The sequence below is a fragment of the Melitaea cinxia genome, chromosome 17, assembly GCF_905220565.1.
Source record: "Melitaea cinxia chromosome 17, ilMelCinx1.1, whole genome shotgun sequence".
NCBI classification, from domain to species: domain Eukaryota; kingdom Metazoa; phylum Arthropoda; class Insecta; order Lepidoptera; family Nymphalidae; genus Melitaea; species Melitaea cinxia.
In genome coordinates, this window is record NC_059410.1 from 2,691,897 (window position 1) to 2,752,844 (window position 60,948).

At 43.2% G+C, this 60,948-nt stretch overlaps 1 protein-coding gene and 1 long non-coding RNA gene across 2 annotated transcripts; one reads left to right on the top strand and one right to left on the bottom strand.

Moving 5' to 3' along the window:
- Nucleotides 1-8,756: 8,756 nt before the first annotated feature.
- Nucleotides 8,757-10,164, bottom strand: LOC123661707. The gene is made up of 2 exons (XR_006744388.1): nt 9,815-10,164; nt 8,757-8,889 (listed from the first exon to the last, which is right to left on the bottom strand). It is a non-coding gene; the product is annotated as an uncharacterized LOC123661707 (long non-coding RNA).
- A 1,022-nt stretch (nt 10,165-11,186) lies between these two features.
- LOC123661797 (phospholipid-transporting ATPase ABCA3-like) lies at nt 11,187-58,508 on the top strand. Its single transcript, XM_045596737.1, has 35 exons — nt 11,187-11,287; nt 11,542-11,754; nt 12,966-13,092; nt 13,264-13,361; nt 14,760-14,874; nt 15,400-15,485; nt 16,367-16,525; nt 17,572-17,800; nt 17,882-18,049; nt 18,357-18,535; nt 18,794-18,937; nt 20,262-20,379; nt 20,541-20,695; nt 20,783-21,010; nt 21,702-21,840; nt 23,562-23,811; nt 24,477-24,535; nt 24,795-24,907; nt 25,899-26,133; nt 26,293-26,375; nt 26,479-26,754; nt 29,204-29,325; nt 30,265-30,704; nt 32,123-32,344; nt 32,913-33,035; nt 34,036-34,151; nt 41,503-41,625; nt 43,429-43,573; nt 44,122-44,235; nt 44,306-44,439; nt 46,385-46,532; nt 46,620-46,827; nt 52,607-52,755; nt 58,020-58,105; nt 58,338-58,508. The coding sequence occupies exons 2-35, from the start codon at nt 11,575-11,577 to the stop codon at nt 58,506-58,508; spliced, it is 5,442 nt and encodes a 1,813-aa protein (XP_045452693.1). The 5' UTR covers nt 11,187-11,287; nt 11,542-11,574.
- Nucleotides 58,509-60,948: the final 2,440 nt, after the last annotated feature.

Consider the following 60,948-nt stretch of genomic DNA (forward strand, 5'->3'; position numbering starts at 1 on the left):
ACCTCGTCCCAGAACCAGTGCATGGGCACGTGGGGCACCAGCCCACGTATAGGTAACGTCCAGTGTGGAAGTTCAATGTCTTCTAACAAAACCGCAGGAAAATATAGCAGCAAGTACATTAATACTGCCATCGTTTCGCTGTAGCTGGCTGTGCAAATAGTTTATCATTTTAATTACTTCTATTACAAGAATAAAATGAAGTATGTAACATATGTAAAAATAATATGGTAAGATTAACTTACCACTGTCTGACATGTAGCTGATACAGAATGCCAGGGCAATAATTGTTATGTAGTAAAGCAGCAGCATTATAAAAATCAGCAGTGGGTTGGTGTTAGATATCAACGGTTGGGAGCCGACAGTGACAATAAGTGTACCAGCAAAACAGTACACGATACCTGCTGGTACCACATTTATCAAATGGCTCAGACCGATCACATTATTTGATACGCCGGCCATTTTTATCAGCTCCTAAAATAAGAAGAATGATTAGTTCACAGCGCCGTTAACTTTACCGTTGCACTCTTTTGTCAATTAGTAGTGTACCTTCTTTATTGTGATATACGAAAATAAAAAAATACAGTCAACTCAATATTTTTTCAGCGCCGGGTAGACACATTTCTCTATCACCTAGGCACAGGGCACTGGCCTCAACAAGATTGTATATCGATCAACATACAGCTTGTAGAAAGCAAACAAAAATAATTTCTCGTACACACTTATTTTGAACTTCTTACACGACATAAGAACGAGTACACAAGACACAAGAAAATTTGCAAAGAAGATAAAACTCCACGTAGAAATGGAATATCTTGTATATATGGTTTAATTAAATTCATCTCGGTTGCATCCACAATTTATTACATTACACATTAGCTATGAGCTATGTGTAATGACACACGCACACACGCACACACGCACACACACAAAGACGCACGCACACACACAAAGACGCACGCACACACACAAAGACGCACACACGCACACACGCACACGCACACACACACACACACACAATGTGTGTAATGTATTTTTTATTAATTTAATGTTTTTTTTTTTACATAATTTAAAAAATATATTAGCATTCTGCACTCCTTCTCTGTATAAACTCTAGGGTGCAAAATTTCATACTCATCCGTCCTTGCAATTTTCGTAAAAAGGCGTACAAAGTTTTCTGCTTCACGTATTATATATAGATAAAAACTTACCAGTATGCCACTAACTCTCTCATCCATCAGACGCGCCGAAAGGAATACAGATACCAGCATTAATGACAACCAGCAGTCTATTCGCAGAAACATGCTGATCTTCTTTACTGACAGATCTTTGGAAGGCCAAATATAAGGAAATTGTTGAATGTTTACACGCTGTAAAATATACAATAGCAACGTTAGTTGTGTTCTGAATAATAATAATAATAATAAATATTCTATCATACTCCGTCTGTAATACAAGCTGGAAATGGTAATACAGGTACATGAGGCACAGCGAGTTGTAAATACAAGAGTTAGTACAATAAGTTAAACTGTTTAAAAAATTTATAATTACACATTTACTTTTGGGATCTCTCGAAATCAGCTTTTCTATAGAAAGTGACTTAAAAAATAATGAGCATATCTTATTTTGTTAGTATTTTTTAAGCGAATACAAAAAGCAGTATAGGTAACTTGTCAACTTAACTAAAATTGAAATAAATAGTGCAAACTCATTTTATTTTCTAACTCCATCTGTTAATCGCTGCTTTATTCACATATCAGTTTTCATGATTTTCCATTTACAGTATTATTAAAGACTATTACGCTTTAGCCTGTAATATCCCACTACTGGGCATAGGCCTCTTTCTCCATGTAGGAGAAGGATCAGAGCTCAATCCACCACGCTGCTCCAATGCGGGTTGACGGTTAAAAAGAGCATATTTTCCACGTTTTTGTAACATAATTAGTGGTAGCGTTATATTATACAGCCTATAGCCTTCTTTGATAAATGTACTACACTGAAATATTATGTCGATACGAAAAATGTCGTTCGTAAAGTTCGTCGGTTTGTATTAAATTTATTTTTTAAATCGCTACAATTTCAATTCAATAGTATTTTTTCAATTTTGAATTAATTAAAGTCTAGAAACGAATTTTCAGGAAACCTGTTCGCGATTTATTTCTAATATACTAAATCTATACGTATAATAAAATGGTAGGAAAGTCAAAACTGTACATTGAATATTTTTTTTAAGGAATACTTGGGGTGAGATCTACAATCGATACCGAAGCCAAAAATATATTTTTTAGAATTTTTGTCTATTTGTCTGTATGTATATCCGAACTCAAAAAGTACCGCATGGATTTACTTCAAATTTGGCACGAATATTATTAAGAAGTCGGGTCAACATATAGGCTACATATTATCATGCTATCACCTACCGGAAACGAGCAGTGAACCTTTATTTCCTCAACGCATTCTGTAACAACGTCTAATCTAACGACGCATATTTGAATTTTGTTGTTATTATGTTAATAACCATGCTATATAAGTTAGCTTCACACTATAAAAATCACGCAATTTAACTAAGCCGATTAACATAATTAAATGAATATAAGTAGACAAGACAATTTTAAAGCAGCGCAATCTATGAGATTTTTCTGCAGATATGAAATGTAAAGAAGAAACGGGTAAATGAATGTTATTTTAAAAGGTATAATCGTAGGTATTTTTGTTGCTGTATAGCGTTCACGCAGACGACGTCGCGGGCAGCAGCTAGTTATGTTAATAACCATGCTATAAGCTAGCTTCACACTATAAATAAAGACATTCTGTAGTATATTTAGTATCAGCATTGCACCCGTGCGAAGCCGGGGCGGGTCACTAGTAGGATATAAATCAATTATCCATGAAACAAACGGGTGAAGATCTTAGACCATAATTATGTAATAAATTTTATACATACCTGTGTTATTTTAGGGCCCGTTAATAGTTCTAAGTAGTTTGAATCAATAGCCCATTGTAGTTTTAAGAAGGGCTCGTTTATTCGATCTAAAATTAAATCTTATGCTTAAGAAAAATAATTGTCTTTGCAAACAAACGCAAAAAAAAAAAACGATTTCAATTACATCGATCAGTAATTTTTCCGTCTACTATATTACGACGAAAAATTAGTCAAGTAAATACGCATTATTAGATAACTCAAAAAGTACTCATCGGCTGGGCCGGATTTAGGAGAAGGCAACCGGGGCTCCATAGCCCCAGCTACAGCCCCAGGGCCTTCAAAAAAAAGGGCCCCCACAATAGACACCGGAAAAAAATTCAAATTCAGACTAGTAAACACTAGTAAATAGCTTTTCCTTTCGTATTTAAAAAAAAATGTCTATTTGATTTGGAAAATAATTTGGGGCCAAGGGGCTTCCTCTCTTTTGTTGCCTTGAGGCCTCCAGACCTCAAAATCCGGCCCTGCTCATCAGATCTCAATTAAATTTAAATTGGACCAAATAAAAAATAACACTTTTCGATTAAAAATATCATCGAAATCGTGATAGCATACAAAAAAAAAATAAAGTCTAATTGAGAACTTCCTCCTTTTTTTGGAAGTTGGTTAAAAATACATTTAAAACTTAACAGTAAATGTTTGTTACTTACCAAACAACATAAGAACTTCATCATTTATGTAGCGGTTTGAGTACGCTTTATACGCCCCAACCATTCGTATAGTGTAGCTTAATTTTTTTGGCCAGTCCCTTGAAACATCCTGTAATAGATATAGATCTTAAATGACAACTATTCTAGCACAGTCGTTCGCGAAATTATATTTATTTAAATAGTTATACATACTGCGGTCCTTCAAATGGAAGGTCCTGCTGGTCATAAAAATCGTCCAATGAGCGCGTAAGCACGGCTTTAATTTTAAATGAATGGACGGTTTGTACAAAACAACGTTGTCAGAGTAGCTCTTATATTAAAATAATGTAAAATTTAAAAAGATCTGGGATTTTTATTTCCACGCGGAACCTGATTAACACCTACAGAACATTATCGAAGAACCGCAGTTAGCAGTCGTATTCACCTTAATAAATATTTATGTATGGTCTCCCCACCGCGTCTACGAGAGCACGTAAAACTCCCAGTTGTGGAGACAAACTATAGTAGTTTAGTTTGTTTGGAATAAGTACGCATGGTAAAGATATTATCCACTAACCCGCAGAGGTAGCATTGTAAAAGCGTTGCCGACCCTTGCCCCGACCATCTCGAATAGTTCTGGCTACCTTATTCACCACAGGAACACCATTACTTGAGTGCAGTATTATTAGCGATTGTAAGGTTGGAGTACTTCCCCAAACTGGACTGCTTTAAATTTTGCGCAAAATAATTCTTGTTGAACCCTACTTGAAATATAAGTTTGTTCCGTACCTGAAAAACAACAATAGGATCGTTTCCTTCCATTACGTATGATTCCGAAGCAACTGATTTAATTATTGGTCTCTCGATCCCTGGAATATTAAAGAAAAAAATATGAAAAGACAATAGTAATGTAATTGCAATGCGATTAAATTATTATAAAATAAGCAGTTTATACGCATAAAAAATATAATAACAGAGGTCTAATACTATCTAATTAAATAAGGTAATCTAATTACACCACATATATTATTTATTGCACTTAAAAACACATACATAAATATTAGTACAATGGTAGTTGGCAAGGGCGAACTTACCTCTAAAAGACATACCAGTTTATCCATGGAAGTGAATAATGGTGTTATCGCGGGGTACAGAAGTGCGAAACAAAAAATAAAATAAAATCCAAGACAAAAAAAAAATGTATAAATAATTTTATATAAGGATGTTATGGATACTAAATTTCGTATTAGGATAATAATATTAATATACGAATAATATTATGCATACCGGTTTCGGTTAGGGATTTTAAATTGTCAAAGAAAAATAAGAAATACAAAGGACGCGGTCACACCAATTTAACTGTCAGTTCAACGGGGTAGAAATAAAATCGTGAGGTATTCATGTCATTCAGATTCACATTTATGGATATTTACTATCAATACATATAATAAAAATGTAACAGATCGCCGTCTTCACATGGAAGATATATGAGAAACAATATTATTAGGAACTTTATCAACGCAAATAACACTCAAAACAATGATTATTAGAATGTTTGTCTCTTTGTCTGTGCGTTTGGACATGCTTATCTCAGAAACGGCTTATCCGATTTAGATGCGGTTTGACTAATATGGTGTGGTAAGCTTCATTTAATATTTAGTGTTTCTTTCATGTCAATCGGTTCATAAATAAAAAAGTTATGCCAATTTACAGAATCACGTTGAACATGTAAATACCCAAAACGCGGACGAAGTTGCAGGCACAGCTAGTTTAGAATATTTTATAAAGTTCCATAACATCCCTAATGATAAGCATTAAAGGTTTTTTTATATTCATATTTTAAAACATTACTAGTTGTGTTGTATTCATCTTTGATGTTGTAAGCCAGGTCTTCTTTAATTCTACTCATTAACAACCTTGTGAGATCGGTTTCGGGTGTATAGTAGATAGTTTTAGGTCCAGTCACTGAGTTTAACAATATTGGTGCCTGCAAATATAATTTATAAATCATACAGATCCTACTTAATTCGATAGCATTTTTTTGAAGTGAAACTTTTTTAGGCGCATGAGGCGTAAAATTTTTACGGATAACACCCGTCACGGCGTGACGAGTTACGAATTTTTAAACGTCCATACCACGTTGAATACACCGGTTCTCGTCCGATCATCGAAGTTAAGCAACGTCGGGCACGGTTAGTACTTGGATGGGTGACCACCTGACGTTGGCTTTTCGTTTTTTTTTCTCAATTAGTTAGCCAAAGAAGTTTCACTTCGGACATGTGTATTTTGTACGCGCGCAATTTTTTTATTTACAAATCTGCCACAGGCGGGCTATTTTGCCACCCCTATTAATTTCTGAGACTACTTACTAAATGAAATTGAATGAAAGTGATAGGTCAACAGCTGTTTCGTGCATTGTTATGTTTGTGTACCAAGGGTTTATCGAACACTATTTTTAAAAAGCTACATATGATGGTATCCAGCAACAGACAAAAGTTTATGTTACATTTTTTTTCCATCATCGAATTCCACGTTATGTATGGGATGTTTCCATTCGAAACTGTGAATCTTGTGGCCGTTAGGACTTGTTTTTTTAATAAGCGCTTCATAGACAACGGTCCTAAGTAAGGACTTTCTCCTGTGTCGGGGGTCCGGAAACACAATACTCAATCACAAATGTCCAGACCTCGATAAACATCTATATGGCCAATAATAATGTTTGTCATGTGCGGGGATCGAATCCGCGACCGCTAGCACAACATACGGTGCTATGATCGCTGCGCCAACTATAGACTATTTTACTCCCTGCGTTTAACCAACGTTTTAGAACTTTTTTTATTAACAAAATTTCTGCAGGACAAACTACTAACCAGCGGTAAAACACGCCCAAATAGGTCTGTATAGGTTATAGTTACGACAGTTCATATTACAGAAATATAACCATCGATTTAGTGAAGATTACGCAATAAACAAGCTAAGCTCAATTATATTCCTACTGCTTATAATAATAGGGTTAAGTGTGTTTTAAAACTACTTACAGAATATTAATATGGCGTCTACCAAAATGTGTACATTTATTGTATGTAATGATAATAATTAAATCTTTATTTCGGGACTAGCCCATATAGTGTTAGTAACAATGTCTCTTATATTCTAGTGTTAGTACAATTACAAACTTTCAAATAATTACATTTTAACAAATTTTAAAACAACCTTTGTACAACCTAGTAATAATAATTTTTACGGATAACTTTGTATGGTGAAAATTTTTGAACATTTTTATTGCATTAACATTTTAAAAATCATACGAATAATATTCCTTTATAATTATTAATTAACAATCCATAAAATCCTCTCTAAGTTACAAACATTGAAATTAGAGTTTTCGCGGTAAACAGCAGATGCACCAGCAAAACTTTCGTAGGTAATTTAATTTGATGAATGCAGTTTTACATATTACATATACCTACATTTCAAATTCGCAAAATCATTCATTACATAATCGTATGACATCTTGTTCATTAGCAACATTAAAATATTGGTGACTTAAAATTATAGGGAAGATCTGTCTATGAGCACGAGAAACACAGTAACGCTGTAAGTCTCACTAGCAGTCATTCTAATTTATTGTCCACTTCTGCTTCTCCTGTGTTCATTCGTACTGCGACATGTGACCAGCTTACTGCCCTTCAACTTTGATTCCTTACCCTGTATCGGCAACAGCTGCGGGCTGCTTCTTCTGCTGATAATTTCCTTACTAATTTTATCTTTGTGAGAAACTTGAAGCTTATCCGTGATGACTGACAAAATTTTTTTCTATTATTCTTGTCGTCAATGTTCATGTTTCGTCACCATTTGTTACCAAACGTAGGACACAACGTGCTCGACAACCTTTGTCTTGATGTTTTGTGGAATATTCAGCATGAAGACTTGACGATACCTACAAAACTAGTGGTTCGATTTCGTCGAGACTTGTGACGTGAAGCTTCGCAACGATCCTCGAAAAGAGCTGATAGACGTGGCTCAGAAGTGAGATCGGTCTGTAACTCCTCAAGAGAGACTTATCACTTCTCTTGAAGACTAACACGACCACACTCCTGGAACGCACCTCCGGTGTACCAGTAACCCTGGTAGATGTCCACATTACTCTTTCCAAATACGACTATGCAATAAGTAGTATAAAACAAATTTATTGTCTGTAACCAACTGGTTTACGGACGATAGTTTAACGTGACAACGTCATAACAAAACATCTCCTCGAAGGCATAGGCCAATCGAGTGGAAGAAAGATAGTTGCGGCGCAAGCATACAATAATAATAATCTAATATATAAAATTCTCGTGTCGCGGTGTTTGTAGTTATACTCCTCCGAAACGGCTTGACCGATTCTCATGAAATTTTGTGTGCATATTAGGTAGGTCTGAGGATCGAACAACATCTATTTTTCATCTCCCTAAATGTTAAGGGTAGTCCACCCCTAAATATATTTTTTTCATTTTTAGATTATTTTTTATTTTTTCATGATACAACATTAAATAATACACACAACCCTAAATTTTCAACCCTCTACGATCAACCCCTATTTTTAAATGGCGTTTAGCGGCATGACAACGTTTGCCGAGTCAGCTAGTAATATAATAATTTTCTTTATTTAAGTAAACAGTGACTCATTTTGGTTTGTAAACAATATTTCTTACATACTATGTCAGTTGAATTATTACAATTTTTTTTAAATAAATAAATGTTACAATACACATGAATCACCGCTGCACCGTTCCATTTGCAACGGCAAAGCAATGATTCATGTATATGCAATCCAGACTAGATATCCTGCCCAGAATTTTGTTGGCACTAACCCAAACTCTACACACCAGAGACCCACATACTTTTCTCACGAGAGCGTAAAAATAATAACATGCGCTTCATGATTCACAATGAGCGTAACGGAACAATGACTGCAACACTACAATGAGCGAAACGCTACATTTAGCCGGCGTTCATCGATTTATTTGACGTTGTCATGTCAAAACATTTTTAAAGTTGTAAAACCTAATATGTACAAATTCTGTGATTTACATAATAAGATTTAGGTATAAGAAAAAAAAAAAACATTAATTTATTGCTATAACTTTAACAAAATAAAAAATTCGTAATATTATCTTAAAATATATTTAATAAAACATTAAGAATTCTTTATCAACAGATGTTGGATTATTCAGCAGACTGTATAACAATATTTCCAAGGCCCATTTTCTCTACTAAAATAGTAATGACTTTTTATTTCTGTAAGAAAAAAGTAAAGCCATATTATATACACCCTGAAATCTGGACTCCTAGACATCTGTACGCCTACACAGTGTGATTATCTAGCACTGACATAGTGTACATTGCTGATAAATCTCACTGACAAAAAACATTATCTCACAGAATCTAAAGATCAAACTCTATATTATCTTTTTATTTATACTACTAGGTCAACAATCAAGCATACGGCCCACCTGATGGTAAGCGGTTAACAGTGTATAGATGCCTGCAACACCAGAAGGATTGTAAGAGTGCTACTGACAAAAAGCCTGATCCTTCTCAGGAGCTCTGGCCGCCTTACTCCCCATAAAACAAAGCACTGCTTGAGAGCAATATGATTTAGCTGTGGACTTCTGGAAATTTGCGAACTGGCTGCTCGAGAATTTGAGCAGGATATATGCTGTGCCTTACACCAATAGATATCTAACAAATATTTGAAATTTGATTCAAGTTATAGATGGTAGTTTTTTTAAGTCTTACTGACAAAAAATATCAACAACTTATGTGTAATATCAGTAAGTAGTTAATTAAACCTTATTACAATTTACATAGACTTGATACTCTTTTGTAAAGCTAAAATACAGCAAGGAAAACAGTTGTTTTTGCCCAACCAACATTCCTAGAATCTATCTAAAACTATTAATCTGACAGGATATGATATAAAAGTAAATTTACAAATTCTTTATAGTAAATTTGTAACTTATTTCAATCGTAATCTTTTAATAAATATTTTTATTATCTGTATTAATGGAAAAATAAAAATAATCGAGATTGAAATGCTGCAAAAAAAAATGTCCAATGATGTCACTTATAGCTTATTGATTTTGAACTCTTGCCAAATAATATTGTGGGCTGTGGTATACTTAAATATGATTGATTGTCATATAGGAGATAAATTACTTACAGATTGTTCCACATTTAATTCATACTGATAATTAACTCTTTTTTTCAACAAAGAATCCTTATCAGCAAATAGTATTATAAACAATAACACCGTCGATAATATTTCAATCGCCGAGTGAAAATATCTTCTCACACGCACTACAAAATGCTTCCATAAAAGAATTTTTAAGGTCCCCTTCATTTTTGTCGGGGGTACTGAGAAGATTTAAAAGATCAAAAAATTATATAACACTCATTATTATGTTTTACGCGTAATTAAATGTGATTGCTTATATTAGGAACCTAACCGCTTTAAGACCTGACTTATCACTCTTTTAAATTCATGCTACAATTTCTGTTACATATGGTTTTCATAATATTTTTTACAAATATTCTTTCCCTCAAAGCATGGCAAAAGTATTGTATCATTCAGCCTAAGAAATTCAGAACTAAATAAAAAAAAACCACATAAAACAGAGTTTTATTTAAACAAATTCAAATAATAAATAAATAATAATAAATATCTACACAATACACACATGGTCGTCTGTTCATAATAAGTTAGTAAGAAAGTTAATGCTTGTGTTATAAGTAGCCCGTAATTACCGACTATTATAGCTACATTTTTTTTTCGATAAACATTCTTATGAATAATACATATATAAAAATTTAAATAAATATTCATCATTACAGCCTATACAGTCCACTGCTGGACATAGACCTCCACAAGTCTACGCCAAAAATAACGTGAACTCATGTGTTCTGCCCATAGTCACCACGCTGGGCAGGCGGGTCGGTGACCGCAGTACTGGCTTTGTCGCACTGAAGACGCTGCTGCCCGTCTTCGGCCTGTGTATTTCAAAGCAAGTAGTTGGATGGTTATCCCGCCATCGGTCGGCTTCTTAAGTTCCAAGGTGGTTGTGGAACCTTGTTATCCCTTAGTCGCCTCTTACGACACCCACGGGAAGAGAGGGGGTGGCTAAATTCTTTAGTGCCGTAGCTACACAGCACAAATAATACACAATAAATATTACAGACACCACAATTCTCGAAGCAGAAAGCAGCAGCAAAATAGTCGAAATAGGAGTCAATCTGTCAATTGAGATTCCAAATTACAACTCAATTAAAATTTGGTCGTCTTTCATTTGACCATTTGACAGTTGAGCTGCGGTTGATTTCATTATTATGGCATACTCTATGGCGTACTTCATTTTATTGTCAATCCTCTCGAATCAGAAGAAAAATGAAGTTACTTTAGACTTGGCTCCGGCCTTTTGTTATATCGGAACGAAACTTACAAATTCAAACTAGGCTGTATAGACTATAGGCCTTTCCCTATTGGAAATAAATTTTAAAACAACAAACAATTGTCAATCCTTTGTCATGTCATTGTCATTTGATTGTCACTAGAGGTTTCGTTATTGTCGCGATAAGCCCGTATATCGATTGCAAAGTAGTCGTAAAAATACTTAAAATGGTCCCTTATTAGTCAAGAGTAAGAAGTATCTCTTACTTTTCTCCGCTCTGGAGTTGTTGGGCTGAATACGTAATAAAACAGTCTTTAAATTTTGTCCCAGTCTTTAATATAGTACTGTATTTTAGTTTTGTGAAGTCAATACAACAAAATCTCGTTATAAAATTTCAATTAGAATTTTTTTATTTAATTCTTTTAGAGAAACTAAATCATGGGAACGAATTAGTTACTCGAGGACATTTGGGTGTGTTACTCATGTATTTTGCTAATTCTAGTTTCATCACAAGTTGGAAGTAAAATTAACGAAAATGAGAGGAACATTAAAAGTACTTTTGTGGAAGCATTTCATAGTGCGTGTGAGAAAATTTATAAATACTCCCGTCGAAATAATATCGCCAGCGATATTATTTATAGCATTGTTTTATTTTAAAAATTATATTATCGTACCAGGACCTAATTATAATGGCGATTTTGATGTTAAGCAAACTGTAAGTATTATTCTTTCCTCTTAGATATAAATATATATTAAAAATATAAAATGGTTGCTTGAGTCTTGGCAACTGCCCAAAATCAATACAACATTTTTTCCTTTAGGCAATTAATTTATGATCATTAGGTATCCTTATTACATAATTGCTTATTCAATTTCCTTGTTTTTTTTTTTCTGCAAAGAACTTAACTGAGCTTCCAATATATTGGGTAAGAAGAATCCATCCTTCCAGGATAGTAAACCCTTTGTCTTAGAAAAGAGCTATATAACAACTAAAAATAACTGATAGGATGTGGACGTAGGAGGACAATCTCACGCTCCTTTTTAAATCTTGTGTGTAAAGTATCTAATTAATAGAGGTTTGTTATTTCTAAATTATTTAAAATTATCAATATCCCTTTTTATATCCTTACTAAAAACTGGTATTAAGCCAACTTAACAATCAATATAACATATCCTTCTCCTACATAGAGACAGAGGCCTATGCCCAGCAGTGGGATGTTACTGGCTGAATTGTGAGGGAAAAAGAAATAGAATAGGAGTAAGTGTTTAATTAGGTAACATTGAGCCTTTAATTGTTGTCAGTTGGTGAACTCTATGTTTTATAATTATTTGTATAATTTTTTGAAGTTATACTTCTTTTGGCGCGTTAGGGGAAAATGATGGGAGTAAATTTTTACGATGAGTGCACACTTGTGTGCACACACCGTCACGATAAAACCAACACCCTGAAGTTGGCTAGTCAATGAAGAAGTAGTTAGCAATGTGAAGTTAGATAGCCAATGAAGTATAACTTTTTACATGAGTACACACACACTTTTTATTATGTAATTAGTTTTAGTAATTAATGAACTATAACTTAGAACTTTAGAGTTGTGATTTGAAACTCGATGAAACGAAAATGTCTCACAATAAAGAAACAAACACATGTTCATTATTATATCATTTGTATAAGAGAATTTGAGATAGAATACATTACTGCTAAAAAAAGTCTAAGCGGCGCGTTTGCATGGCGCTTACGACCTTCTTCACGAGACTGTGATTATCGTCGATAGAACAAATCGCAACATCCTAAATTCTAACGACTTCCAGAAGTTTCTCTTCTGCCATGTGTGAATAGCACAAACACACACACACACACACACACACACACACACCCTTTTTTTTTAATTGTAACATCTATAAAATAACGTTAATAAATGGTTTTAGGATCCAGTTCTGTTAAACTCTGTTGATGGTGTAGAGTCTATCTACTACACTCCGAAGACAGATCTCACTAGCCTCCTGATGAATAACGTTCAGAATAGCCTCGCTTATCAAAAAAAATATACAAATGGTAATATTTCTTAAGTATTTCTTTTTGTGTCCTGTGATTTGTATAAGTCAAGCAACTTGAATAGTAACATGTCATGTTCTAGTTTGTAAATATCTGTGTAAACAGTATTTATTGTCATTTTTATAATATTTTTTGTTATTATTACAACACTTTATTTTTTCATGCTTACAGCAATCAAGAAGCCGAAAGTTATACCAGCTGTTAATGAATTGGAGCTTAAGAAGTTCTCGAAAGAAATATCACTTGATGTTGCTTTTGTTATATTTGAGGTAAAAAAAAACGACTTCAATTACATCGACGAGTAATACAACATAGGTAGACGAAAAAATAGCCAAGTAAATACGGATTATCAAAGATTACTCCAAAAGTTGTTATCAGATCTCGATGAAATTTAAATGTGACCACATGATAAACATCGGCTTTCGATTAAATTAAAAATCATCAAAATCGGTACACCTAGTAAAAAGTTATGCGGATTTTCGAGGGTTTCCTTTGATTTCTCTGAGATCCCATCATCAGATCCTGGTTTCCTTATCATGGTACGACACTTAGGATATCTCCTTTCCAATAAATAAAGAATTATTAAAATCGGTTTATAAACAACGAAGTTATCCCTGACCCTTTTTTGAAGTCGCTTAAAAAGTGTTAAAAAAATAGGCATTTTACTTTCCCATTAAAAAAAACCCTATATAGATATTGATTTTAATTAAAATTTAATAATGTTTTATATATGTTATTTTTTTATGTATATTATTTTACAAATAATTTTGTTTATAATTAAATTTCCATAACTATAAATGTCCACAGTGGCCTTCTAAGTATTGTTTGTTAAGAATCGCAACATTCAACAAAGCTTTCCAATGACAAGTGAGCCTTTTGTAATAACGTTGTTATGGGTAGTTCCGCAGTTACCTTCATCCTTTAATTGTTAGCCATTAAAACTATTTGTACGTACTATTTCTAATGTCTTCAAAATTTAATTAAGGTTGTAATCTCTACGTTACGAATTAATCTTCATCGTGTATCCTCCATCCTACGCGATATTGGCGAAACTGTTGAAAGAAACACATTTATTTGGGACATAACACATATAACAGACATTTTATTTTAAACACAAAGATCACCGAAACAGTACTTAGTTACAATTAAATAAAAAAGACATCAAGTAAAAAAAATAATAATATATAGATATACTAGCTGACCCCGCAAACGTTTCTTTGCCATATATGTTATTAACCCGCTTAATCCACCCCCCCCCCCCTTATAACTTAGGGGTATGAAAACTAGATGTTGGCCGATTCTCAGACCTTCCTGATATACCCACAAAATTTTATTAAAATCAGTGGAGCCGTTTCGGAGGAGTTCAATGTTTAACATGACACGAGAATTTTATATATTAGAGATTATATATTAGATGTATAAAAAAAAAACTTCCGAAAACATAAAATGAGACATGAAACATTAAATATAACAAATATAATAAAGAAAAAAAAAATCCGTCTGTATTACGTGTTGTGCCCCAAAAAGGTTTATCATTCAATAATTATTAAAAAGAGAGAGCCTAGTTCTAAATAATTCCGCTCGAATTTATCTAGCCGGTCTTGAATTTTGTGCTTAACACAAGCAATTCATTTATTTATCAAAAAAAGTAATATAAATATTTTTAGAATATATCAGGAACGTGGCCTGAAAAACTGAAGTACACGATACGTATAAAAAATAACTACCACACGTATACGTATCGTTCTGTCGACGGTGACTTGGGTCCACATGGATACTATGGTACGTATTAAGATAAGGCAAATTATACAAAAAATCGCCGTCATCGATGGTATGTACGTCAGTGGAACATTGTAACTGTTCAATAAATACATTTATAAATAAATAAACAGTGCTACGTACTGGCTGTTACGCTGACGGTCGCTGGTTCAATCCCCGCCCGCATAGACATGTGTATTGGCAATATAGATGTTTGTCTATTGTTACCGGTTCCCCGACACAGGAGAAAATTCTACTGAGGGACGTTACTATATAAGTTGTTAAAGTAAAATGAACTTATTGTAATGTTGGTACCAACTGAGTAAGTTAGTAGTAAGAGATTCTTGGAGTACCCGTGTCCTCTGTGTATAATACATTTATACTGTATCTATGATAGATCTCAACATATTTACTTGCCATTGCATTTTCGCAGCATTTATATTACTTTTTGAACAGTTTGGTTAGAACAGAAAAGTACTCATGTAACCAGGAAGCGCCTTGCTGCGTGACTATGCTTATATATTTATAATAATTAATTTTAATTTCAAGGTATAGTCTACGAGCCATTTATGAAACTTCAATGGGCCATCGATTCAAACTACTTGGAACTTTTAACTGGCAATAAAATAAAACAGGTAATAATCTATTGACGTATCTATATTGTACCAAATGAAGTAGAGTACAAATATGAAATTTGCTCTATATTTATTGCAACCCGACTGGGGAAGTACCTCACTCAACATGACAGAAGTTCACAGATACATGGCTGGCATGGCAATATTGGCAACCCGTCCATAATTTAGAGTCTAAAAATCTAAATTAGAGACATTGAATGCAGTATTGTCTCATAAATTAAATTTCTTTAACTTTTGATATTTCGGCGATATTGCAGACGCCCTGGTCACTGGGAACTCGAATAATAATCAAGATAAGTCCTGTATAAGTAAAAGTGTTGATAGTTATCATGAGCGTTTAATTTATAAACTTACATTTTGCTTGTAACTTGTAATTAACTTAAGGCTGCTGGAAAACATTGGGAATATTACCTAAGTTTGCCGTGTACCTTGTAAATTTTCAGCCAACCTGATGGTAAGCGGTTATCGTAGCCTATAAACTACCTCTCCAGGAGTTTTGGTTATCTTTTTTGAGATAACTTGGTCGACAAACAAGCATACGGTTCACCTAATTGTAGGCGGTTGCCGTTGATTATTGAGCATCGCAAACGCATTGCCGACCCTACCCCTGACCTTCCTTAACCCTAATCTGATCTTTCCCCAAGAGCTCTGGCCACGGAGAGCATTGAACTATGATCTTCTGTGTGGTTGAAGTACTTCCCCAGATTTTGAAAAGGTAATCTTGCCGTGTAATACAAAAAAAAAACTAGTAATATTTAAATTATATATATTGATTGGGCAACCATTACTTTTTGTTACTTCTTTCAAAATGTAGTTTTCTGACGTTCGTCCTTACCTTATTGTGAAATAAATGATTCTATTTCATTTATTTGTTTATACAGCGCGTAACTATTCAAGAGTTTCCATATGCCGAAATTAACGAAGATCAAATGGCGACATTGTTCGCTAATATTCTGAAGGCACTATGTTATATATCATTGACGTTGGTTTTCGTATTTCTCATGGCGCGGCTGCTAGAAGAGAGGATTACTGGTATACAGGTATAATACTGTTATAATTAACATCAAAAAATTTATTATTATGTTAGCATTAGAGATGTGAAAAATTAATTTATTTTTACAACAATGGATAACTAAAAAAAAAAACCGAAATATATTTCAGATATTTCCCTTGACTCGATTAAAAAAAGATAATTACCAATAATTAATTATTTTAATCGAATTTTAAATTCGAATATTTTCCCTTAATTTATGGGGCGGCAAATTAAATGGCCCAGGGCGCTGAATCTTAAAATACGCCACTGCACATAGGTTTACCATTGGGGGCCGTTTGTAGCCGTGGCGCCCTGGACTCGAGCCCAAAAATCTCTTAGGTAGAGCCGCTCCTGCTCAAGACTGTTTTTGAATCTATAGTTCGCGTCATGTAAAAAGAACGCTGGCCTTGAAGCTGCGCAGAAGCGATTTATCGGTCTATTTGTTGGTATGGGGTAGCGGGCGTGTTTATCACGTGTCGCATGCTTGCCGGCGTGCTATTGGTTGGACAGTTCGACGTCGACTCAAAATACTATCGCGCACAAAAGTCTTAAATTACGAAATAGTTTTAAATAGAGAAGTGAGAAAAATTATTTATAAAGTATAATTCGCGTCATGTAAAAAGAACGCTGGCATTTCAATGACTAAATTTTTTTTTATTGCTTTTGTTTAAAAAAGAAATTGTAATTTTGTAAAGTGATAATTATTATACTTATTTAGTCCGGATTATTCGCACTGGTATTTTTAGTATTTTTTAATGTACCTACCAATAACCATTATACGAAGCCGCGAGTGAAAGCCTAATTAAAAAATAAAACAGTAGTACTTTTGTGCGCGAGTATACCCATGCGGCAAACACAGTTTTTTTCAGCGTTCTTTTTACATGACGCGAACTATACCTGTATATTACTTAAATTCGTACAAAAAATACATCTGAGTTAATAACATTCAACTTTTATTTCTTTAGTGTATACAAAGAGGTGACGATTGATTTTGTTGTCTATTAATTTTTATGGTAAATCATGTCTACCATTTATCATTTTTGCCTACTCCAGGAGCTGATCAAGATGGTGGGTGTGTCAAACAACGTCCTGGGCATAAGTCACGTGATAAACGTGATACCGGCCGGCCTCGTTTACGGCGTGGTGACAACAGTTCTCGTGACCATCAGCTCCACACCCATCATACCCAACACCAACCCACTGCTCATTTTTATCATGCTGGTGCTTCATTATATAACGGTTATCGCCTTGGCCTTCTGTAGTAGCTATATTGTCAATAACAGTAAGTTAATACTAATTATTTAATTGGAAATTTAATGTTTTGCTTCGTTATAGAACTTATTAATATATTTTTTATCCAAAGCTCAATACACTGAAACCCTGGCGCTACTCGTGTACGTGGTACTGTATATTCCCGCGCGTCTTCTCGAAGGGCGTGAGCTACCGCGCTGGACGTTGCCCCTGTGTGGACTGCTGCCCCACGTACCCATGCACTGGTTCTGGGATGAGGTGGCTGCTCTACAGCAATACGGTAACTAACTACTTCCCACTTATCTGGAGGATGTACTGCAGCAGTACGGTACCTATCACCATGTGCCCATGCACTGGTTCTGGTGCAAGGTGGCTGCTCTACAGCAATATGGTAACTAACTACTTCCCACTTATCTGTAGAATGTACTGCAGCAGTACGGTACCTATTACGATGGCTATCTGCTACTTCAGCAGAGTTCAAAGTGAACTTATCATATATTATTAATGAACTATACAAAATATACTAGTAATGAACTCACAATAAACTCTCCTATTTCTTTTTCAATTTTTTTGTTTTTGAAATTCAGGTATGGATCTCTCAATCACTGACATCGTGTACAGCCACAACGCTGCCAATGGCTCAGTGCTGACCTGTTACTTGTGTTTGATCATACAGTCTTGCGTATTATTTGGCTTTGCTGCTTACCTTGCGAAGGTCAGGCCAGGTCCATACGGACAGGCACTGCCTTGGAATTTTCTCTTCCAAGTAAGTTTTAGTTGAAAATATATTTTTTTTAATATCATATCAAAAATCGACTGTTTCAGCGGGGATCGAACCTGCATCTCCGACTGACCGTGGCGGTAAAATTTTTAGAATTCCCTAATGTGTGGGTAACACAAAAATAAAATCGTACAAATTGAAAATATTAATTGTCATTTTTTTTTTACTCAAAACCGCTAATAAAAAAATTATTTGTATTTAATAATTATTTCTAATGTAATTTCAATCTAAAATTCTTTTTAGAAGCAGTATTGGAGCAAGAAAAAGGTGACACCGGATGGACACGAAGAATTAGAAGATCTTGAAGATATAACTAATGAGCCAGAGTACTTTGAACCTCCGCCTAAAGATATGGAAGTTGGAATCAAAATTGTTAATGTGTCTAAAGTAAGTCAAATGTAATAAAATTCAATTCCAATTCTTCCTCCTCCTCTTCCTCCTCCTCTTCCTCCTCCTCTTCTTCCTCTTCCTCCTCTTCTTCCTCTTCTTCCTCTTCCTCCTCTTCCTCCTCCTCTTCTTCCTCTTCCTCCTCTTCCTCCTCCCCTTCTTCCTCTTCCTCCTCTTCCTCTTCTTCCTCCTCCTCTTCCTCCTCCTCTTCTTCCTCTTCCTCCTCTTCCTCCCCCTCTTCTTCTTCCTCTTCCTCTTCTTCTTCCTCTTCCTCTTCCTCTTCTTCCTCTTCCTCTTCTTCTTCCTCTTCCTCTTCCTCTTCCTCTTCCTCCTCTTCCTCCTCTTCCTCGTCTTCTTCGTCGTCTTTCTCCTCTTCCTCCTCTTCCTCCTCTTCCTCCTCTTCCTCCTCTTCCTCCTCTTCTTCGTCGTCTTCCTCCTCTTCTTCGTCGTCTTCCTCCTCTTCTTCGTCGTCTTCCTCCTCTTCTTCATCGTCTTCCTCCTCTTCTCTTCCTCCTCTTCTTCATCGTCTTCCTCCTCTTCCTCCTCTTCCTTCTCTTCTTCGTCGTCTTCCTCCTCTTCCTCCTCTTCTTCGTCGTCTTCCTCCTCTTCCTCCTCTTCTTCCTCTTCTTCGTCGTACTCCTCTTCTTCGTCGTCCTCCTCTTCTTCGTCGTCCTTCTCTTCTTCGTCGTCCTCCTCTTCTTCGTCGTCCTCCTCTTCTTCGTCGTCCTCCTCTTCTTCGTCGTCCTCCTCTTCTTCGTCGTCCTCCTATTCTTCGTCGTCCTCCTATTCTTCGTCGTCCTCCTATTCTTCGTCGTTCTCCTCTTCTTCGTCGTCCTCCTCTTCTTCGTCGTCCTCCTCTTCTTCGTCGTCCTTCTCTTCTTCTTCTTCCTCCTCTTCTTCTTCCTCCTCCTCTTCTTCCTCCTCTTCTTCTTCTTCTTCCTCTTCTTCTTTCTCTTCTTCTCCCTCTTCCTCTTCCTCTTCTTCCTCTTCTTCCTCTTCTTCCTCTTCCTCTTCTTCTTCCTCTTCTTCTTCCTCTTCTTCTTCTTCCTCTTCTTCTTCCTCTTCTTCTTCTTCCTCCTCTTCTTCCTCCTCCTCTTCTTATTCCTCCTCTTCTTCTTCTTCTCCTCCTTCTCCTCCTTCTCCTCCTACCCCTCCTCCTCCTTCTCCTCCTTCTTCTCCTTCTTCTCCTTTTCCTTCCTTCTTCTCCTTCTTCTTCTTCTTCGTCGAGAAATGACCATTACTTTCAGTAAACAATGAAGTTAAAGAAATCGTTTACTAGTAAAATGAAGGATAGTTCCTTACTTTATATTGGACGTTATTGCAGGTGTTCGAAAAACATCGTGCTCTTTCCGAAGTCACTTTAGATGTCTACAAAGGAGAAATTACGGTACTACTAGGGCATAATGGTGCTGGAAAAACTACTCTTATGTCTATTATAACTGGTGAGTGTACAATTACTTTTTTATATACAACTAGGTCAGCAAACAAGCGCACGACTTACCTGATGGTAAGCGATTAACGTAGCTCATAGAAGCCAGCAATACCTGAAGCAAAACAAAATATAATCCTTTTAAATATATGTAATATACGAATGACTTTTTAGGTATGCTTAAAGCGACAGAGGGTAATGTGTACGTGGAAGGACTGGACACCGTCACTCAAAAGGATGAAATGCAAAAGATACTTGGATTATGCCCACAACACAACTTGTTCTTCCCCGATCTTAGTGTCTCGGAGCACGTCATGTTCTTCACTCTGGTAAAAATATCACTTTCTTAAACGTAACGTCTTAAATAAATTTAGTCTTCGGAATCTTGCCTTGCTTATGTCTTTGTATTTCATCAGCTCAAAGGCGCCTCTTACAAGGAGGCTAAAGAGTCATCGAAAGCTCTACTCGAACAACTGGGAATAGCCGATAAGTCATTTTACAAAAGCAGTGAACTGTCGGGTGGTATGAAGCGCAGACTACAACTGGCCTGCGCACTGGCCGGAGACGCCAAAGTACTCGTGCTGGATGAACCCACTTCCGGCCTGGACGTGGAGACCAGAAGAGGACTGTGGGATCTTCTGCTCGTAAGTATATGTATTTGTAATTTTACGCTTAAATTACTTTAACCCAATGGTACTTAAACTTTTCTAATACGATTAACGCTTTAAATCAGGAACTCGAACGTATCAATAGCTGGAGCAAAGACTTTGGTCTGAAGGTTAACCCATCATAATCGCAGGCTATAATTATCGGAAGCCAACAGCTTATTTCATGAATTGATTGGCCGAATTAATAATACAAATAACTTTTTCCGGTGTTGTAATTCCTTTCAGTGAAAAAGTGAAAAACTTGGGTATAATGTTTGACAAATTTATGTCGTGGGATCCACAGATTTGTGAAGTTAGCAAAAAAATGTTTGCGTCTGTCGGTTCATTAAGAAGGTTGAAGGGAAGGTAAAGGGGGGGGGGGGGGGGGTATAAAAAAGTCTCATCGAAAATTGTATCATGTTGAACACGAGGAGATTTTACAACTTTACCGTATTACAATTTTATATCTTTGATATTGCAGTTACACGGAAGAACTCAATTACGACTCGAACTTATTAACTCGAATTACGTTGTATAATATTCTAAGACCCAAAGTTAAAAATTATCTACTCGGTTTAGTTTTCTTCTTCACAGACCTATACACACTCCTATACAAAATTCACAGGAACACAAAGTATTTAAAAAATATGCTAACCCTGTGTTAATAGCACAATATACAATCTCGCAGTCGCTCCGCGGCTCTCGCACAGTGCTACTGAGCACGCACTTCATGGAGGAGGCGGAAGCGCTCGGAGACCGCGTAGCAGCACTGCACGCCGGCCGCCTGCGCTGCCACGCGACCACCATGCACCTCAAGCGCGCGCTCGGTGAGTGTACGGTACGGTACGGTACGGTACGGTACGGTACGGTACGGTACGGTACGGTACGGTACGGTACGGTACTGTAGGAGCACGCCGGCCGCCTGCGCTGCCACGCGACCACCATGCACCTCAAGCGCGCGCTCGGTGAGTGTACGGTGACGGTACGGTACGGTACGGTACGGTACGGTACGGTACGGTACGGTACTGTAGGAGCACGCCGGCCGCCTGCGCTGCCACGCGACCACCATGCACCTCAAGCGCGCGCTCGGTGAGTGTACGGTGACGGTACGGTACGGTACGGTACGGTACTGTAGGAGCACGCCGGCCGCCTGCGCTGCCACGCGACTACCATGCACCTCAAGCGCGCGCTCGGTGAGTGTACGGTGACGGTACGGTACGGTATGGTACGGTACGTTACGGTACTGTAGGAGCACGCCGGCCGCCTGCGCTGCCTCGCGACCACTATGCACCTCAAGCGCGCGCTCGGTGAGTGTACGGTGACGGTACGGTACGGTACGGTACGGTACGGTACTGTAGGAGCACGCCGGCCGCTTGCGCTGCCACGCGACCACCATGCACCTCAAGCGCGCGCTCGGTGAGTGTACGGTGACGGTACGGTACGGTACGGTACGGTACGGTACGGTACGGTACTGTAGGAGCACGCCGGCCGCCTGCGCTGCCACGCGACCACCATGCACCTCAAGCGCGCGCTCGGTGAGTGTACGGTACGGTACGGTACGGTACTGTAGGAGCACGCCGGCCGCCTGCGCTGCCACGCGACCACCATGCACCTCAAGCGCGCGCTCGGTGAGTGTACGGTGACGGTACGGTACGGTACGGTACGGTACGGTACGGTACTGTAGGAGCACGCCGGCCGCCTGCGCTGCCACGCGACCACCATGCACCTCAAGCGCGCGCTCGGTGAGTGTAAGGTGACGGTACGGTACGGTACGGTACGGTACGGTACGGTACTGTAGGAGCACGCCGGCCGCCTGCGCTGCCACGCGACCACCATGCACCTCAAGCGCGCGCTCGGTGAGTGTACGGTGACGGTACGGTACGGTACGGTACGGTACGGTACGGTACTGTAGGAGCACGCCGGCCGCCTGCGCTGCCACGCGACCACCATGCACCTCAAGCGCGCGCTCGGTGAGTGTAAGGTGACGGTACGGTACGGTACGGTACGGTACGGTACGGTACTGTAGGAGCACGCCGGCCGCCTGCGCTGCCACGCGACCACCATGCACCTCAAGCGCGCGCTCGGTGAGTGTAAGGTGACGGTACGGTACGGTACGGTACTGTAGGAGCATGCCGGCCGCCTGCGCTGCCACGCGACCACCATGCACCTCAAGCGCGCGCTCGGTGAGTGTACGGTACGGTACGGTACGGTACGGTACGGTACGGTACGGTACGGTACGGTACGGTACGGTACGGTACGGTACGGTACGGTACGGTACGGTACTGTAGGAGCACGCCGGCCGCCTGCGCTGCCACGCGACCACCATGCACCTCAAGCGCGCGCTCGGTGAGTGTACGGTACGGTACGGTACGGTACGGTACTGTACTGTTTAATGTTTACGTTCTTACGATTGTAAGCAAACATTGTTTACAGATAAACTGAGCGTGGAACGCAGTGAAGGTCCACTTTCATATTTCGTTGTCTGACTGTATTTATATCGTAGGTACTGTACTGACTGTCTGATGAAATACAATCTTATTTGTTGTAGGTACCGGTTACCGTCTCTCTTTCACGACAATCGGACTTCCGGACGAGCCCGCCATCACCGCCGTTATTACTTCCGAATTGCCTGATGCCACAGTCAAAGAGACGTCTCTTAACTCTATCTCATACAACATCCCCTCTAAGAGCAGCGATAAGTTTCCGACACTCTTCAGCTTACTAGAGTCAAAAAGATCAGAACTTGGCATTGATTCTATTGGAGTTGGAATTTCTACGCTGGAAGAAGTATTTTTGAAGTGAGTACAAAATTCTCTGGTCTGACTAACTTTTCACACTTGGATAGTAAAAGCGTATGATGCTTGAAGTTTAGGAATTCATAAATGTATATAAAATTCTTCAAAATCACTTCGAAGATTCCGCAATGCTTGAAGACAAAAGTCTTCGGGCAATGCGTTCTGTCTGTGTGAACATACGGAGCCGAGACGTGGACACTGACGAAGGGACTGGTCCACAAGTTTAAAGCCGCTCAACGTGCAATGGAACGGGCTGCTTGGGGAATGCTTAAGGTTTCTCGCAAAGATAGTATTAGAAATGAGACAATCTGCGAGAGAACGAAAGTAACCGACATAGCCCACAGAATTAGCAAGTTGAAGTGGCAGTCTGCTGGTCATCTGTGTCGCAGGACCGATGGTCGTTGGAGTAGACGGGTCCTGGAGCGGAGACCGCGTCTTGGCAAACGTAGTGTGAGACGTTCTCTGACCCGTTGGACCGACGATCTACGTAAGCTTGCCGGTGTAGGCAGGATGAGGATTGCGGAAAACCGGGATGTCTGGCGCGAACTTGGAGAGGCCTATGTCCAGCAGTGAACTGCCATAGGCTGAAATGATGATGATATAAAATTTATAAATCATCTGTATATAAAAATGTAATCCTATATTGTTAATTGTACCTTTTTCTTCAGATTGTGCAGTGATGTTACAACGGCATTTTCGAATGACAATGTTGACGGTGGAAATATAGGTAAGTTAGTAGGACGCCAATTTATTAGTCATTATCATATATCTTAACAACAATGTACAATGTGTCAATGATTGTCAAAATATGGTTTATTATATTTTAAACTAATCGTACTTAAATTTCACTTGATGATAAAATTTGGTCGGGTCAAATTTCAATAAAAGTACCGAATTGTGGTTGAACAATCTTTGTGAAATTCTTTTAATGTTGCCATATACAAATGTCTAGCTTTCTTGTCTTAGACTATAATTTGTATTCCCAGAACCAACCTTTTTATTGATGACCGGGCCGCGTCTCTACTGTCGTCAACTGGCCATTCTGATCATGAGGCAGTTGAAGTATCTCTGGTCAAAGAAGATGTCTTTTCTACTTATAGTAAGTTAACATTACATATTAATATTTCGTTACCATTTTCTTCCTATTATAAAATAAAATAAAAAAAAACTTTTTACCTCAGAAGTATTTTTTATTAAAAGACTAGCTGTGCCCACGGCTTCGCCCGTGTGGAATTTAACAAAAAAGTTATTTTTCAGTTGGCAGAGTTATACAATAAATAAATTTTTAAAATTAAAGTAGCATAAGTTATTCCTTATTACATCAGCTATCTGCCAGTGAAAGTCCTGTCAAAATCGGTCCAGCCGTTTCAGAGATTAGCCGGAACAAACAGACAACAGACAGCCAGACAAAAATTGTAAAAAATGTTAATTGGTGTATTTACTGTGGTATATCCATATGCATTTAGTAAAAAGCGGTCATTTTAATATTACAAAGAGACACTCCAATTTTATTTATTTGTATAGATTGATTATAGAAAGATTGAATATACAATTTTACCACAAGCCTGTAATATCCGACTGGTGGCATAGGCCTTTTTCCCATGTAAGAGAAGGATAGGAGCTTAATCCACCACGCTGCTCCAATGAGGGTTGGCGCATATATTCCCTAGTATGAGTAACGATATGGTGAACGCACGGACTATGCTTTGGATATATCTCAAAGATAGGATTAGAAATGAGACTATCCGCAAGAGAACGAACGTAACCTCTAGCCTGAAAAATAAGCAAGTTGAAGTGGCAGTGGGCTGGTCACCTGTGTCACAGGACCGATGGCTGCTGGAGGAGACGTGTCCTAGAGTAGAGACCGCGTGTTGGCAAATGTAGTGTGGGACGCCCTCCGGCCAGCTGGATCGACGATCTACGATATATGTTTGTCGCGAACTTGGGGAGGCCTATGTTCAGCAGTGCATAAGCTGATGTGATGAAAATTCATAATTTGGTTAAGGCCTAAGTTATGATAAAATTAATATTGTCAAAATATAATTAGAAAATTTTGTAGAATTTTGTTATTTTGTTTTTGTCCCTTTTAGCAAGTACTGCCATCAATAATGATGATCATTGGCATAACCATCATAACCAACAATGACTTCATAGGAGCCGATAGTAGTACAGAAAATAAAAATATATCTTTAAATCTGGATGTATATGACAAAATGGTGGACCGCAGAGTGCTATATAAGGTCAACGTTAGTACAGTCCGTTTGGAGACTATTGAAAAGAAGTATCCGAAGGTTAACTTCGAGAAAACATCAGATGTAATTACAAGTAAGCGAAAATTTGCAGCTTGAGACTATATTGAGGTTGTTATCGATATGTACCCTCCGAATGTAGAATACCTTCCAACATTTTTTTCCAACTATCTGCTACACATAAAATTGTTCACGTAGATAGTTTTATTAGTAATGTAAATATTTTGATTTTCAGCCGTTTTAGAAATGAGCAAAATAGACGTATTGGAATATAATAAATACCTAGTCGGAATCGAACTCAATGAAACTGATGCCAAGGTAAACGTCATATTTAATAATATAATGTTTTCATTTTTTTTTTGTTTTATATGTAATAAAAAATTTATAGTAATTATTAATTTTATTTTAATACTCCTTACAGGTATTATACACAACAGTGGTGCGTCACGCAGCCCCCGTGGCATTAAATTTACTAACCAATGTGATTGCAACCCAACTACTGCCTTACTCGGATGGACAGACCGTCACCGTTTACAACTATCCGTTTGAGAGCTCGTACACCTCTCTAAATAGTGAAGACTACAAAAGTCCTGTCTCTGCTATGCTTTGGACTGTTTTCGTGGTTTTCAGTGAGTTTTTTTTTCTTTGTCTCTTATTCCGTCACTTTTTTTATATAGCTAGGTCGGCAAACAAGCGTACGGCTCACCTGACGGTAAGCAATTTACTTGACTATTTTTTCGTCTACCTACGTTGTATTACTTGTCGATATAATTGCAGTCGGTTTTCTTCGTTTACCTGCAAACACGATTATGTGGATTAAAATAATTAAGGTTTTCTATGTAATTTGTAAATGATCGTTTTGATTTGAAATATCTATAGGCGAGTGTAACTTGATTGTTGGCGTGGCGATACAGGCCGTGGCGACGCATCGCCACGCTATATAGTGGAATATATGTACCTACTATACTATACTATAAAATAATTGAGCTGTCGTGATTTTAAAGAAATTTTTGAATTTGAAACTTGTATATAAAGAAAATAAATGTTTAAATATAAATAAACAGTCATCATTCTCTGGAGAAAATTCGTAATATTGTATTTTTTCATCATGCCATATTTAGTTCCTTTCATAATCTGTACTTTTCAAAATAATTCTATTACTTGTACAAAATAATTTCGATATTTCGCATCTGCCAGCCATCACGTGACGGATGACTTTTTTTTAAATCGGTTTAAAAAGGTGTTTTTTACAAGTATGTTTTTAACTTTAAATGTAACATGTAACGATGAATAGGCCTTGAGTGTTTTAAAAATCATCTGCTAAATTCTGAAAATTGGGTAAATGTAAAAAGAGAAATAAGAGTTATGATGATATATATTTTTTTAAATGTGACGCCGCGTTGGCGCAACGGTCACAGCACTGGTTTGTGGCTGTTGCTCTGGCGGTTGCGATTTCGATCCCCGCGCATGACAAGCATTTGTATTAGGCATACAGATGTTTTCCCATGGTCTGGGTGTTTATGCCGTCCTTGTGGGTCTCCCCACCGTACCTCGAAGAGGATGTTAAACCGCCGGTCCCGGTTGTTATCATGTACACGTGATAGCGATCGTTAGTCATAGTAGGGAATATATGGGATCGTTACTCATAGTAAGGCCAACCCGTATTTGGAGCAGCATGGTGGATTAAGCTCTGACCCTTCTCCTACACGGAGAAAGAGGCCTTTGGCCAGCAGTGGGATATTACATGTTGAAGCGTAATATATTTTACATTCACACTTACAATAAGATGTTCTACAAATCGTAACTTTTTAAATTATATATTACATTAATATAAGAGATTGCATCTACTGTATGAAACCTTCCACAATTTGGTGCAGAAGCCGAACACCAGAAAAATAAAAACAATTGGTGCATTTATCAAACCTCCATGGTTGTAGCTTATATTACGTGGTAAATTATTACTATCTACTCCCATACTTTAAATCCTGGGTAAAAGATTCTGAAACAGTAAACTTTATTGGTTTTATGTATTAGTTGGCTAAGGTTTTTTTTATTTTTTTTTGTATTATTGTACTGTTTGTTTTGTATTTTTGTGTGCTGTGTGGCTACGGCACTAAAGAATTTAGCCACCCCCTCTCTTCCCGTGGGTGTCGTAAGAGGCGACTAAGGGATAACAAGGTTCCACAACCACCTTGGAACTTATGAAGCCGACCGATGGCGGGATAACCATCCAACTGCTGGCTTTGAAATACACAGGCCGAAGACGGGCAGCAGCGTCTTTGGTGCGACAAAGCCAGTACTGCGGTCACCAACCCGCCTGCCCAGCGTGGTGACTATGGGCAAAACACATGAGTTCACGTTATCTTTGGCGTGAACTTGTGGAGGCCTATGTCCAGCAGTGGACTGTATAGGCTGTAATGAAATGAAATGAACTGTTTGTTTCCTTAAAAATAAAAAATAAAACTTATTGCCAACATTAAAACACACAATGTCCTAATGACCATAATATCATCCAAACGGATGATATGTTGTCCAGACTTATTTATTTTATTTATTTATTTATGCATTAACAAAAACTTAGAACTAACATTACAGTAACCCAATGCGTTAGTTAAGTTTATCACAACAAGTAACATTAAATTTAACAAACAATTTAAACAATTCAATAAAAACAAAATAATCAAAAAATATAAAATAATCAATAAATATAAAATAATCAATAAATATAAAATAATCAATAAATAATCACACTTAAAAAATTCATAAAATTCATAAAAAACAAACATAATAATAATACAAATTAGTACATTTATAGTAATAAAATTAAAATCAATGTCAATATGTAACATTAAATTTATCAATTAATTAAAACAATTCAATAAAATCAATAAAAAGATAATAATAATAATTTTACGTCTAATTAATCATGTAATCGAATCTAAAAAAAAAACAAAATTCATAAAAACAAACATTCAATAATAATAACACAGATTAGTATATCTATATTAATACAATTAAATTAAATTTTTATATGTCAGATTAAATAAATAATGTCGCGATTGATCAATTTTTAAAGAATTAAAAGATTACCGAAAAAAAAAAAATCAAGCACACAATTTATAACAATCTTTAGTGAACTCGTCCAGTGTGCAACCAAACAGATCGACATGGCATGCCGCCGCGTTGAGCACTCGCAACGACCTCACGAGCGGCGCGGCCCGCAGTGGCGCCAGCAGTGGCGGCCGCCGGCGGCGCTCGACGCTGCCAGGTGGCGCGGAGAGCCGCAACTCCTCCAGAACTGCTGGATTGTCTAACTCACCACGTAATACCTTTATCAGGTATTTGGCAAGAGCGACTTCCCGCCGTGTTTCCAGCTTACTGTATCCCACCATGCCCATAACGAACGAGCTGGGATACAGCAAGGGATAGCCTAGATACACTCCATACATTTTAAGGTAGAGGAACCTAGTGAATTTATTTTGGATGCGTTCCATCATAAGCTTATACTTGACCTCACCCGGAGACCATACAACCGAGTTACACTCCAGATGACTCCTCACCAGTGCCTCGTATAATGCACGCAAAGCGGCTGCATTGGTAAAGCTTCCCGCTTGCCTCAGTATGAAACCAAGGTTTCGGTATGCCTTTTTGCACACATCGGCTATATGCCCCCGAAAGTTGAGATCAGAGGTAAATCAAACGCCTAGATCCCTCACCTCAGTGACCCGCTGCAAAGGTTCATCCCCACGCGATAGGCAAAGTGCCGAAGAACGCGCGCGCGACTGAACGAAAGCAAGGAACACTTTCCAGCATTGAAGTTTAGTCTATTCCTGCGACTCCACTCGACAACGCTGTCAATATCCCTCTGCAGTCCACCATGGTCCACCATGTCACCCACTTCGCGTACTAGCTTCAGGTCGTCAGCATATAAGAGGCATGTAGACTCTTGAACCACCTCCGGTAGATCATTAATCATTATGATGAATTGGAGGGGTCCTAAATTACTGCCTTGACTGACGCCTGATCTTGTCCAGTACTGCTCCGAAAGGCACCCACCACAGTCAACATACTGACGCCTGTCTCGCAAGTAGCTGGCGAAGAAGGACAATGTATGCGGCGTGCAGCCCACGCCAGCCAGCTTCTCTAGCAGGACGTTGTTATCAACCGTGTCAAATGCCCTTCGGAAATCCAGGTAGGCGACATCCAGCATCCATTGCTGGCACCAGCCGCGTCATCAAATGCAGCAGATTGCCCGTTGTTCCCCGCCCCGAACGAAATCCGTGCTGCGCATCAGACAACCGGGGTCTGTAGTCACTCGGCTCTGTTCCGCCCTTTCCCTTCGGCACTGGAACCACTCGGGTGAGTTTCCACCTATCAGGAAAGGTAGCGTTAGCCAGGCAAACATTGAACACATGCAGCAGGGGCTGCTCAAGCGTGAGACGACAATCCTTGAGGATGTAAGGCGGGATTCCGTCCGGTCCAACAGACTGCTTCGGTGGCAGCCGCGCGATCGCGCGGCTGCCACCGAACACGTCCACCAGAGCGAGACGCGTCAGGTGCACGCGCGCATCCCCTCCCACCGTCGCACTCACAGCCGACACATCCAGAAGCGCTGGCTCCCCGCTAAACACGGAGTAGAAGAACCTGGCTAGTTCATTTGCACATTCTTGATCTGAAAGAGTGCGCCTGTCTCTCATTAATTTACACTGCGTGAAAGTACCTCTCTTAGCTCTTAAAAACCCCCAAAATGCTTTGGGGTTCTTAACTTAGGCAGAGAGGCTCCGAATCCATGATAGTGTCTCGCATGCGGTGGTCGCGGTGATTAGACACACCAACACCTGTGTCTATTACACCGACGACGAGGACGACGCAATCGGTCACTTCGTCAGAAGGACGATGGAGGGAAACCATGTGCAGATGATCGGGAGATCCTAGAGCACAGCCTCAAATTGGCGATCCATAATGAACGCTGCACAACATGCTGACGTTATTGAGAATGTGCTCGCGAAGCTGGCAGAGGATGCTGTTTTATAAAAATGAGTGTGGGCGTCGACAATGCGGTGAATTGACATTATAGAGCAAGAAGTGTGTTATGTAATTGATAAATAATAACGTTATGTGTAAAGCATGTAGCATGAAAGAAGAAAATAATATTACTATGGTCGTATATACCTCTCCTTAATCATTAGTGTTTATATATTACGCTTCAGCCTGTAATATCCCACTACTGGGCCTCTTTCCCCGTGTAGGAGAAGGATCAGAGCTTAATCCACCACGCTGCTCCAATGCGTGTTGGTGGATATATTCCCTACTATGAGTAACGATCGCTATCAGGTGTACATGATTACAACCGGGACCGACGGCTTAACATGCTCTCTGAGGCTCGGTGGGGAGACCCACAAGGACTTCACAAACAACCAGACCACGGCAAACACCTGTATGGCCAATACAAATGTTTGTCATGTGCGGGGATCGAACCCACCATCCAATACAATCCAGTACAATCCATGGGTGTGACCGTTGGGCCAACGCGGCGTCATTAGCATTTATACATTGTATATATATTTATATATACACATCACGGTCAGTTCTGGACTCACCATCCAATTAGAGGCACCAAGCTTTAGTTCGTAATTTCATGCTAATTAAAAGCCCTTGGATGTTTATGTTCCGTATAAAAAAATTGCGTGCGTTTGTTTTTTTTTTTCTTCGATACTTTCTGCGCTAAGGGTTTACTCAACCGACAGCCACATTCTTACTGCTCGATGCGTGGTAACTGTATGAATTAAAAAAAAAACATCTGTATGAATTTCAAAAAAAGAACGTTGTCATTCATGTGCGTTTCACTACCAGAACGACGTGCGTCGTAAAAAAAAATGGTAGGTTATTCGAATCGCCGCCATTTTTCTTCGATATTTTTGATCTTTTATAGAGGATTCATATTATGGGTGTAGATAAAGTCTTGTATGCAACTGCTGATAATTAGGTATTAAAACACTCATGTGATACTATTATATCCAACATTCGTGTTTTAATATCCATAATCAGAGTGATCTCGTCTACAGTAACTCTGACGACTGTCGCAAACGCGGTGTCGCTGCCGTGCAAGGAGCGCGCGAGCGGCACGCGCCACACGCACGTGCTGTCGGGCTGCGCGCCCGCGCTGCACTGGGCCGCGACACTACTGACGCACGCGCTTATATACGCGCTCGTGCTCGTGCTGCCCGCCGTCGTCATCTGCGTGGCCTTCGAGCGGGACCACACCATCGACCGACCCGACTTCCTCGGTGAGACTAGCACTACTGCTCTAGGTTTCTAGAACGTTTTCGCGCTTACATACGCACTCGCGCTGTCCATCATCGTTATCCGCGTCGCCTTCGAGCGGGACCACACCATCGACCGACCTGACTTCCTCGGTGAGACTAGTACTACTGCTCTAGGTTTCTAGAACGTTTAAAAAAAAGACATGTACTGTTTGCTGATGCACGTGTTTGGACCGAATTTTCGACCACGCCGACTTTCTTGGTGAGACTGATGCTGCTCTAGGTTTCTAGAACATTCAGCGGGATCGCGGAAGCGCTCAGTGTTCCTGTGGTCCAGCCCCAGGCGATAGACTGAACACCCAAATTTTAGTCCGCACAAATCGGATATAGCCCGTGGCTCCCACAGGCATCCGCTATCCTCCAGTTATCCGTTAGGGATTTCCCCTGGGTCAAAAAAAAGTTTCTAGAACATCCTCAAAAGAACGATGGAAAGTCATCAAAGTATGCACGCGCACTGCTGCTATGTTTTTTAAAATACTATTCCCCAAAATATAAATAATATTCTAATAATAATAACTCTAATGTGTTTCAGGTGCTATGGCTGTTCTTCTTTTGTTGGGCATACTTTCTTTCCTCGCGCTCATCTACATTGTCAGCTTCCACTTTGAAGAGCGCGGCTCTGGGATGATTCTTGTCGCAATTATATTCATATTTGGTAAGTTTTGCTGTAGTTTTCATATCCTTGAGGTACGGTAGAAAGTACGGTAGAGAGACATACATATATGTATAAGAACTTTCACCCAGACCAAAAAAAAATATATGAATAAAAACAAATATGTAATTATCAATTTCAATGAAAGGACACTGTAAGGAACTTACTATAGACGGCAGATTAAAAAATGTTTAGAATTTTCCAATGTCTACTAGCCCGTTGGCGCAGTTTGTAGTGACCCTGCTTTCTGCTCCGAGGGTTGTGGGTTCGATTCCCACACCGAGTCTGGGTGTAATATAAATATTTATTTATTTATTTATATATTTATATATGTATTATTTATAAGTATGTGTATCGAAAAAAAAAATATATGTAGCTATATACCAGTCGGCTGTTATCTATAACACAAGCATTAAGTTGCTTACTTTAGGAACAGACGACCGTGTGTGTATTGTGTAGATATTTATTTATTTATTATTTATTTATTATTTTCCAATGTCTGGGTAACACAAAAATAAAATCGTACAAATTAAAAATAGCATGGTGTCGTCTCCTGTCAAAGATTATCATTGTAATATGAAACTTTGAATAGTTACGGGTTTCTGTAAAAAAATCACTATAGACGGCGCCACGGTTCGCTTAAACCGAATATAAAATCATCATATCAAAAATTTCGATCTAGCAAGTACATCGTTCCATAGCTTAATTGGCTAGAGCACCGACATGGTCAGTCGGAGATGCAGGTTCGATCCCCACTGGAACGGTCGATTTTTGATATGATATTAAAAAATGTTTAGAATTTCAATGAAATTGAACAGTGGCATAAGAAAACAATTGTAGCTACATTTCTTACCTTAATTTTTGGTACAGCATGCTTTAACATATTTTCCACAACATTACAAATGTACATATAGACATTTTTTTACAAATTGATAAAACTTCCTATGATTAAATTGTGTATTTCAATTTCTTCATCTGCATTTTAAAATATTGTTTTTTTCAGGTCTGTTCACGCCCACTATAAAGTCGGTGTCGGACGCCTTCGAAGACGAGCACAAGGACTTCGGCGACTATGTGCTGTCGGCGCTGAGCTACTCGCTGGCGCCGCACACGCTCACGGCCGGAGCCGTCCGCTGCGCACACGTCGCTAGGTTCAACGCTGGTATTGTATCTGTATATTTGTATTTATATAGTATAGCTTATAGACGAGCACAAGGACTTCGGCGACTATGTGCTGTCGGCGCTGAGCTACTCGCTGGCGCCGCACACGCTCACGGCCGGAGCCGTCCGCTGCGCACACGTCGCTAGGTTCAACGCTGGTATTGTATCTGTATATTTGTATTTATATAGTATAGCTTATAGACGAGCACAAGGACTTCGGCGACTATGTGCTGTCGGCGCTGAGCTACTCGCTGGCGCCGCACACGCTCACGGCCGGAGCCGTCCGCTGCGCACACGTCGCTAGGTTCAACGCTGGTATTGTATCTGTATATTTGTATTTATATAGTATAGCTTATAGACGAGCACAAGGACTTCGGCGACTATGTGCTGTCGGCGCTGAGCTACTCGCTGGCGCCGCACACGCTCACGGCCGGAGCCGTCCGCTGCGCACACGTCGCTAGGTTCAACGCTGGTATTGTATCTGTATATTTGTATTTATATAGTATAGCTTATAGACGAGCACAAGGACTTCGGCGACTATGTGCTGTCGGCGCTGAGCTACTCGCTGGCGCCGCACACGCTCACGGCCGGAGCCGTCCGCTGCGCACACGTCGCTAGGTTCAACGCTGGTATTGTATCTGTATATTTGTATTTATATAGTATAGCTTATAGACGAGCACAAGGACTTCGGCGACTATGTGCTGTCGGCGCTGAGCTACTCGCTGGCGCCGCACACGCTCACGGCCGGAGCCGTCCGCTGCGCACACGTCGCTAGGTTCAACGCTGGTATTGTATCTGTATATTTGTATTTATATAGTATAGCTTATAGACGAGCACAAGGACTTCGGCGACTATGTGCTGTCGGCGCTGAGCTACTCGCTGGCGCCGCACACGCTCACGGCCGGAGCCGTCCGCTGCGCACACGTCGCTAGGTTCAACGCTGGTATTGTATCTGTATATTTGTATTTATATAGTATAGCTTATAGACGAGCACAAGGACTTCGGCGACTATGTGCTGTCGGCGCTGAGCTACTCGCTGGCGCCGCACACGCTCACGGCCGGAGCCGTCCGCTGCGCACACGTCGCTAGGTTCAACGCTGGTATTGTATCTGTATATTTGTATTTATATAGTATAGCTTATAGACGAGCACAAGGACTTCGGCGACTATGTGCTGTCGGCGCTGAGCTACTCGCTGGCGCCGCACACGCTCACGGCCGGAGCCGTCCGCTGCGCACACGTCGCTAGGTTCAACGCTGGTATTGTATCTGTATATTTGTATTTATATAGTATAGCTTATAGACGAGCACAAGGACTTCGGCGACTATGTGCTGTCGGCGCTGAGCTACTCGCTGGCGCCGCACACGCTCACGGCCGGAGCCGTCCGCTGCGCACACGTCGCTAGGTTCAACGCTGGTATTGTATCTGTATATTTGTATTTATATAGTATAGCTTATAGACGAGCACAAGGACTTCGGCGACTATGTGCTGTCGGCGCTGAGCTACTCGCTGGCGCCGCACACGCTCACGGCCGGAGCCGTCCGCTGCGCACACGTCGCTAGGTTCAACGCTGGTATTGTATCTGTATATTTGTATTTATATAGTATAGCTTATAGACGAGCACAAGGACTTCGGCGACTATGTGCTGTCGGCGCTGAGCTACTCGCTGGCGCCGCACACGCTCACGGCCGGAGCCGTCCGCTGCGCACACGTCGCTAGGTTCAACGCTGGTATTGTATCTGTATATTTGTATTTATATAGTATAGCTTATAGACGAGCACAAGGACTTCGGCGACTATGTGCTGTCGGCGCTGAGCTACTCGCTGGCGCCGCACACGCTCACGGCCGGAGCCGTCCGCTGCGCACACGTCGCTAGGTTCAACGCTGGTATTGTATCTGTATATTTGTATTTATATAGTATAGCTTATAGACGAGCACAAGGACTTCGGCGACTATGTGCTGTCGGCGCTGAGCTACTCGCTGGCGCCGCACACGCTCACGGCCGGAGCCGTCCGCTGCGCACACGTCGCTAGGTTCAACGCTGGTATTGTATCTGTATATTTGTATTTATATAGTATAGCTTATAGACGAGCACAAGGACTTCGGCGACTATGTGCTGTCGGCGCTGAGCTACTCGCTGGCGCCGCACACGCTCACGGCCGGAGCCGTCCGCTGCGCACACGTCGCTAGGTTCAACGCTGGTATTGTATCTGTATATTTGTATTTATATAGTATAGCTTATAGACGAGCACAAGGACTTCGGCGACTATGTGCTGTCGGCGCTGAGCTACTCGCTGGCGCCGCACACGCTCACGGCCGGAGCCGTCCGCTGCGCACACGTCGCTAGGTTCAACGCTGGTATTGTATCTGTATATTTGTATTTATATAGTATAGCTTATAGACGAGCACAAGGACTTCGGCGACTATGTGCTGTCGGCGCTGAGCTACTCGCTGGCGCCGCACACGCTCACGGCCGGAGCCGTCCGCTGCGCACACGTCGCTAGGTTCAACGCTGGTATTGTATCTGTATATTTGTATTTATATAGTATAGCTTATAGACGAGCACAAGGACTTCGGCGACTATGTGCTGTCGGCGCTGAGCTACTCGCTGGCGCCGCACACGCTCACGGCCGGAGCCGTCCGCTGCGCACACGTCGCTAGGTTCAACGCTGGTATTGTATCTGTATATTTGTATTTATATAGTATAGCTTATAGACGAGCACAAGGACTTCGGCGACTATGTGCTGTCGGCGCTGAGCTACTCGCTGGCGCCGCACACGCTCACGGCCGGAGCCGTCCGCTGCGCACACGTCGCTAGGTTCAACGCTGGTATTGTATCTGTATATTTGTATTTATATAGTATAGCTTATAGACGAGCACAAGGACTTCGGCGACTATGTGCTGTCGGCGCTGAGCTACTCGCTGGCGCCGCACACGCTCACGGCCGGAGCCGTCCGCTGCGCACACGTCGCTAGGTTCAACGCTGGTATTGTATCTGTATATTTGTATTTATATAGTATAGCTTATAGACGAGCACAAGGACTTCGGCGACTATGTGCTGTCGGCGCTGAGCTACTCGCTGGCGCCGCACACGCTCACGGCCGGAGCCGTCCGCTGCGCACACGTCGCTAGGTTCAACGCTGGTATTGTATCTGTATATTTGTATTTATATAGTATAGCTTATAGACGAGCACAAGGACTTCGGCGACTATGTGCTGTCGGCGCTGAGCTACTCGCTGGCGCCGCACACGCTCACGGCCGGAGCCGTCCGCTGCGCACACGTCGCTAGGTTCAACGCTGGTATTGTATCTGTATATTTGTATTTATATAGTATAGCTTATAGACGAGCACAAGGACTTCGGCGACTATGTGCTGTCGGCGCTGAGCTACTCGCTGGCGCCGCACACGCTCACGGCCGGAGCCGTCCGCTGCGCACACGTCGCTAGGTTCAACGCTGGTATTGTATCTGTATATTTGTATTTATATAGTATAGCTTATAGACGAGCACAAGGACTTCGGCGACTATGTGCTGTCGGCGCTGAGCTACTCGCTGGCGCCGCACACGCTCACGGCCGGAGCCGTCCGCTGCGCACACGTCGCTAGGTTCAACGCTGGTATTGTATCTGTATATTTGTATTTATATAGTATAGCTTATAGACGAGCACAAGGACTTCGGCGACTATGTGCTGTCGGCGCTGAGCTACTCGCTGGCGCCGCACACGCTCACGGCCGGAGCCGTCCGCTGCGCACACGTCGCTAGGTTCAACGCTGGTATTGTATCTGTATATTTGTATTTATATAGTATAGCTTATAGACGAGCACAAGGACTTCGGCGACTATGTGCTGTCGGCGCTGAGCTACTCGCTGGCGCCGCACACGCTCACGGCCGGAGCCGTCCGCTGCGCACACGTCGCTAGGTTCAACGCTGGTATTGTATCTGTATATTTGTATTTATATAGTATAGCTTATAGACGAGCACAAGGACTTCGGCGACTATGTGCTGTCGGCGCTGAGCTACTCGCTGGCGCCGCACACGCTCACGGCCGGAGCCGTCCGCTGCGCACACGTCGCTAGGTTCAACGCTGGTATTGTATCTGTATATTTGTATTTATATAGTATAGCTTATAGACGAGCACAAGGACTTCGGCGACTATGTGCTGTCGGCGCTGAGCTACTCGCTGGCGCCGCACACGCTCACGGCCGGAGCCGTCCGCTGCGCACACGTCGCTAGGTTCAACGCTGGTATTGTATCTGTATATTTGTATTTATATAGTATAGCTTATAGACGAGCACAAGGACTTCGGCGACTATGTGCTGTCGGCGCTGAGCTACTCGCTGGCGCCGCACACGCTCACGGCCGGAGCCGTCCGCTGCGCACACGTCGCTAGGTTCAACGCTGGTATTGTATCTGTATATTTGTATTTATATAGTATAGCTTATAGACGAGCACAAGGACTTCGGCGACTATGTGCTGTCGGCGCTGAGCTACTCGCTGGCGCCGCACACGCTCACGGCCGGAGCCGTCCGCTGCGCACACGTCGCTAGGTTCAACGCTGGTATTGTATCTGTATATTTGTATTTATATAGTATAGCTTATAGACGAGCACAAGGACTTCGGCGACTATGTGCTGTCGGCGCTGAGCTACTCGCTGGCGCCGCACACGCTCACGGCCGGAGCCGTCCGCTGCGCACACGTCGCTAGGTTCAACGCTGGTATTGTATCTGTATATTTGTATTTATATAGTATAGCTTATAGACGAGCACAAGGACTTCGGCGACTATGTGCTGTCGGCGCTGAGCTACTCGCTGGCGCCGCACACGCTCACGGCCGGAGCCGTCCGCTGCGCACACGTCGCTAGGTTCAACGCTGGTATTGTATCTGTATATTTGTATTTATATAGTATAGCTTATAGACGAGCACAAGGACTTCGGCGACTATGTGCTGTCGGCGCTGAGCTACTCGCTGGCGCCGCACACGCTCACGGCCGGAGCCGTCCGCTGCGCACACGTCGCTAGGTTCAACGCTGGTATTGTATCTGTATATTTGTATTTATATAGTATAGCTTATAGACGAGCACAAGGACTTCGGCGACTATGTGCTGTCGGCGCTGAGCTACTCGCTGGCGCCGCACACGCTCACGGCCGGAGCCGTCCGCTGCGCACACGTCGCTAGGTTCAACGCTGGTATTGTATCTGTATATTTGTATTTATATAGTATAGCTTATAGACGAGCACAAGGACTTCGGCGACTATGTGCTGTCGGCGCTGAGCTACTCGCTGGCGCCGCACACGCTCACGGCCGGAGCCGTCCGCTGCGCACACGTCGCTAGGTTCAACGCTGGTATTGTATCTGTATATTTGTATTTATATAGTATAGCTTATAGACGAGCACAAGGACTTCGGCGACTATGTGCTGTCGGCGCTGAGCTACTCGCTGGCGCCGCACACGCTCACGGCCGGAGCCGTCCGCTGCGCACACGTCGCTAGGTTCAACGCTGGTATTGTATCTGTATATTTGTATTTATATAGTATAGCTTATAGACGAGCACAAGGACTTCGGCGACTATGTGCTGTCGGCGCTGAGCTACTCGCTGGCGCCGCACACGCTCACGGCCGGAGCCGTCCGCTGCGCACACGTCGCTAGGTTCAACGCTGGTATTGTATCTGTATATTTGTATTTATATAGTATAGCTTATAGACGAGCACAAGGACTTCGGCGACTATGTGCTGTCGGCGCTGAGCTACTCGCTGGCGCCGCACACGCTCACGGCCGGAGCCGTCCGCTGCGCACACGTCGCTAGGTTCAACGCTGGTATTGTATCTGTATATTTGTATTTATATAGTATAGCTTATAGACGAGCACAAGGACTTCGGCGACTATGTGCTGTCGGCGCTGAGCTACTCGCTGGCGCCGCACACGCTCACGGCCGGAGCCGTCCGCTGCGCACACGTCGCTAGGTTCAACGCTGGTATTGTATCTGTATATTTGTATTTATATAGTATAGCTTATAGACGAGCACAAGGACTTCGGCGACTATGTGCTGTCGGCGCTGAGCTACTCGCTGGCGCCGCACACGCTCACGGCCGGAGCCGTCCGCTGCGCACACGTCGCTAGGTTCAACGCTGGTATTGTATCTGTATATTTGTATTTATATAGTATAGCTTATAGACGAGCACAAGGACTTCGGCGACTATGTGCTGTCGGCGCTGAGCTACTCGCTGGCGCCGCACACGCTCACGGCCGGAGCCGTCCGCTGCGCACACGTCGCTAGGTTCAACGCTGGTATTGTATCTGTATATTTGTATTTATATAGTATAGCTTATAGACGAGCACAAGGACTTCGGCGACTATGTGCTGTCGGCGCTGAGCTACTCGCTGGCGCCGCACACGCTCACGGCCGGAGCCGTCCGCTGCGCACACGTCGCTAGGTTCAACGCTGGTATTGTATCTGTATATTTGTATTTATATAGTATAGCTTATAGACGAGCACAAGGACTTCGGCGACTATGTGCTGTCGGCGCTGAGCTACTCGCTGGCGCCGCACACGCTCACGGCCGGAGCCGTCCGCTGCGCACACGTCGCTAGGTTCAACGCTGGTATTGTATCTGTATATTTGTATTTATATAGTATAGCTTATAGACGAGCACAAGGACTTCGGCGACTATGTGCTGTCGGCGCTGAGCTACTCGCTGGCGCCGCACACGCTCACGGCCGGAGCCGTCCGCTGCGCACACGTCGCTAGGTTCAACGCTGGTATTGTATCTGTATATTTGTATTTATATAGTATAGCTTATAGACGAGCACAAGGACTTCGGCGACTATGTGCTGTCGGCGCTGAGCTACTCGCTGGCGCCGCACACGCTCACGGCCGGAGCCGTCCGCTGCGCACACGTCGCTAGGTTCAACGCTGGTATTGTATCTGTATATTTGTATTTATATAGTATAGCTTATAGACGAGCACAAGGACTTCGGCGACTATGTGCTGTCGGCGCTGAGCTACTCGCTGGCGCCGCACACGCTCACGTTGCCGACCCTACCCTTAATCCCCCCATGAGCTCTGATCACCTTACTCACCACAGGAACACAACACCGCTTGAAAGCAGTATTATTTAGCTGTGATCTTCTGTAAGGTTGGGGGACTTCCCCAGTCGGGCTGCTCCAGATTTTGAATAGGACGTTTCCGGCTGTGTCCTACTTCAGTTCTATGGCCCAAGGCCTATATGAGTGTATTCAGTAAATGAAGTTGTGAATGTACATCAATATTTATTGTGAATTTGCTTGTTTCGGATCTATTCATATAATATCTAGAGAAAATCATCATATACACTATTGTTGCAGCAAATCTTACAGAGCCACTGAACTACTTTAGCATAAGCGAAAGAACTCCTGGAGGCCTCATGATTGCGCTGTTGGTGCAGTTTATTTTTTACATGGTAAGTGTCCTTAAGCCAATAAACACATTGATGCAAACTTAAATTTTATTGCGTTTTATAATCTTCATATAATATGCCACTCTGCTTGAGTCTACTGCATTAAAACCAGCAACGAATACTTTACTATGACAATGCCTTTAAATTACAATAAGTAATCTACTATGATTTAGAAAAGGCCTATGATAGAGTGATGAGGAATGAATTGTGGTCAGTATTGTCCCTGAATGGTGTGAACAGTGTCCTCATACGAGCATTGCAATCTCTTTATAGGGATTCTAGTGCTTGTGTGAGGATAAATGGGGCATACACTGAATGGTTTAATATCGAAAAAGGTGTTAGACAGGGATGTGTAGCGTCACCGTGGCTGTTTAATCTATTCATGGACAATTGTTTGACAGATTTAAAAGAGAATGAAAATGGGTTGAGAATGAATGAGTTACTCGTCAAATGTTTTCTCTATGCTGATGATCAAGTATTACTTGCGTCTTCGCCCGAGGAGTTGCAGGAGATGGTAACTAATATGAGTGGAGCCTTTGTAAGAAAGGGAATGAATATGAATGTAAAGAAGACGAAAGTGATGGTGTTTGAAAGAGATGAGGCAGTGACAGACTGCAGTATCGTGATTGGAGATGAACAAATTGAACTGGTGAATGAGTTTGTGTATCTGGGTTCAAAGTTTACAAGAGATGGAAAGTGTGAGAGTGATATTGAAAGAAGAGTGAATGCAGGAAACAGGGTGAATGGAGCTTTGCACTCTTTTATGAGCAGTCGGAGGATGTCTAACAAGGCTCGTTTGGCTGTGTATGAGGGGTGTTGGTTCTGACACACTACGGAAGTGAAAGTTGGGTATGGCAGAAGAAACATGAAAGCAGAATAAATGTAGTTGAGATGAGAGCGTTAAGAAGTATGAGAGAAGTTAAACTGAGTGACAGGATAAGAAATGGTGAGATAAGGAAACGTTGTGGTCTGAAAGAAGATGTAGTGACAAAAATTGAGAAAGGTATGCTCAGATGGTTTGGTCATGTCGAGAGAATGAGTGAAGAACGATTGACGAAAAAAGTGTATAAGGTGAGTGTGGATGGAAGGGTTGGAAGGGGTAGACCTAGGCGGACGTTCCGAGACCAAATAAGGGACGTCTTGAAAAAAGGCCAGGTCAAGAGTACCCTAAACCGAAGAGCATGTATGAAGGGAATAATGAAAGTGGACGAAGCGAAAGAAGTATGTAAGGATCGTAGCAAGTGGAAAGAAGTGGTCCCTGCCTACCCGTCTCTGCCTACCGTATGTAATCTACTATGAAGAAAATAAGTTGTTTAGTCGAATTCTTTAATCAGTATTGATGTACTAACCAATTAATGTGATCTACAAGACCTACAAAAATTTGAAGGGTGGTAGATAAAAGCCGGGAGTTATGTAATATTACTAGCTGACCCGGAAAACGTTGTTCTGCCCTATGGATATGATGCACCATTATCACAAGGGGTATAATAATAAAGCCTATTATCAGACCTAACAAATATACACAAAAAAACGAGTGTGCCTTAGACCACACGACTGAAGTAAAACTTACGAAACGTAACTCTCTTTCTATTTTCACTAACTCATATCTCTGTTTCAACATCCGTTCGCCTCGCCCGATCACACTTTTCGTAACGCTCTTATCACGCATTCTCTAGCTTTCTCCCCAAGTCAAGCGTTCGTAAAGAAGTTTCCCTAAAAAAATCATAAAAATTTCATGCCGTTTCCGAGGAGTTCTGTAACAAACACTGAGACGAAATTTTTATACAATATCATGTACGTTCCCAGGCTATAGTGATGCTAACCCAGTACGGTGTGTTCAACATGATGTTCGACCGTGTATTGAACATGGGGTACCGAGTCACGTTACCCGTTGATTTGGATGAGATGGTTCGCGCAGAGAGAACTTATGTTGAGAGGGCCATCACACTGCGTGAGTATTGCAACACTAGCTGAATCAACGATTTTGTTTACCACTGCTGTGAGTTATATGATGATATCCTTCTTCTACGTGGAGAAAGGGGTCGATGCCCAGCAGGATGTTACAGGCTGAATCGTGTGATATCGCCTCATATGCTGTCTGTAAGATAAGGCACCTTAGAAAAAAAAAAACAGTAATTAGCAAATTTCTCATACTCTGGATTTAATGTTAATAATAAATTTTTCCAGAAAGTTATTTACGTTAATTTATAACATAATTTGCAAATTTAGTAAAGTGTATTAGAGCGTATAATTTAATATTGTCTTTTCGTCTAAAATATTTTTAGTAACATTTTTTAGGAAACTTTTCAATTTGGTACTGTCAAGTAAAAAGGACGTACATTCACGTCCCTTTAAGGATGCTTTTGTGTCGAATGATATGAAACGATCTCAAAAATGTACTAAAAATTAAAATCATTAAAATATTTGTCTGATTAATTTGCTTGGTCCAAAATGAGTAATATACTATATTACAAGTAATACATTTGTTTTTTTTTTTAGCTAAAAAACAGATCCCGGACGCGATGCTTGTTAACGATCTTCACAAGAAATATTGGCGTATATTCGGCAAGCCGTGCAACGCAGTTCAAGGCGTCAGCTTCTCAGTTAAAAAGGGTATGACTTTTCTTCTAGAATCACTTGTATCATGTCGACAGAGAAAAGTAACTATTATCATAATATTTAGGTGAATGTTTCGGGCTGCTGGGCGTCAACGGCGCGGGCAAGTCCAGCACGTTCAAGATGATGACGGGCATCGAGTGGCCCACGCGGGGCTCTCTGTTCGCTAATGGATACTTCATGTCCAGGTTCTCGAGTGATGTGAGTATACTTCTAATTACTAATACTGATAAGTTGCGCAGATGTTAATAACTATGACTTAAGCTATTTTACCATTGCATGAGGTGGTCACCCATCCGCCTGCCGAGTGTGGTGACTATGACCAAAATCCACGAGTTCTCGACAAAACCTTGTGTGACAATATAATAACAACAACATTCAAATATGCGTCGTTAGATTAAACGTTGTTACAGAGTGCATTGAAGAAATAAAGGTTCACTGCTCGTTCCCCGTAGGTGATAGCGTGATAATATGTAGCCTATATGTTAACCGGACTTCTTATTAATATTCGTGCCAAATTTGAAGTAAATCCATGCAGTACTTTTTGAGTTTATCCGGGACATTCATACAGACAAACAGACAAAAATTCTAAAAACTATATTTTTGGCTTCGGTATAGAACGTAGATCACACCCCAAGTATTCTTTTAAAAAATATTCAATGTACAGTTTTGTCTTTCCTACCATTTTATTATATGTATAGATGTTAGTCCGTTCTACACACAAACAATTCTCAAAAAAATAAAAAAAAATTATGCGAATGGAGACATTGTCAAATCTAGTCACGCGACCAAAGAAAGTGAGAATTCGAGCCTGTATGATGGAAGATAGATGCTGCTTGATACCAAGTTCTTCCAGAATGGACGTGTTGGTCTGGAATTGATTCCAGGACACTCTCAACATTCTTGTCCAGCACCACATCTCGAGAACGTCTATTTTCTTCTTCTCACTTTCTCGCAGGGTCCACGTCTCCGAAGCATTATGGAATATGGAGAATACCAGCGCTCTAATTAGCCGAGTCTTAGTGGTCTTGGTGGTTTTAAGATTCCTCCATATTTTTTGCAGCTTATCCATAGCCGATCTTTACATCGCCACGCGGCGATTGATTTCGTCTATACAGCCTCCGTTGTTCGAGATCAACGCTCATAAATAGACATAAGATTGCACTACCTTACAGTTCGTTATTTGTGTCACTTCTGGCGAGGTGTCGTTAATCCGGTCGACAATCATGACTTTATTCTTGCTGCGATTGATCTTGATACCGAATTCTACATATGGATTCCATATTTTGAAGAAGTTCTTCCATATGGCAGATACTAGGCCCGGATAGGGCCAATGTCTACCTAGGCCATATCATTCAACTAGATCGATACAACTTCGAGAAGGAAGCCGTTAGGAGGATTCGGTTGGACTGGGCGGCGTTGGATTGGCGGGCTTCGTCGACTCTTCACTTCGAAGATTTCTCATTGCTTGAAAACAAATCTTTGAGCAACGCATTCTGCCTTTAACATACAGTGCAGAGACGTAAACACTGACGAAAGGTCTACAAGGTTTATCTCAAATATAGGATCAGAAATGAGACTGTTCGCGAGAGAATGAAAGTAACCGATTTTGTCACCGCCTGTATAATAGCAAGTTGAAGCGGCAGTAGTAGTGAAGTAGCAGTAGTACTGGTCGCATATGTCGACCTATGTAGCAGGACCGATAGCCGCTAGAGCAGACGTCCTGTAGTGGAGACCGTGTGTTGGCAAACGCAGTGTGGGACGTCCTCCGGCCCGCTAAACCGATGATGATACGTAAGATTTGCCGTAAGATTAGGATGAGGATTGCGGAGCACCGGGATGTTTGGTGCGAACTTGGGGAGGCCTATGTCCAGCAGTGGACCGCTAATCCACAACAGTGTCAAGCTAGTGGACCAATAGGCTGAAGTAGTACGAGGCCGTATTTTTTTTAATGTAGAGCTATAACATACCGTGCGATACATTGCACGATGTAACGTGGGTGTAGTTGAACTTGGTAACAAAACTGTTAGATTATCCTTGAAATTATAAATATAAATAAATCGCACGAAACAAAATCATTTTGCTAATTTTTATATAGTTTTAGTTTTTTGTTCGTAGTAATTACTTATAAATTTCACATCCACAGTATATGCAGTCGCTCGGATACTGCCCTCAGTTCTCCGGGCTCGACGGGTTCCTCACGGGCTATGACAACTTGAAGCTGCTCTTGACCTTACGAGGACTAAACGCCGCAGACGTCGAGAGCGAAATCAAAGCTTGGATCGAGACCGTCGGTGAGCGACTCAGATCCGAGACGGGAAAGGACCGATTCCATATAGTTTCCCTGTGGATAGTATTGAAGTGACTTACCCGTGCCGCAGGTTTGGAGCAGTACGCACGGCGCGCGGTGTCGGGCTACTCGGGCGGCTGTGCCCGTCGGCTGGCGGCGGCGGCGGCGCTGAGTCGCGGGGGGGCGGTGACGCTGCTGGACGAGCCCACCGCCGGGGTGGACGTGGCCGCGCGCCGCAGGGTGTGGGCCGCGCTGAGGCGCGCCCAGCCGCACCGCGCCGTGGTGGTCACCTCGCACAGGTAACGTGTGTGCGTGCGTGTGCGTGTGCGTGTGTGTGTGCGTCTGTGTCTGTCTGTGCGTGTGCGTCTGTCTGTGCGTGTGCGTCTGCCTGTGCGTGTGCGTCTGTCTGTGCGTGTGCGTCTGTCTGTCTGTCTGTCCGTCTGTCTGTCCGTCTGTCCGTCCGTCCTTCCGTCCGTCCGTCCGTCCGTCCGTCCGTCCGCGTCTGTCCGCGTCTGTTCGCGTCTGTCCACGTCTGTCCGCGTCTGCCCGCGTCTGTACGCGTCTGTCCGTGTGCGTGTGCGTGTGAGACGTGCTACACCTATATGAGTGTCGGTAACGAGTGCGACGTGTCCGCAGTATGGACGAGATGGAGGCGCTGTGCGGGCGGATCGCCATCATGGCGGGCGGGCGGGTGCGTGCGCTGGGCGAGCCGGCCGTGTGTGTGTGTGTGACGTGCTACACCTGTATGAGTGTCGGTAACGAGTGCGACGTGTCCGCAGTATGGACGAGATGGAGGCGCTGTGCGGGCGGATCGCCATCATGGCGGGCGGGCGGGTGCGTGCGCTGGGCGAGCCGGCCGTGTGTGTGTGTGTGACGTGCTACACCTGTATGAGTGTCGGTAACGAGTGCGACGTGTCCGCAGTATGGACGAGATGGAGGCGCTGTGCGGGCGGATCGCCATCATGGCGGGCGGGCGGGTGCGTGCGCTGGGCGAGCCGGCCGTGTGTGTGTGTGTGACGTGCTACACCTGTATGAGTGTCGGTAACGAGTGCGACGTGTCCGCAGTATGGACGAGATGGAGGCGCTGTGCGGGCGGATCGCCATCATGGCGGGCGGGCGGGTGCGTGCGCTGGGCGAGCCGGCCGTGTGTGTGTGTGTGACGTGCTACACCTGTATGAGTGTCGGTAACGAGTGCGACGTGTCCGCAGTATGGACGAGATGGAGGCGCTGTGCGGGCGGATCGCCATCATGGCGGGCGGGCGGGTGCGTGCGCTGGGCGAGCCGGCCGTGTGTGTGTGTGTGACGTGCTACACCTGTATGAGTGTCGGTAACGAGTGCGACGTGTCCGCAGTATGGACGAGATGGAGGCGCTGTGCGGGCGGATCGCCATCATGGCGGGCGGGCGGGTGCGTGCGCTGGGCGAGCCGGCCGTGTGTGTGTGTGTGACGTGCTACACCTGTATGAGTGTCGGTAACGAGTGCGACGTGTCCGCAGTATGGACGAGATGGAGGCGCTGTGCGGGCGGATCGCCATCATGGCGGGCGGGCGGGTGCGTGCGCCGGGCGAGCCGGCCGTGTGTGTGTGTGTGACGTGCTACACCTGTATGAGTGTCGGTAACGAGTGCGACGTGTCCGCAGTATGGACGAGATGGAGGCGCTGTGCGGGCGGATCGCCATCATGGCGGGCGGGCGGGTGCGTGCGCTGGGCGAGCCGGCCGTGTGTGTGTGTGTGACGTGCTACACCTGTATGAGTGTCGGTAACGAGTGCGACGTGTCCGCAGTATGGACGAGATGGAGGCGCTGTGCGGGCGGATCGCCATCATGGCGGGCGGGCGGGTGCGTGCGCTGGGCGAGCCGGCCGTGTGTGTGTGTGTGACGTGCTACACCTGTATGAGTGTCGGTAACGAGTGCGACGTGTCCGCAGTATGGACGAGATGGAGGCGCTGTGCGGGCGGATCGCCATCATGGCGGGCGGGCGGGTGCGTGCGCTGGGCGAGCCGGCCGTGTGTGTGTGTGTGACGTGCTACACCTGTATGAGTGTCGGTAACGAGTGCGACGTGTCCGCAGTATGGACGAGATGGAGGCGCTGTGCGGGCGGATCGCCATCATGGCGGGCGGGCGGGTGCGTGCGCTGGGCGAGCCGGCCGTGTGTGTGTGTGTGACGTGCTACACCTGTATGAGTGTCGGTAACGAGTGCGACGTGTCCGCAGTATGGACGAGATGGAGGCGCTGTGCGGGCGGATCGCCATCATGGCGGGCGGGCGGGTGCGTGCGCCGGGCGAGCCGGCCGTGTGTGTGTGTGTGACGTGCTACACCTGTATGAGTGTCGGTAACGAGTGCGACGTGTCCGCAGTATGGACGAGATGGAGGCGCTGTGCGGGCGGATCGCCATCATGGCGGGCGGGCGGGTGCGTGCGCTGGGCGAGCCGGCCGTGTGTGTGTGTGTGACGTGCTACACCTGTATGAGTGTCGGTAACGAGTGCGACGTGTCCGCAGTATGGACGAGATGGAGGCGCTGTGCGGGCGGATCGCCATCATGGCGGGCGGGCGGGTGCGTGCGCTGGGCGAGCCGGCCGTGTGTGTGTGTGTGACGTGCTACACCTGTATGAGTGTCGGTAACGAGTGCGACGTGTCCGCAGTATGGACGAGATGGAGGCGCTGTGCGGGCGGATCGCCATCATGGCGGGCGGGCGGGTGCGTGCGCTGGGCGAGCCGGCCGTGTGTGTGTGTGTGTGACGTGCTACACCTGTATGAGTGTCGGTAACGAGTGCGACGTGTCCGCAGTATGGACGAGATGGAGGCGCTGTGCGGGCGGATCGCCATCATGGCGGGCGGGCGGGTGCGTGCGCTGGGCGAGCCGGCCGTGTGTGTGTGTGTGACGTGCTACACCTGTATGAGTGTCGGTAACGAGTGCGACGTGTCCGCAGTATGGACGAGATGGAGGCGCTGTGCGGGCGGATCGCCATCATGGCGGGCGGGCGGGTGCGTGCGCTGGGCGAGCCGGCCGTGTGTGTGTGTGTGACGTGCTACACCTGTATGAGTGTCGGTAACGAGTGCGACGTGTCCGCAGTATGGACGAGATGGAGGCGCTGTGCGGGCGGATCGCCATCATGGCGGGCGGGCGGGTGCGTGCGCTGGGCGAGCCGGCCGTGTGTGTGTGTGTGACGTGCTACACCTGTATGAGTGTCGGTAACGAGTGCGACGTGTCCGCAGTATGGACGAGATGGAGGCGCTGTGCGGGCGGATCGCCATCATGGCGGGCGGGCGGGTGCGTGCGCTGGGCGAGCCGGCCGTGTGTGTGTGTGTGTGACGTGCTACACCTGTATGAGTGTCGGTAACGAGTGCGACGTGTCCGCAGTATGGACGAGATGGAGGCGCTGTGCGGGCGGATCGCCATCATGGCGGGCGGGCGGGTGCGTGCGCTGGGCGAGCCGGCCGTGTGTGTGTGTGTGACGTGCTACACCTGTATGAGTGTCGGTAACGAGTGCGACGTGTCCGCAGTATGGACGAGATGGAGGCGCTGTGCGGGCGGATCGCCATCATGGCGGGCGGGCGGGTGCGTGCGCTGGGCGAGCCGGCCGTGTGTGTGTGTGTGACGTGCTACACCTGTATGAGTGTCGGTAACGAGTGCGACGTGTCCGCAGTATGGACGAGATGGAGGCGCTGTGCGGGCGGATCGCCATCATGGCGGGCGGGCGGGTGCGTGCGCTGGGCGAGCCGGCCGTGTGTGTGTGTGTGACGTGCTACACCTGTATGAGTGTCGGTAACGAGTGCGACGTGTCCGCAGTATGGACGAGATGGAGGCGCTGTGCGGGCGGATCGCCATCATGGCGGGCGGGCGGGTGCGTGCGCTGGGCGAGCCGGCCGTGTGTGTGTGTGTGACGTGCTACACCTGTATGAGTGTCGGTAACGAGTGCGACGTGTCCGCAGTATGGACGAGATGGAGGCGCTGTGCGGGCGGATCGCCATCATGGCGGGCGGGCGGGTGCGTGCGCTGGGCGAGCCGGCCGTGTGTGTGTGTGTGACGTGCTACACCTGTATGAGTGTCGGTAACGAGTGCGACGTGTCCGCAGTATGGACGAGATGGAGGCGCTGTGCGGGCGGATCGCCATCATGGCGGGCGGGCGGGTGCGTGCGCTGGGCGAGCCGGCCGTGTGTGTGTGTGTGACGTGCTACACCTGTATGAGTGTCGGTAACGAGTGCGACGTGTCCGCAGTATGGACGAGATGGAGGCGCTGTGCGGGCGGATCGCCATCATGGCGGGCGGGCGGGTGCGTGCGCTGGGCGAGCCGGCCGTGTGTGTGTGTGTGACGTGCTACACCTGTATGAGTGTCGGTAACGAGTGCGACGTGTCCGCAGTATGGACGAGATGGAGGCGCTGTGCGGGCGGATCGCCATCATGGCGGGCGGGCGGGTGCGTGCGCTGGGCGAGCCGGCCGTGTGTGTGTGTGTGTGACGTGCTACACCTGTATGAGTGTCGGTAACGAGTGCGACGTGTCCGCAGTATGGACGAGATGGAGGCGCTGTGCGGGCGGATCGCCATCATGGCGGGCGGGCGGGTGCGTGCGCTGGGCGAGCCGGCCGTGTGTGTGTGTGTGACGTGCTACACCTGTATGAGTGTCGGTAACGAGTGCGACGTGTCCGCAGTATGGACGAGATGGAGGCGCTGTGCGGGCGGATCGCCATCATGGCGGGCGGGCGGGTGCGTGCGCTGGGCGAGCCGGCCGTGTGTGTGTGTGTGACGTGCTACACCTGTATGAGTGTCGGTAACGAGTGCGACGTGTCCGCAGTATGGACGAGATGGAGGCGCTGTGCGGGCGGATCGCCATCATGGCGGGCGGGCGGGTGCGTGCGCTGGGCGAGCCGGCCGTGTGTGTGTGTGTGACGTGCTACACCTGTATGAGTGTCGGTAACGAGTGCGACGTGTCCGCAGTATGGACGAGATGGAGGCGCTGTGCGGGCGGATCGCCATCATGGCGGGCGGGCGGGTGCGTGCGCTGGGCGAGCCGGCCGTGTGTGTGTGTGTGTGACGTGCTACACCTGTATGAGTGTCGGTAACGAGTGCGACGTGTCCGCAGTATGGACGAGATGGAGGCGCTGTGCGGGCGGATCGCCATCATGGCGGGCGGGCGGGTGCGTGCGCTGGGCGAGCCGGCCGTGTGTGTGTGTGTGACGTGCTACACCTGTATGAGTGTCGGTAACGAGTGCGACGTGTCCGCAGTATGGACGAGATGGAGGCGCTGTGCGGGCGGATCGCCATCATGGCGGGCGGGCGGGTGCGTGCGCTGGGCGAGCCGGCCGTGTGTGTGTGTGTGACGTGCTACACCTGTATGAGTGTCGGTAACGAGTGCGACGTGTCCGCAGTATGGACGAGATGGAGGCGCTGTGCGGGCGGATCGCCATCATGGCGGGCGGGCGGGTGCGTGCGCTGGGCGAGCCGGCCGTGTGTGTGTGTGTGACGTGCTACACCTGTATGAGTGTCGGTAACGAGTGCGACGTGTCCGCAGTATGGACGAGATGGAGGCGCTGTGCGGGCGGATCGCCATCATGGCGGGCGGGCGGGTGCGTGCGCTGGGCGAGCCGGCCGTGTGTGTGTGTGTGACGTGCTACACCTGTATGAGTGTCGGTAACGAGTGCGACGTGTCCGCAGTATGGACGAGATGGAGGCGCTGTGCGGGCGGATCGCCATCATGGCGGGCGGGCGGGTGCGTGCGCTGGGCGAGCCGGCCGTGTGTGTGTGTGTGACGTGCTACACCTGTATGAGTGTCGGTAACGAGTGCGACGTGTCCGCAGTATGGACGAGATGGAGGCGCTGTGCGGGCGGATCGCCATCATGGCGGGCGGGCGGGTGCGTGCGCTGGGCGAGCCGGCCGTGTGTGTGTGTGTGACGTGCTACACCTGTATGAGTGTCGGTAACGAGTGCGACGTGTCCGCAGTATGGACGAGATGGAGGCGCTGTGCGGGCGGATCGCCATCATGGCGGGCGGGCGGGTGCGTGCGCTGGGCGAGCCGGCCGTGTGTGTGTGTGTGACGTGCTACACCTGTATGAGTGTCGGTAACGAGTGCGACGTGTCCGCAGTATGGACGAGATGGAGGCGCTGTGCGGGCGGATCGCCATCATGGCGGGCGGGCGGGTGCGTGCGCTGGGCGAGCCGGCGGAGCTGCGCGCGGCGCACGCGGCGGGACACGCCGTGCTCATCAAGCTCACCACCCCTGCAGCCACTGATGGTGAGCGAAACCTTGTTACGGATATGCTCATCCATGTTTCACTTTCATTCTCTTTTAAATCTGTTAAACAATTGTCTATGAACAGATTAAACAGCCATGGTGACGCTACACATCCCTGTCTAACACCATTTTCAATATTAAACCATTCAGTGTATGCCCCGTTTATCCTCACACAAGCACTAAGAATTCCTATAAAGAGCTTGCAATGCTCGTATGAGGACACCGCCCACACCATTCACGAACAATGCTTACCACAATTCATACGTACTTTGCTAACAGTGGGGTTCCACAGGGCTCTCATTTAGACCTCCTTCTGTTTCTTGTTTTCATAAATGACATAACCCAGTTTATCAAACATTGTAGATGTTCACTATTTGCAGATGATTTGAAAATATACAAAATAGTTAAAACCAATTCAGACATAGATTCGGTGCAAAGCGATCTCAATAATATAATAGAATCACAATAAAATGACTCTTAACGTAGGCAAATGTTTCCATATAAAATTTACCCGGAAGAAAAAGCCGCTTGTCTCTATTTACTCTATTGGAAATGTTATCTTGCAAGAGAAATCACAAATTAAAGACTTAGGAGTTATTACAGACGGCCGTTTAACTTTTGTGGCACATGTTGATAATGTAGTTGTTAAAGCTGCACGAAATCTTGGTTTTATCAAGCGGAACACACGGGGTTTCTCAAGGCGAATAAAAACGATATTATATTATTCTCTAGTGCGCAGCTGTCTTGAGTACGCCAGTGTTATCTGGAATCCTCAGTGCAGTATACACTCTCAGCGTATTGAGAGCATTCAGCGTGCTTTCACGAGGTATCTTGCTTTTTACGAAAGCAATTTTTCGCACAGACAAAGTGTACGGGGAGCGTTTGGCAAGGTTCCACATGATTTCTCTTCGAAGTAGGCGTGAGGTTTCAGATCTGACTTTCCTGCACAATATATTAAATAATAGGGTTACCAATTCTGAAATAACAGAGAGGATACTCATATCGGTTTCCTCTAGGACACACAGAAGTATCCACGCGCACAAGATATCTTACATTCCATGCGTAAAGTCTCACATTGGGAAACAAGCTCCTCTAGTGCGTTTGTGTAACAAATATAATAGTGTCAGTAAATCGATTCAAGGCATTGACATTTTTCACGACTCTCTCTCTCTGTCTTTAGATGTAAGTTACTTAATTATTATAAAACGCATGATTAGCTTAAAAACAAAATATTTAATTAATTTTAATTTATCTTACAGTAATTTTAATTTAGATTTTAATTTTGATTTTAATTTTGATTTTGGTTTTGATTTTGATTTTAATTTTAATTAAAATTTTTCTATTTGGAATTTTTTGATAATTTGATTTGACTTTTGTTATTTCCCTATTCTTAATTACTTAATTAATGATAATTTGTTTCTAATCGTTATTTTGATTAAATTGTTCAATTGTTTAATTTTATAAATGTATATGATAATAATATGTTCTCTATTTTTGATTTTGATTATTTTGCTTGTGATGATGATGGGGTGTCACTCTCTTTTTTTTTAAATATTGTAAGTGTTGAACTATATTAATGTAGGTATATCTAAAGTTCAAATATTTTAATTATTTGTGATTTTTTGTGCTTTAAAACATTATATTCCAAAATGTTATGTACACTTGTAATTGACATGCATATCAGATACTTTGTTATTATATATTTGTAATTTAATTTTTTTTTATATGTATGTTGTAAGTGTGCTTTTGAAAATAAATAAATAAATAAATTCCTCATCACTATATCATAGGCTTTTTCTAAATCCACGAACGCGCAATAGACTTTTTTGTTTTTAGCCAAACACTTTTCGGCTATGCACCGCAAAGAAAAGACCTGATTCGTACATTCCATTTTCTTTCTAAATCCCGCTTGTGCATCCCATACTTTTTCGTCTGTTTCATTCACAACCCTCTCAATCAACACTTGCATACTGTTTACCGACGACGCTGAGGCGTATACCGCGGTAATTTATGCAGTCCTGCTGTGACCTTTTTCCCTTGTACAATGGGAAAATTATGGCTTTGCACCAGTCTCCCGGTACTTGCCCATTTCGCCAGTACAAATTGAAAAGGCGGTACAGCTGGCTACTACTATGCCATGTCCAGCCTTCAACATTTCGACGGTAATCCTGTCATACCCTGCAGCCTTACCTAATCTCATACTTTCAACGCTTTCACTATTTCATTCATGCTTGTCTCACTTTCATCAACATTTATACTCTCATCCATGGAAGGTGCCGTAGGTTGTGCCTGCACTTCTTCTCTTTCGAACAAACTTTCAAAATACTCTTTCCATCTCTTTAACATACATTCTTCTCATTTTATATTACTCCCATCTTGACTCCTGATTGTACTCAGTTCCGAGGTAGAGGTTTTTCCTCTGGCAGTTTTGATGGATTTTCAGAAAAACTCGATGTTTGATTGGAAATCTTCAGTGAACCTTCTATCAAAATCCACCTTTTGTTCTTCTTTCTTTCTAGACACAACTTCTTTCGCCGCTAATTTCAATCTTTTATACTTCGTTCTTGCTTCCTCTATCTCGTAATCCGTTGCCTTTTGAACTTTTTGGTTAGCTTTTGTCGCTAACCGATCCAACCATGCTTTCTTCTTTTCTTGCACAGTCTTTTATACATCTTTATCCATCCACACATTATAGTTATTTCTTCCTTTCCTTCTTTTAGCTACCCCGCATACCTCAATAGCAACATTAACGACCCCTGTCTTAAATTTATCCCACAAATCTTCAATCACACCTATATCTTCTATGCCTTTAAAACTTTCTTTCAGTTTCTCTACATACTCGTCTTTCTTTTCCTTTTCTTGTGGGTTTTTCACTTTCACTCTGTCCAAAACACTCGTAGGCTCGGCCCTTCGGTGTCGCCACCGTTTAAAGAAGCCACGCATTCGGGCTACGACCAGGAAGTGGTCTGTGTCAAGGCCTATACCTTTGTATGCCCGAGTGTCTAGCACTTTCTTCTTCAGTCTCATCCACTATTATAAAATCAATCATACTTCTAGACTTACCCTCATCTCTCGTATACAAATGGATCTTTTTATGGTCAAACATTGTGTTGGCCACGAAAAAATTCCATTTCAAACATATTTCAAGTAGGCTTCTCCCATTGTCATTCACTCTCTCGTCCCCAAATGTATCCAGAACTCTTTCATACCCATCACGCTTTATTCCAACCCACCCATTAAAGTCTCCTAACATCACGATCCGTTCATTTCCTTCGTACTTATTCAAGACCTCTCCCATGCTGTCCCAAAATTCCTCTCTCTCTTGTTGGGCTTTTGATGACCCACCTCCCTGCAGCTATGTCATTGCATAGACCCCAACGATTAACAAGCGGATGAGTCCGACTTTTAGCCTGATCCAGAGGAGTCTTGGGCTTACACATTCATGCTCCCATCACACATTCAACCATTCGAGAGGAAAGAATCATACCAACTCCCTGAAAGCCTCGGCTGGTTTGGGGACTCCCGACCGGTATGCCGTGTAGGGACCATGTACTGTGGTGTCACATCCCAAGTTTGAGGTATTCTCTCAGTTGGGCCAAATTTTGAGCAAAATATTTCCTGCTGTCATCAACCTTAAAAAATAAAAAAAATATTAGTGTATTCGTAAATTCTTGTTCAATATTGTGGAATACTCATACGATTCAGAATTTTACCTTTTCTAGAAGACATATAATGAAATGAAGCAAGTATTGAATCGTTATGCTTATAACAAAAGAAACGATACTCTCTTATGCCCGGTGGCTATATTCAAAATATGGATCAATTACGAACCGTTAAATTTAGAACATATTTTGTTCGAGGACAAGACGAACAAACGAACGGTAGATAATGGTTTGTAAGCAAAAGCCTCCTCAGTGACTCCTCAGTGACCACCAATACGGCTTTCGTCAGGGGCGGTCTACTGGAGATCTTCTGGTGTATGTCACACACTGCTGGGGCGAAGCCATTGAGAAACATGGTGAGGCGCTTGCTGTATCACTAGATATCTCGAAGGCCTTCGACAGGGTTTGGCACGCAAGTCTCCTTAGCAAACTTCCTGCTTACGGCATCCCTGCTGACTTTTGTAGCTGGATTTCAGACTTTTTGAGTGAACGGTCGATCAGAGTGGTCGTGGACGGCTGCTCCTCTGACCTGATGGTTATAAACGCCGGCGTCCCTCAAGGTTCTGTTCTCTCTGCAACTCTTTTCCTGCTCCATATTAACGACATGCTACGACCAGGCATTGTTGGATACGCAGATGACAGTACGATTGTTGAGAGATATTTGTCCAGCGCAAAAGACAGCAGGGACGTAATACGTTCTCAGAGAGAGGCCATGGTGGAACGAACAAATTCAATACTGGGGCAAGTATCCCAATGGGGTGATTGCAACCTGGTCACGTTCAACGCCGCCAAAACGCAGGCCTGTTTATTCTCCACCAAACGGAGTCCTTTCAACTTGACTCCTACTTTCCGTGGTACACCTGTCCCTGTGCCCGATACCCTCGACCTCCTTGGCATAGAGTTGAATTCTAACCTCAACTTTGGCAATTACATTGAGTCCAAAGCGCAAACTGCGGCCAGAAAGCTTGGCATCTTAAATAAGGTTAAGCGATATTTCACGCCTAAACAGCTTCTTACGCTATATAAAGCTCAAATCCGATCGTGCATGGAATATTGTAGTCACTTGTGGGATGGCTCAGCTAAATATCAACTCGCCACACTGGACTCAGTGGAACGCAGAGCCAAGCGGCTTATCGGTAATGCCAGTTTGGTGAAATCTCTTCATACTCTGGCTCACCGAAGAAAGGTTGCCAGTCTAACGGTCTTTTACAGGTTGTACTTTGGAGAGTGTGCCCTGGAGCTGCACGAGCTCATACCCCCATCTCCTTTCTTCCATCGGACTTTCAGACGTACCGCAGGCTTCCATCCCTACCTGATTGATATACCTTTCATTCGTACAAAGCGCTTCGAATCATCTTTTTTAATGCGCACAGCCAAGGAATGGAATTCCCTGCCGGCGTCTGTATTTCCGAGTTCATATAACCCGAACATGTTTAAAGCGCGAGTGAACAGGCTTCTTCTGGGCGAACTCGCTCCATCTTCGACCTCGTCTGTGCTCTAGAGCTAGACTGAGGTCAAGAGTAAGCCCATATCGTAATAAAAAAAAAAAAAGCAACAGTTTTTCGCCGGCCTCTGTTTCATATTGATAATGTTTCATTCCAGTAACTGATGGACCTTCACCTGAACTCAACCGCTTGAAAATGGCATTGAAAGAAAAATTCAATTGCACCCTGCGAGATGAGCACAAGGTAAAGTATAAAACTGCTTTTGAGGTATCAAATACTAGTTTTGTGGAAAACATTCACCTTGTGCATAAAATCTAAAAATGTGCTCGTCTCTCAGTAAAAATTGGTATGACCGTTCTAGCATTGGATTCATGTTTACAGGGAAGCTTATATCAAAGACTCCGGACTTATTCCAAATTAGTCTTAATTGATTTCTGTAGCCATTTCTGAATTCAGAATGAAAATAAATTTGCAGACGATGTTGCACTACCACATCGAGTCCCCGCTGCGCTACAGTGAGCTGTTCTCGGAGCTGGAGCGCCTCAAGGGCGAGTTCGCGCTGTTCGAGGACTACTCGCTGACGGAGACCACGCTCGAGGAAGTGTTCTTGTCTCTGGCAAGGGAGGACGGGCCCGCGCCCGTCTAGGGCACACATGTAATACATGTGTGTATTTAGTTCGTAAATATTTTATTTTAAAACGGAATATAACTAAACAGATCATCCACTATAAAAGACAAGTGATCTCAATAAAAGAAGTCGTATATTATTTTAGATGTTCCTTGTAAAGGACGCTAAACGTTAATGTAACATTAATTCCTGCCACAGATTATATTTATTCTTTGTCAATTATCGGTAATTTAGTATTGCTATACTTAGCTTTTTAACTTTTTGTGATGTTAGTCATTAAGTGTACTTAATTTTTTAAATTTAAATCTATACTAACTTTTAACGGCAGTTTGCCTATTGTAGGAATGTCCCTGACTATGTTAGTTTGATTAGTTTTACATTTATTGCATGAAAGAATAAGAGGGTTATTTATTGCTACCTCACTACTAGAATTCCTGCAGTATTACATGATTAGAATAAAAGGACAAACAATTATAGATAAACGTTCCACTAAACGACCGCAACGATTGTAAGGCCCTCTATCGTTCCACTTAAGGCTCGTGGTCGTCGCGAGCGATCGCTCGATGTCATACCACATTCGCGACCACATCGCGCCCACTTCGCCCCCACTTCGCCCACAAAATTTATGTGGGTCAGAGTTGGCTTTCATTAAAACGTGGTGGGAATTTAAAAAAAAAACAACTCAATATCAAATTGTGAATGTTGTCTCTCATTCGCTTAGTCAAAAACGCAACGACAAATTCATGGGAATATCCATGTTGAATTAAGTTTTACTCCAATCCGTGCGAAATATTTACTTACTACCCCCACAGCTGCGTGTTTTTATCATACCGCGATATTGCGAGTACACAGAGCTCAAATATGCGTTCCACTTATAAAATTCGCCTACAATGCCTGCGACGTTTTTACGTTAGTGGAATGGCAATTTCAGCGGTCGTGATCGATGGCGTTGCGGGCCTTAAGTGGAACGTAACCATTATAGTAAGTTTGAAATTATTAATTACTAGCTGGTATCCGCGACTTCGTCTGCGCAGGATTAGTAAATACTTCGAGTAGCTTATTATCATATTATCGTCTCAATATCTATCTTTATACCAACATTCATCAAAATTGATTCTGGGATATAAAAATCAATTTTTATTGTATTTATGGTTCACTGTTTAGGCGATAATGGCTTACTCATAAAAGATACATATATGCTGTCCGGACTTTTTTGTAGAACTAATAAAGATAAACATTTTTCTTATACATTATATATGTATAAACTGTACAGTTTTTTCAGCGTACGCCAGCATAGCTCGCAGATGGCAGATTGTTCCGACTTGACAATTATCGTTATATTTTGGACAATTCATACACTATTAGTGGGATTCTCCAAATTATAACGTTATGAACTAACTGACAAAGTTGTAAACTGTTTATACAAAGGATTTGAATTATAGAATGTTAAGCGCGTTTAATAAAAATTGTGTTTTCACGCCTTCCTAATGATCAATAAATATACGGTACGTATATTGTACGGTACAATTCGTGTATAAGTCTGTTCTAAAAAGTATGCCATTATTAAGGGATTCAATGCGAAAGAATTTATAAGTACGTAATACGAAAAAAAACAACCAAGCTTGAGTTCATAATATGTGTGTTGATAAAAGGTTTCTTAAAAACCAAAGGCTTAATGATTCAAGTAATTTTCCCTTGGTCTTTGGGCACGAAATTCTAAAAATATACATTACTATATTGGATGTTGTGCTTGCGGCAGAATTTTGCAAAAATTTGACACTTAGGTCATTTTAAGCTAACGCATTGTGGTTTTTATATGGTAGCTTGTTATATGTATCTATTAGCAATGATTGCAAAATTGTAAGCTTTATAGAGATTTAAGGAAATATGTGTGAAACTATTTTCACACATTGATACAGGTTTTTTTTTCTTCGAATTTTTATATTGAATTTATTTATTATTAAGAAATGACACTAGATTAAATAAACTGTTCTTATAAACACTTGAAAGAAAGAAAAAAACGTCCATATGTAATCGCCTATTTCTATGTCAAGACCTAGTCTTGCATTTAGGGTTGCATTAGTTCTCTTTTACTGTCATTAAAGGAGTGAAATAGTTTTTTGATTTTACTGAAGCAGCCTTACTCTATTGGCTGTAGATGAGTGAAAACATGGTATACATATGGTATTCGCATTGTCCCTGTAATTTTAGCATTTTGTTAAGTCGGCTCTTCAATACTATTTCTGAACAGTTTGAAATCATCAAATAACAATGCACCAACTCGTCTAATTACTCACTTTTTTTAATTATATTTAATTATTTTGATTGATTACAAAATATTTCCACTATTGTTCTGATTTTTTTTTATTGCGTGTTCAAAAGTAAATAAATACTTTGAGTATATACTTTTGATATGTATTCGACTTGTTTCTTAAAAATAAAATCATTGCCCTATATT

Coding starts and splice junctions, on each gene's coding strand:
- LOC123661797 (XM_045596737.1), top strand. CDS start 11,575: ATGAGAGGAACATTAAAAGTACTTTTGTGGAAGCATTTCATAGTGCGT. Junction 18,536..18,793: donor CTTGGAATTTTCTCTTCCAA/GTAAGTTTTAGT, acceptor AATTCTTTTTAG/AAGCAGTATTGGAGCAAGAA. Junction 20,380..20,540: donor TCTTATGTCTATTATAACTG/GTGAGTGTACAA, acceptor ATGACTTTTTAG/GTATGCTTAAAGCGACAGAG.